The sequence below is a fragment of the Leptopilina heterotoma genome, unplaced genomic scaffold (assembly GCF_015476425.1).
Source record: "Leptopilina heterotoma isolate Lh14 unplaced genomic scaffold, ASM1547642v1 Lhet_619, whole genome shotgun sequence".
NCBI lineage: Eukaryota > Metazoa > Arthropoda > Insecta > Hymenoptera > Figitidae > Leptopilina > Leptopilina heterotoma.
In genome coordinates this window covers 11,657-83,745 of record NW_025111145.1, presented here as the reverse complement: position 1 = coordinate 83,745, position 72,089 = coordinate 11,657, and the positions used below count along the sequence as shown (strand labels likewise).

General features: G+C 30.7%; 3 protein-coding genes across 4 annotated transcripts; 1 reads left to right on the top strand and 2 right to left on the bottom strand.

Annotated features, from left to right (window-relative positions):
- Positions 1 to 38,925: 38,925 nt before the first annotated feature.
- Positions 38,926 to 59,105, top strand: LOC122509724. Of its 2 annotated transcripts, none has more exons than XM_043623954.1 (6): positions 38,926 to 39,047; positions 48,308 to 48,391; positions 48,596 to 48,685; positions 58,000 to 58,205; positions 58,637 to 58,805; positions 58,879 to 59,105. In XM_043623954.1, the coding sequence occupies exons 4-6, from the start codon at positions 58,017 to 58,019 to the stop codon at positions 59,004 to 59,006; spliced, it is 486 nt and encodes a 161-aa protein (XP_043479889.1). In that variant the 5' UTR covers positions 38,926 to 39,047; positions 48,308 to 48,391; positions 48,596 to 48,685; positions 58,000 to 58,016; the 3' UTR covers positions 59,007 to 59,105. The 2 variants fall into 2 exon arrangements, with proteins under 2 accessions (XP_043479889.1, XP_043479890.1); XM_043623955.1 differs by having other exon boundaries at positions 48,593 to 48,685.
- LOC122509723 lies at positions 52,968 to 53,489 on the bottom strand. The gene has a single exon (XM_043623953.1). The coding sequence runs from the start codon at positions 53,487 to 53,489 to the stop codon at positions 52,968 to 52,970; it is 522 nt and encodes a 173-aa protein (XP_043479888.1).
- LOC122509722 lies at positions 53,535 to 56,576 on the bottom strand. Its single transcript, XM_043623951.1, has one exon. It carries the CDS (start codon positions 56,574 to 56,576, stop codon positions 53,535 to 53,537), a length of 3,042 nt encoding a protein of 1,013 aa, XP_043479886.1.
- Positions 59,106 to 72,089: the final 12,984 nt, after the last annotated feature.

The window sequence follows — 72,089 nt, the reverse complement described above, 5'->3', positions numbered from 1 at the left end:
GAGAAATATTAACCTGGTTAAATCAAGTATAATTTTTACTAACTATTTATTTATTTTTAAGTTATGTCTCAACTTGGGTAAATTTCGGCAGACAACTTAGAGGGAAGTAGTGACTAATCTAGTCAATAAATTGAGCCTGGGAAGTAAACAAGGATTCGAATGCAGTTAATGAGCCTGGAAAATTTCCAAATTACTTTTTGGTGTGAGGACCATTCTATTCTTGACGAAGCAGAATCGAACAGACGACCTTCTTATGGTAAATTAGGACCATACAGAGAGGAGACCAAGGATTTGATAATTGCCGTACGAGTTTGACAATGACAATGAACTGCTTACCGCTGGAAACAATCAACATGGCCATCCAGAAATTGATGCAGTGAACGGAACCAAGAATTAAAGACTATAAGTGAAGTGAACTTTGTAAAAATTTTTTTTGTGTGTTAAAGTAGGATAATGTTTAGTTAATTATTATATTTTTTTTGTTTAGTATTGTCAAATGAAAAAAGTATTTTTTTTATTGATTTGATTTGTTATGAGTTGTATGTTTCTGATGTGAGTTCGAATGCATAAGAGTTAGATTCAATCTCAAGGGGGGAGTTTTGTGACGAAGTAGTTTCGTCATGATATGTTCATTATTTACTTTCTTTTTATTATTATAATTTCAATTAATAATTATTTGAATTTGGGTTTAGCGCGTTAGTCCTTTTGACTTTAAGGCGTAGAGAGAAATGTAAATTCCCCTTTTTGACAAGTGTGTACAGGCGCTTCGCGAAAAATGTAGGAGACGACGAAAGCACATTTTTGAATATAGTTCGATTTGTGTTATCGTTGAATAGACCTGTGTTTGAGAGTTTGATTTGAAAGAGAGAAGTGTGACAAGGGACAAGGAGTTGTATTTTTGAAAGTAATTTTAGAAGAGTTTTGTTTGATAATAAATATTGTCTAAAAAAGCATAAGTTGTGTTATTTCGCCGAGGAATTGTTTTTACCTGGTGACAAGCAGAGAAAATAGTTTGACAAAGAAACAAGTAAGTAGAATATTGTTTGGAGATCGTGTCTCAAAAAGGTTAAATTTTCTCTTTTTAACTTAATATCTCAACGGAATCTCCTTTGAGAAAAATAATAGAAATTTTGTTGTTTATTGAGTGTATTTTAATTATTAATTTTTGTCAATTTTTATAAGAGAAAATTGACTGGCGTCTGACAATCACGTTTGGTAAAGAATTATATTGTGACGAACAAGGGAAGATAATTAATGAAATTTTGCATAACTTTTAATTAATTATTAAAGGACTCGTTATAAAATTTGGCGCCCAACGTGGGGCACATTTGTTGGGAAACTTTTGAGACACGACCAAAAATTATTCTATGATTTTTGACTTGTAAATTTTTGACTTGAAATTATTTTTGTGACATGTATTTTTTGATTCGACTTGGGAGAGGAGAAGAATTTATATGTATTTCTATATTTGACTTGGGAGAAGAGGAGATTTACATATAAATTGTTTTCTTTATTGTATTTGACTTGGGAGAGGAGGAGATAAGTGTGTAGAATGAAACATTTTTACACTTGAGAATTTTTGTTGCCGGCATGGCGAGAGATGCCATAACCTCAATTTAGACAATTTTTTTTAGAAGTTGAATATTTCGTGTAATGCCTGGACGATTTCAATAATTTTAATTTTGTTAGAATCAGTGAATCTTTCTTTATTTTTCGCAAGTGATAAATAATTTTTGCCATTGTTATTTAAATAATTAGCCAACACGTGCTTGGTGTTGAATAAAATTATAATAGTCACGTGACATATAGCGCATGCGCGTAGTGATAATTTTTCGCATCATTTTTCAAATTCAGTTTCGTTCATAGAAATTGGCGGTCAGTGGAAAATTTCGACTAGGGAAATTATTGCGCATGACAGAAATTAATCACGTAGGCTCGAAAATATCACTCATGCAGAAATTGACAAGAGAAGTTTGACTTGGGAAAGGAGATGAAAATTTCTGCCGCGAGACAGTGAAAATTTTAAAAGGACCAGGGCCGTATTAAATGGGAGACGTGCCCCCTTTTTTGTTAGTAATTAACAAATTTTCAAAAATTTTATCCTTTTTGAGTTGAATAAGAATAGAATTAATTAAATAAATTATTGAATAGTTTCAGGACCGTATATAGTGTGTGTTAGGCCCTAAAAATTAATTTTTATCTTTAATGATTGAAAATTTCTCAAAATTTTTCTAAATTAAATTGAAATTAATTTATTTTGATTTGTGATAAAGCGTGCAAATTTAAAAATTACCCTAATTTAAAATTGACTAGGGTAATAAAACATTTTTTTTGACATTTGAAATTGTTTAAAATTTTGTTTATATAATTGAAATGGCTCACGCGATAGAGAAGATGATAGATTATAAAGAAAGAATGGCAATACTTTCAGATAGTCCCGAGATCAGAGATATCTGGACATCTATTATTGCTATGCCAGTAGGACAAATAGTGACAATGTTACTTGCAAAACAATTATCGATTGCAGGAACATTAGAAGTTCTCAGAGAAAGATTGTTCCGAATTGAATTAAGAACAATTTTCACGGATGAATTAGACATTCCTTTTTGCCAAGAATATGACTGTGGGAATTCGAGTAAAATTTTCCTTCTTGAAGCATATACACCACCCAAAAAGGAAGAAATTCCCAATGTTTGCCAGACAAGGGGTACAGGAGTGACAAGTGATAGTGGAGAGGAAATTGACAGCCCTAAAATTAGAGATTTAGGTAAATTTTAAAAAGAGAAAAAGTCCAACATTATTATCAAAATCAAAATTTTGAACAAAATGACAAGACAGATGTTTCTCAATCCATTCAAAATAAAGATAAGACTAGAGAAAATAAGAGTGACAGAAATATTCCTCAACCAGTACAGACAAAAAAAAATTTCTGTCCAAGGGGGGAATATCAAATAATGATAGTGATAGTGAAAATGACTCTGACAAATCCGAGAAATTTTCGACTAGGGAGAAAAAGATTTCTCAAAACAAGGACAAATACAAACGACGAACTAATAAAAAATATAAAGAAAAGAATGTACGAAGGACATTATTTACTGATTCATCAAGCGACTCTGATTCAGATTTTTCTAGTGAATCTTCATTAAAATCAGACAAAAGCATAGCAATTAATAGGTCAAAAACAATTGAAACATTGATTAATTGGGATGTTAAATTTTCGGGAGATGACAATGCTGACCCTGAAGATTTCCTTAACAGACTAGAAGATTGTAAAACTTTTATGGTAATTGACGACGATGACTTAGTACATTCAATTCCCAGTATTTTAAAAGGTCAAGCAAGTCGTTGGTATAGAACTATCAGACAAGAAATTGACACATGGAAGATGTTCAAGAGAGCTTTTCGACGTGAATTTTTAACAACAGTTGACGATGATGAGGTAATTGACGAACTAAGGGCTAGGACACAAGCAAAAGGAGAAAAGATTTCTTCATATTTGACAAGTTTAAGACTAATAATGGGACATTTAAAAAGACCATTACCAGTCAAGCAACAAGTTAAAATTGCTTATAAAGGCCTTACGCCCACCTATCGTAGACAAGTTGACTCATCGAGTTTAGAATCACTGACTAAACTAGAAAAAAATTTACGACAATATGAAAAAGTTAAAGACTTGGACGACAGATATGTTCCCCCACCATCAAAAGACAAAATGCGTTTTCCAGCCGCTGCATTCCATGGTACCAAGAAGGACGACAAGACACATGGGACCAACAAAAATGAAAAGAAAGTTGCAGCTATAGAAGACGAGGGAGTTGTCGAGACAAGTGAAGGAGAGAAGATGAAAAAGAAGACTAAGGGGAAAAAGAAGGCTGAGAAAACTACTAAAAAAATCGACGCTCTCAACCAAACAACCCCCACCATTGTGACACCAACACCAGTGCCGAATCCAGCGATGATGTATGCGGCCATGGTAGCGGATAATTGGAAGAAGAAGCAACAACAGAATAACCCTGTTAATACTGCGGTTGCCCCAGTAGGTCAAGTTTGTGCAACTGGTAGTACTAGTGCATCAACTCCCTTTTATGGTGCATGTTTTTCTTGCCAAACAGTGGGACATAGAGTATCAGAATGTCCTTTGAGAATCTGTTTTGCATGTCAGCAACAAGGGCATATTGCTACCTACTGCCCCAGTAGAGTAAAGCAGACTGAATTTTGTTTAGCCTGCAAAACACCAGGGGTAAATTTCTTAAGTTGCCCGATTTGTGTAAATATCAGGAATGTTTTGGGAAACGGACCATGGGGGGCGCAGAAGATGTCTGTACCCCCCGCCAACCCCCCTCACACTCGATAATTAAAGTTTCTCAGAACAAAGAGAAAACTAATATTATTGAGAAAAATAGGGATGAAACTGACAAAATTAAAGGTTTAAATTCTTTCCCTATTAATGAAGGTGCATCTTGCAGTTGGGACATGGGTGACATGGTAGTAGTTGACAAGAGTGGGGAGAAACCACTCATAAGAAGCGAAGTTAGGGTAGGAACTGAGGAGTTAAATGAGAAAAACTCATTCAAATTTTTGACATGTGATAAAGGAGGATGTAAGAATGAGAGAGACTCATTTAATTTTTCATTTAGTGATGTTGAGGTCAAGAGTGGGGATAATGATCCACTCTTTAAGTCGAGTTTAATTGAGGGGATGAATGATACTGACAAGGGATTAGTAACAATGATCCAAGGGAGGGAAGAGGTTGTGAAGGGCACAACTGACCCATACCTTAAAATTGACAAGGATGTAGACAGTAGCCGAATAAAAAAAAACCGATTTTTTTAATGCACATTGGCAACAAATCTTATGAGGCACTTTTTGACCCTGGAGCAATGATATAGGTGATCAGCAACAGAGTAACAGAGCCGTATAGGAGCCGACTACAACCATGCAATACCAATAAGGATCAATAAGGATCAATAAGGATCGCTAGTGGTGGTACGAGAAAGTCTACAGGGTTGTTTAAATTGAACGTTACTGCAAACGGACATACTCAACAACAAAATTCTTCATTCAGTTACACTAGACATCATTCTGGGTAGTGACTTTTTCAAAACCTGGAATATGAATGTTCAACTTAGACCTGGTATATCGCCAATATGGATTGATTGATCACAGAAGGATTTCACCTTAGGAATGGATTGACAGGATTAAACGACTTGACGCACTGCGAGACTTGGTGACAAAATTCATTGACAAGGAGAAAAATAGACAGACTTAATACTATGACAAAAATTGGTTTTTGTCATTTTTGTTGAAATTAATCTTAAAGTCGGTGACTTAGTTCTGAGGAAATCTCATAAATTATCAAATAATTATCTCCTTTAGTTTTTGTACTACGAACCAAAGACAGCCGTAGAAATCCCGAAATCCATGTCACAGACTTAGAGAAATATTAACCTGGTTAAATCAAGTATAATTTTTACTAACTATTTATTTATTTTTAAGTTATGTCTCAACTTGGGTAAATTTCGGCAGACAACTTAGAGGGAAGTAGTGACTAATCTAGTCAATAAATTGAGCCTGGGAAGTAAACAAGGATTCGAATGCAGTTAATGAGCCTGGAAAATTTCCAAATTACTTTTTGGTGTGAGGACCATTCTATTCTTGACGAAGCAGAATCGAACAGACGACCTTCTTATGGTAAATTAGGACCATACAGAGAGGAGACCAAGGATTTGATAATTGCCGTACGAGTTTGACAATGACAATGAACTGCTTACCGCTGGAAACAATCAACATGGCCATCCAGAAATTGATGCAGTGAACGGAACCAAGAATTAAAGACTATAAGTGAAGTGAACTTTGTAAAAATTTTTTTTGTGTGTTAAAGTAGGATAATGTTTAGTTAATTATTATATTTTTTTTGTTTAGTATTGTCAAATGAAAAAAGTATTTTTTTTATTGATTTGATTTGTTATGAGTTGTATGTTTCTGATGTGAGTTCGAATGCATAAGAGTTAGATTCAATCTCAAGGGGGGAGTTTTGTGACGAAGTAGTTTCGTCATGATATGTTCATTATTTACTTTCTTTTTATTATTATAATTTCAATTAATAATTATTTGAATTTGGGTTTAGCGCGTTAGTCCTTTTGACTTTAAGGCGTAGAGAGAAATGTAAATTCCCCTTTTTGACAAGTGTGTACAGGCGCTTCGCGAAAAATGTAGGAGACGACGAAAGCACATTTTTGAATATAGTTCGATTTGTGTTATCGTTGAATAGACCTGTGTTTGAGAGTTTGATTTGAAAGAGAGAAGTGTGACAAGGGACAAGGAGTTGTATTTTTGAAAGTAATTTTAGAAGAGTTTTGTTTGATAATAAATATTGTCTAAAAAAGCATAAGTTGTGTTATTTCGCCGAGGAATTGTTTTTACCTGGTGACAAGCAGAGAAAATAGTTTGACAAAGAAACAAGTAAGTAGAATATTGTTTGGAGATCGTGTCTCAAAAAGGTTAAATTTTCCCTTTTTAACTTAATATCTCAACGGAATCTCCTTTGAGAAAAATAATAGAAATTTTGTTGTTTATTGAGTGTATTTTAATTATTAATTTTTGTCAATTTTTATAAGAGAAAATTGACTGGCGTCTGACAATCACGTTTGGTAAAGAATTATATTGTGACGAACAAGGGAAGATAATTAATGAAATTTTGCATAACTTTTAATTAATTATTAAAGGACTCGTTATAATATATACATAAAATCGATCAAAAAAAAAATAACGACATCCTCGCATACACATTGACCAAATTTAATTAACAATGAAATCGGTGAATGATTCGAATAACATATAACCATAATTATACACACAGAATAATTACAATTAAATATGGTTATTAACATAAAATACATTTTTCTCACCCTCTCATCTATAAACAACATCAAGTACATATATATACATATATGATCGGACATCAAAATTTACATACAATTGCAAAAAAAAACTGATACTAAAAAATTTATTGATTATTTCTTTGTATATACCGTTTTAAATTCGAATGATTATAAACCCCAATATTCCGATCACCATCAATCCCAACCAACTCATAGGAATTATTACCAAATTTTTTCTCTATTTTATATGGTCCATAGTATAAGTGAAAAAATTTCCTCGTGACCCTTTTAACCGCATCTGACAATTTAGGGACACGAAGTAAGACAAGATCGCCCTCGTTCAATTCTACTCTCGACGGGTTTTTTTGACTTTTGGCTCGATTTTCAAAACTTTTTTTTAAATTCTCTTTCGCGAGCGTATTCTGAATTCCCTCTCAATCCCATCCGATTCTGGAAACTGAATCAATTTTTTTATTTCATCTGCTGGTTGCTCACCGAAATGTAACTCGTGCGGAGAAAAACCTGTGCTACAATTTGTAGTTGCGTTTAAAAAAATTCAATGTCCGCGATGTACTTAGCCCATTTCGTATGTTTGTCACTACAAAGAGTGCGAAACATGCGCCCGAGTTTCCTCATCATACGTTCTACAGGGTTACTCTGCGGATGTCGAATTGACGAGTAGATCACCTGTATCCCCGCTCCACGCAAGCTATCCCCCCATTCGAAGACGTAAACTGAGTACCGTGGTCTGACAATATTCTGCGAGGTTTACCCATCTCAGGGACGTACGAATTTAAAACCTTTCTCAAAACCGTTTTAGTGTTTTCTTTCTTTATGGGGTATAATTTTATATATTTCGAAAACGCGTCGTACATCACGAATATATACTCCATTCCTGCCACAGAACGTGGAAGTGGTCCATAAAAATCAACGCAGACTAAATCTCCCGGATTTGACGAATAGACACGATTATATGCACACTCCATCTGAATATTACTTGGTTTAACCCTTTGGCAAAGGTCACACGATAAAACGAAATTTTTTACGTCACGAGACATGTTTTTCCAAAAATAAAACCGCTTTATATATGATAATGTCTTATATACTCCGGGGTGACCGAGTTTTGAGTGAATACAATCAATCAATTGATTCGTCAAATTTACGGGAATAATAATTTGCCATTGATCAACCAAACTATCTCGTCGAAACAATATATCCCCCTCAAGGACATAAAAATCACTACTCGAATTTTTATTCATTTTTTTATATTGCTCCTGAATAAATGAATCATTTTTTTGTAACTCCGCCAAATTTTTTAAAGATTCTGATTTACTAGGAACTTTAAGGACATCAATTGATAAATTACTGGGCATTGCCGTTTCAAATTTACTATCGGGATTCCTGCTAAGAAAATCAGCGACAATATTATCTTTACCCTGAACGTGTGATATTTGAAAATCGTACTGTTGAAGCGCGAGATTCCATCGGATCATTCTTTGATTTAAATGAGGGGTGGTATATAAAAAGGTCAGAGCTTTATGATCGGTGACTATTTCAAATTTGGTTCCAAGTAGATAGTTACGTAGCTTGGAAATAGAATATACTATCGCGAGGAGCTCTTTCTCGGTCGTAGTATAATTCATTTCCGCCGCGTTTAAACATCTACTAACCATCGCAATCACACGATGATCCTCATTCTGATCTAATTGATATAGAACACCACTTACACCGGCATCCGATGCATCAGTTTGCAATCGATAGGGTACATTCGGAATAAAATGATTTAGTTGCACGCAATTAACAAATGCTTTTTTTATAATTTCAAACGCTCGCGCATGATTTTCGTTCCATTCCCACTGATTTTTTTCCTTGAGAAAATAGTTTTTCAAATTGAGACAATTTTCGTATAATGATTTCGCGTTCTTTATTATTTAATTATTTTATTTCTGACGCTATTTTATTTAATTCATTCATAAATGACCCTTCACTTTCTTTATTTGCCTTATCAAAATCCATCGTTTTTATCTCATTTATAAATTGAATATCTTCGCTATTCTGTATATCGTCCTCAAAAATAACATCACAATAGCTCGACGATGACTCATCACTATCGCTCACGAAATAATACTCCTTTATATTTTCACGTTGACTCATTTTCTCATTTTGCATAAACAAATTAGATTGGACCACATCCCCCTGAACTGTTTCTACTTCTTGTTTTTTTTATCAAAATTTATTATCGCATTTTCTCTTTCACGATTCAAATTATTTATCACGCATTTATTATTATTATTATTGTCACAGATAACTGTCAAACCCTGTATGTATTGAATATTGTCAGATGTAGAAGATAAATCCGATTCAAGTTTAGATAAATTACCGAATGATACAACCGAAGAATCAAAGGGAACTCCCTGAATAATTAGCATTTTTTTTCATAATCAACAATGGCTCTATTTTCGAGAAGCCAATCGTTGCCCAAAATTATAGGATTCGACAAATGCGGAACGATAAGAAATGACGAACTACACTGAAAATTTCCCACTTTAATATCACAGAGAATTTGCTTTTTTACGTGAGCCGCCTTCTTTCCTATCGCGGTAAATAACATAACGTTTGACACCGGTAATTCTAAAATTTTATTATATCCCTTTAAATAACCATAAAAAGTTTCTGACATTGCAGTGATTTGACTTCCGGTATCAATCAGTGAGGAAATCGGAACTGAAAACGCGGAGATAATCACCCTCGGACACAAAGGACATTTAGATTCAACACTCGTTTTTTTATCAACATCCCTTATAACATTATTAACAATATCGTTAAAATCTTCATACATTAGACGGCGCGACATAGAAGAGGGATACATCGCGCCTTCTACCAGTTTAAATGGTCTGAAATCGAAGAATGTGTCATTTGATTCATTGAGAATGATATAGGAGGAGGGGGGCGACTGACGTCAGGAAAGGGAACGCACGTGTTTCGAGAAAACTCATTATAATTTTGACTGTCAGCACTGATACTCCCGGCTTGAACATGAGAATTGCTAACAACAGGAATTTTATTTCCATTTCTATGACCCTCAAAATTATCTCTTCTTGACGATTGTGAAAAGTGTTGATTTCTTGCGTTATTATTGTTCTGACTAGATAATTCTCGATTCGCATTTCCTAAATTATTTCTTGGTTTCATATTTTGAATATTTATTTTTTCTTGGAAGGTCATATCAAGTTGCGACAACGTTTGTGAAATTTTCTTAAAATCATTAAAATCAATCGTCGATAATATTTCACGAACGCGAATTGGCATTTGTTGGATGATAGTAAAATGCAGTTCGTATGCTTCAAATTGAGGTAAAAAATTCTGCGCATCCCGGATTTGATTTAAAAAATATGTTTGAAGATTATCATTAGTACTATCGAAACGCCTTGCCAACCAATTTGATTTCAATTTTACGCGAATAGGAATGGAAAAGAATTCAGCAAGAAATTTAGTTTTAAAATCATTATAATTGATTATATCACTGCGTTGAGAATCAAACCAAGCCCGCGCACGGACTTCAAAACAACCATCGAGAGAGTTTACGCGATTACCCTGAATATTCTTGACAACGAAATATTTCTCTAAATGTTGTATGAATTCATTGGGATTGTCCGGCTCACAGAATTTAGGAATTTTAGCATCGATATTTAACCCTCTTAACCCCTCGACCAATGTTCGTACTAAATGATTTTCCGCTTCTCCCGGATTATTAGCGATTGTTTTCTGCAATTGTATGATTTGCAAATTCTGTATTTGTGTCAATTGACGAAGCCGAGCAATTTCTTCGCGCAATTCCTCCGTAGTTACAGTATGATCACGCTCTGTTCGCCCCGTCAAATTAGTATCATCGCCGGTTGACATTGTATATTTTTTTCTTCGTCTTCGCTTATTAAATTTTAAACCCTCAATTAAAACTCCCGGGCGAGATCGAGTTATTCGCATAAATTAAACACAAGAATTATACAAATAACACAACAAATATAACAATTTTAAAGACAATAGAAATTCATTCACAATAATTCACACTCAAATTAATCTGTATAATATTGGGCACTCATTCTTGTCCCTGTTCGGGCGCCATTTTATGTAATAAAATTGAATTAGAAAAAATATAATAAAAATAAATTATAGTCACAAAAAGAGAAAATGGATCACAAATTATAAAATAAAGAGGAAACCAATTTAAGGTAGTAAATTATATATATTCTCATGAAATTTATCAATGTCAATCAAAAAATATTAATAAGTCTCGAGACTATTGTGATAAAAACATCAAATATTTCGCCCTTGTCACACACTCACAAAACATACACACACAAGTCAAATAAAGATATATACATATAAATAGAACGAAATATAGTAAAAATCACAAATAAAATTGATCAAATAACGTAGTGAAAAGGAATTAAACAAAAAATGAACAAAATAAATTGTTATCACTTCCCTTTTTATATAGAAGTAGTTTTACGGGTAAAATCGGCGGTCTAGAGCGATCCGGAATGGTCTGGGTGTAGTTTACATGCGAGATTCCCTCGAGTTTATTTCTATTCCTTCGGACTGCACCATTTAGTGTCACGGAACTGGCCCAGGATACTGCCAGGATTAGTTTCAACACCTCACTTCACGGACTCTGCTGCTCTTTCCGAGATTAGTTCTTTCCGCCCATTATTATCATAAAAGCGCCACACTAAATGAATAAATAAAACCCCGAAAATTAATAAAAACCCTGAACAATAATTAATTGAAATAAAATTTAATTTCCCTTCTTTTTATAAATTACCTCTAAATCTTCGGCCTCGGACTTAGATGTATGGCGCGGAAATCCCCTTGTACTTCAATCTTTTTTGGGAAGCAATGAGCAGAGAATCCGCGAAGCGACGAATTTATTAGCGCGTGACAATTTTCCCACCCAAACCAAACGAATCCCCCTACACCCATAATTTCTCCGAAAGGCCCTTCGTTCTCCACGAATTCTCTCGATGTTTTCGCCACGAGCACAAGCTGCATCGTATAGGCGCTAAATTCATTTTCTTACACAAGGAAGTCATCATTTTTTACACAAGATCATTTTAATATAACCAACTTACATTTAAAAGTAGTAGAATAAAAATATAACAATTCAATAATCGATTATTTAAACAATATTAATTAACAAATGCTAAAAAATATTAATTTTAATATTTAACCCATTAAGTCTTATGAAGAAATCAATCATTGCATTACAAAATTAAAAATTGGATTAACAGGCAAACTTAAAAAAAATATAAGAGGTTTTTTGTTTATAATTTCCAATTTTTTAACAATAATTGTTAAAACAAATTAATAAAAACATTTTATTTTTAAAAACTGTTGTCGCCAATCGATACTGTGCAAAAAATTAAGAAATTTTAGTACCTATGAATTATTTTTTCGCCCAAGTCGTATTTTATTCACAAAATTGTGCTTCATAAATGGTGTTTCACTCCAAGGATAAAGAAATGTATTTAAAGTAAAATTAACAATTAGATTCGTAGGCAAATTGTAAAAATTATTATATACCTGTTTTTTAGTTTTAATTGCTTTTGCTTGGGATGAAACACCATATTTATTCAGCATAATTTGTTTAAAACAATTTTGTGAACAAAATACAAATTAGACAAAAAAATAATCCATAAGTACTAAAATTTCTTAATTTTTTACACAGAATCGATTCGCGTCAACAGTTTTCAAAAATTGTTAAATGATTATTAATTTGTTTAAGCAATTGCAGATTAAAAGCAAAAAACAGGTATTTCTTCTATTCAATATGCCTATGAATCCAATTATTTGTTAATTTTAATCCTATACGATAAATAATTCTATTATTTATTTTTTTATATTAAAAATGCGTAAGGCCATGTATAGATCTATACATGGCTTACGCATTTTTAATATAAAAAATCTGTCCGCGCAAGCGCGGACACATTCTCATCCGCGCTTCGCGCGGAGGCTCGCTTCGCTCGCAAGTTTCAGCGCGCCTCGAGGCTCACGAATATTGATCGTCGCGCTTCGCGCTCCGGCGATTATTTCGCACGTCGCGCTTCGCGCTCCGTGTGATGTTGCGGGCTTCGCGCGCAAATGGCTCGCTTCGCTCGCGATGGTCTGCAACTGTTGTGCATTATTTGTGTTCTTGTTATTATTTCCTGTTATATGTTTAATAAAACATTTTTTTCTTAAAGTTACTACGACTTTAAGGATTACATTCTCATCACATGTTCTTCTTTGCTGATGATTTCGAGATTAAGTGGATTAAAATGTATATTTTTGGTAGAGATGTGCAAAAAGCTCGAAATGTCGATCCGAGCCAAGCCGAAATTTTCTCGAGCCGAGCCAAGCCGGCTCGATGTATCAAGTACTCGACATTTTCGAGTACTTAAGTGACTTCAAGTACTCGAACAATTCGAGTACTCATGTAAATTCAAAAAATGAAATTCTCGATCAAGCTTCGAGCTTCAAGCTTTTTGCACAACTCTAATTTTTGGTCTCGATGATTAAAATTGTGAAGTTATTTTTAATTATACTAACTCTCTTAGCAGAAACATGATTTGCAGAAGCAGCTAAAATATTTTTAAACTATTATTATCAAGTTGTTGATAACAACGGATTTTTATAAAAGTTATAACATTTCACAAAATCAATAACAAATTTTTAAACACAGTTAAGGGAGCGTTCACAAATGAAGTCACGCAATTTTTCGGGATTTTAGACCCCTCCTTCCCTGTCACGCAATTTCATGCAATTTCACATGCAAAAATACAGTAGAGTATATAGTAAAGACCCCCATGCCCCCAAAAACGTAACATCATTTGTGAACGCTCCTTAAGCTGACTGACCCAAAAACTTAAAAAAAAAAAAATTGTTTCTGACGAAAATAGCTGGTTAACGAACTTAGCCTTCATTTTTGCACCAACTTTAAGTGTGTTAAATTTAAAAACGATCGGATAAGTTTTTCAAGAGTTATCGTGGGAACAACATATTACCGTCTACAGACGGACAGACAGACAGCGGACAAACAGACAGACAGACACAGACAGACGCACTCGCCGGACCATGTTTTTCGGACTCAGGGCACCTCAAAACGTAAAGATTTCATAAAGTTAGCAAAAGTCAAAATTCGACCAAAACTAATACCTTCCCATGTGATGAGAATGTAAAAAATTTAGTTTTTTGACAGTTTTTAAAAAATAACTCGAAAAGTTTTGCGTTGGGCAAAAAGTTGTCAACAGCAAAGTTGTAGCTGATGCAAAGCCGAGAAAAAAAGTCTCTATTAGTAAAATCGCATATGCAAGAACGTCGGAGATAATGAAGTCGGAATATTGATTTTTTATCAAAAAAGTGCACAAAAAATATATATAGAGAGTGATTTTTCTAGAAATTACGAGTTTTTTGTGTTCAAGTATGTTTTTCAAGTATTTTAGGGTGAGAATATGTCAAAATCAATTGACTGATTTTTATTCCTTTAAAAAAATTCGATTTTTAGTGTTATTTTAGGATTTTTTAAGTTTTTTTGACCATTTAAGAGACTATAACTTCGAAAATTGAGTTTTTATAAAAAAATGTTATAGAGAAAAGTTGTTTGTATTTTTCTAATCTAAAATAAAATAAAGTTAAAAATTCTGAAATTTAAAAAAATTGATTTTTCAAAATTTTGAAACTACCGTAGTTTTTGTAGTTTTCAACGAAAATGGCTGGTTAACGAACTTAGCCTTCATTTTTACACCAAGTTTAAGTGTGTTGAATTTAAAAACGATCCGATAAGTTTTTTACATTCTCATCAAAAATGAGAAAGTCTTGGATTTGTGGGATTTTGAGCAATGTCTAATTTTGCTAAATCTTTACGTTTCATCGCCCCCTGATTCCAAAAAAATGGTTTTTAGAAAAGTGTCTGTCCGTCTGTCTGTCCCTCTGTCTGTCTGTCTGTCTGTCGTCTGTCTGTAGAAAAATTTGTCGCCACGATAACTCGAATAAATTTTTATGAATCGTCTTGTAATTTGGCACACTTTTTTAGTCCAGAAAAATGAAGCCTGAGTTCGTTGGGCAGCCCATTTCGTCAAAAAACAACAAAAATACAAAATTTTGAAATTTTCAAAATTTTGTATTTTTTACAATTTTCAAAAAAATATTTTTTTAAAATTTTTTCCTTAAATTTGGTTCAAAAACAAACGACTTTTCCCTTAGACACTTTTCAGTACAACAAAAAACAAAAAAGTTGTGAATTTTTTTTTTTTTTTAAAATTTGCTATTTATTGTTTTTTTTGGACTTTTTGTCAGCCTTCTCTGCAGTAGAAAATTTGTCCTATTGGGGCCGTGTTAATAAAAATTAGTTCATATTATGCTAATACACCTTTCTTAACATTAGAATCGACAATTGCATCTCTTACACAAATTTAAAAAAAAATTTTCCAAAAAAGTACAAAAAATTGAGATTTATAGTGAGTGAAGCATTAGCCGAAACATAAGAAAACATTAAAAACATATCGAAACCTTCCTTTTTTCTTTTAGATGCCAAATTTAGGTAAAAATACAAAATTGGGAACAAAAAAGAACTCAAAATTTTCAAAAATTCTGCCTTTTTTTGATTTTTTCCATAAAATTTGTTTTTACATTCTCATCAAAAATGAGAAAGTCTTGGATTTGTGCGATTTTGAGCAATGTCTAATTTTGCTAAATCTTTACGTTTCATCGCCCCCTGATTCCAAAAAAATGGTTTTTAGAAAAGTGTCTGTCCGTCTGTCTGTCCCTCTGTCTGTCTGTCTGTCGTCTGTCTGTAGAAAAATTTGTCGCCACGATAACTCGAATAAATTTTTATGAATCGTCTTGTAATTTGGCACACTTTTTTAGTCCAGAAAAATGAAGCCTGAGTTCGTTGGGCAGCCCATTTCGTCAAAAAACAACAAAAATACAAAATTTTGAAATTTTCAAAATTTTGTATTTTTTACAATTTTCAAAAAAATATTTTTTTAAAATTTTTTCCTTAAATTTGGTTCAAAAACAAACGACTTTTCCCTTAGACACTTTTCAGTACAACAAAAAACAAAAAAGTTGTGAATTTTTTTTTTTTTTTAAGTTCTTGGGCCAGGTATATTTTTTAAGTTTTTGGGCCAGATTTAGCCAAACGGTTTATCTAGAACTAAAAAATTTTATTTTCATATCAAAATATTTTTTTTTGTCTCTCAACATTGTTTAGAAATATTGCTTTACATATTACTCAGAAATTTTTTTTTAAAGCTATTAAAAATTTAATTTTTTAGTATTTCTAAATTAAACACATTTTTTTTGAGTTCTGGTTAACCGATATAAAATTCGAAATATGATTTTTTCATTTTCAATTGCACTATTTGAATATATTTTTTGTTTTTAATCATTTTTACATTATTATCACATGAGAAAGTATTAGTTTTGGTCGAAAATTGACTTTCGCTAATTTCTTGAAATCTCGACGTTTTGGAGTCCCCTGAGTCTGTTAAACATGGTCTAGAAAAAGTGTCTGTCTGTATGTCTGTCTTCGTGTCTGTCTGTAGACACAATGGTGTCCCTACGATAACTCTTGAAAAACTTATTGCATCAACTTGCAACTTTGCATGCATAAAGTTACTGTTAAAATACAGATCGAGTTCGTTAGCCAGCCATTTTCGTCGAAAACTACACAAACTACAGTAGTTTCAAAATTTTGAAAATTCAATTTTTTCAAATTTCAATATTTTTAATTTTATATTACTTTTGATTAGAAAAATACAAACAACTTTTCTCTACAACATTTTTTCATAGAAACTTAATTTTTTTTAAGTTTTTGGGTCAGGCGAGGTCAACTGGGTTAAAAAAATTTTATTAGTTTTCTAAAATGTTATAACTAAAATATATTCATAAAAGATATAACATTTTAGAAAATCAATGAAATTTTTTTAATACAGTTGCGCTGGTGTGACGCCTTTTTACATTTCAATTTTTGGTCCTATCTTGTTGGAAATGGTTTTTTACATTCTCATCACATATGAGAAAGTAATATACCAGAGTAACTTTTCTAGGAGATAAACACTTAATTAAAACAAAAATGTCTGAGTAAATAAACAAAGAGTGAAAAGTTAGTCATTACGCTCCGGTCTACACTACACAAAAAATTTGATACTAATTCTTTAAAAATATTTTAGCTGCTTCTGCAAATCATGTTTTTACTAAGAGAGTTAGTATAATTAAAAATAACTTTACAATTTTAATCATCAAGACCAAAAATATACATTTAAATTCACTTAATATCGCAATCATCAGCAAACTAAAACATGTGATGAGAATGTAATCCTTAAAGTCGTAGTAACTTTAAGAAAAAAAAACTGTTTTATGAAACATATAATAGGAAACAAGAACATAAATAATGCACAACAATTGCAGACCCCGGCGAGCGAAGCGAGCCATTTGCGCGCGAAGCGCGCAACAACACACGGAGCGCGAAGCGCGACGATCAATAATCGCGCGCCCCGAGGCGCGCTGAAACTTGCGAGCGAAGCGAGCCCCCGCGCGAAGCGCGGATGAGAATGTGTCCGCGCTTGCGCGGACAGATTTTTTCAAAAGTTATCGTGGGAACAACATATTACCGTCTACAGACGGACAGACAGGCAGCGGACAGACAGACAGACACACAGACAGACGCACTCGCCGGACCATGTTTTTCGGACTCAAGGCACCTCAAAACGTAAAGATTTCATAAAGTTAGCAAAAGTCAAAATTCGACCAAAACTAATACCTTCCCATGTGATGAGAATGTAAAAAATTTAGTTTTTTGACAGTTTTTAAAAAATAACTCGAAAAGTTTTGCGTTGGGCAAAAAGTTGTCAACAGCAAAGTTGTAGCTGATGCAAAGCCGAGAAAAAAGTCTCTGGTAGCAAAATCGCATATGCAAGAACGTCGGAGATAATGAAGTCGGAATATTGATTTTTTATCAAAAAAGTGCACAAAAAATATATATAGAGAGTGATTTTTCTGGAAATTACGAGTTTTTTGTGTTCAAGTATGTTTTTCAAGTATTTTAGGGTGAGAATATGTCAAAATCAATTGACTGATTTTTATTCCTTTAAAAAAATTCGATTTTTAGTGTTATTTTAGGATTTTTTAAGTTTTTTTGACCATTTAAGAGACTATAACTTCGAAAATTGAGTTTTTATAAAAAAATGTTATAGAGAAAAGTTGTTTGTATTTTTCTAATCTAAAATAAAATAAAGTTAAAAATTCTGAAATTTGAAAAAATTGATTTTTCAAAATTTTGAAACTACCGTAGTTTTTGTAGTTTTTAACTAAAATGGCTGGTTAACGAACTTAGCCTTCATTTTTACACCAAGTTTAAGTGTGTTGAATTTAAAAACGATCCGATAAGTTTTTCAAAAGTTATCGTGGGAACAACATATTACCGTCTACAGACGGACAGAGAGACAGCGGACAGACAGACAGACACAGACAGACGCACTCGCCGGACCATGTTTTTCGGACTCAGTGCACCTCAAAACGTAAAGATTTCATAAAATTAGCAAAAGTCAAAATTCGACCAAAACTAATACCTTCCCATGTGATGAGAATGTAAAAAATTTAGTTTTTTGACAGTTTTTAAAAAATAACTCGAAAAGTTTTGCGTTGGGCAAAAAGTTGTCAACAGCAAAGTTGTAGCTGATGCAAAGCCGAGAAAAAAGTCTCTGGTAGCAAAATCGCATATGCAAGAACGTCGGAGATAATGAAGTCGGAATATTGATTTTTTATCAAAAAAGTGCACAAAAAATATATATAGAGAGTGATTTTTCTAGAAATTACGAGTTTTTTGTGTTCAAGTATGTTTTTCAAGTATTTTAGGGTGAGAATATGTCAAAATCAATTGACTGATTTTTATTCCTTTAAAAAAATTCGATTTTTAGTGTTATTTTAGGATTTTTTAAGTTTTTTTGACCATTTAAGGGACTATAACTTCGAAAATTGAGTTTTTATGAAAAAATGTTATAGAGAAAAGTTGTTTGTATTTTTCTAATCTAAAATAAAATAAAGTTAAAAATTCTGAAATTTGAAAAAATTGATTTTTCAAAATTTTGAAACTACCGTATTTTTTGTAGTTTTTAACGAAAATGTCTGGCTAACGAACTTAGCCTTCATTTTTACACCAAGTTTAAGTGTGTTGAATTTAAAAACGATCCGATAAGTTTTTCAAAAGTTATCGTGGGAACAACATATTACCGTCTACTGACGGACAGACAGACAGACAGACAGACAGACGCACTCGCCGGACCATGTTTTTCGGACTCAGGGCACCTCAAAACGTAAAGATTTCATAAAATTAGCAAAAGTCAAAATTCGACCAAAACTAATACCTTCTCATGTGATGAGAATGTAAAAAATTTAGTTTTTTGACAGTTTTTAAAAAATAACTCGAAAAGTTTTGCGTTGGGCAAAAAGTTGTCAACAGCAAAGTTGTAGCTGATGCAAAGCCGAGAAAAAAAGTCTCTGGTAGTAAAATCGCATATGCAAGAACGTCGGAGATAATGAAGTCGGAATATTGATTTTTTATCAAAAAAGTGCACAAAAAATATATATAGAGAGTGATTTTTCTGGAAATTACGAGTTTTTTGTGTTCAAGTATGTTTTTCAAGTATTTTAGGGTGAGAATATGTCAAAATCAATTGACTGATTTTTATTCCTTAAAAAAAATTCGATTTTTAGTGTTATTTTAGGATTTTTTAAGTTTTTTTGACCATTTAAGGGACTATAACTTCGAAAATTGAGTTTTTATGAAAAAATGTTATAGAGAAAAGTTGTTTGTATTTTTCTAATCTAAAATAAAATAAAGTTCAAAATTCTGAAATTTGAAAAAATTGATTTTTCAAAATTTTGAAACTACCGTATTTTTTGTAGTTTTTAACGAAAATGTCTGGTTAACGAACTTAGCCTTCATTTTTACACCAAGTTTAAGTGTGTTGAATTTAAAAACGATCCGATAAGTTTTTCAAAAGTTATCGTGGGAACAACATATTACCGTCTACAGACGGACAGACAGACAGCGGACAGACAGACAGACAGACAGACAGACAGACAGACACACAGACAGACGCACTCGCCGGACCATGTTTTTCGGACTCAGGGCACCTTAAAACGTAAAGATTTCATAAAATTAGCAAAAGTCAAAATTCGACCAAAACTAATACCTTCTCATGTGATGAGAATGTAAAAAATTTAGTTTTTTGACAGTTTTTAAAAAATAACTCGAAAAGTTTTGCGTTGGGCAAAAAGTTGTCAACAGCAAAGTTGTAGCTGATGCAAAGCCGAGAAAAAAAGTCTCTGGTAGTAAAATCGCATATGCAAGAACGTCGGAGATAATGAAGTCGGAATATTGATTTTTTATCAAAAAAGTGCACAAAAAATATATATAGAGAGTGATTTTTCTAGAAATTACGAGTTTTTTGTGTTCAAGTATGTTTTTCAAGTATTTTAGGGTGAGAATATGTCAAAATCAATTGACTGATTTTTATTCCTTTAAAAAAATTCGATTTTTAGTGTTATTTTAGGATTTTTTAAGTTTTTTTGACCATTTAAGGGACTATAACTTCGAAAATTGAGTTTTTATGAAAAAATGTTATAGAGAAAAGTTGTTTGTATTTTTCTAATCTAAAATAAAATAAAGTTAAAAATTCTGAAATTTGAAAAAATTGATTTTTCAAAATTTTGAAACTACCGTATTTTTTGTAGTTTTTAACGAAAATGTCTGGTTAACGAACTTAGCCTTCATTTTTACACCAAGTTTAAGTGTGTTGAATTTAAAAACGATCCGATAAGTTTTTCAAAAGTTATCGTGGGAACAACATATTACCGTCTACAGACGGACAGACAGACAGCGGACAGACAGACAGACAGACAGACACACAGACAGACGCACTCGCCGGACCATGTTTTTCGGACTCAGGGCACCTCAAAACGTAAAGATTTCATAAAATTAGCAAAAGTCAAAATTCGACCAAAACTAATACCTTCTCATGTGATGAGAATGTAAAAAATTTAGTTTTTTGACAGTTTTTAAAAAATAACTCGAAAAGTTTTGCGTTGGGCAAAAAGTTGTCAACAGCAAAGTTGTAGCTGATGCAAAGCCGAGAAAAAAAGTCTCTGGTAGTAAAATCGCATATGCAAGAACGTCGGAGATAATGAAGTCGGAATATTGATTTTTTATCAAAAAAGTGCACAAAAAATATATATAGAGAGTGATTTTTCTAGAAATTACGAGTTTTTTGTGTTCAAGTATGTTTTTCAAGTATTTTAGGGTGAGAATATGTCAAAATCAATTGACTGATTTTTATTCCTTTAAAAAAATTCGATTTTTAGTGTTATTTTAGGATTTTTTAAGTTTTTTTGACCATTTAAGGGACTATAACTTCGAAAATTGAGTTTTTATGAAAAAATGTTATAGAGAAAAGTTGTTTGTATTTTTCTAATCTAAAATAAAATAAAGTTAAAAATTCTGAAATTTGAAAAAATTGATTTTTCAAAATTTTGAAACTACCGTATTTTTTGTAGTTTTTAACGAAAATGTCTGGTTAACGAACTTAGCCTTCATTTTTACACCAAGTTTAAGTGTGTTGAATTTAAAAACGATCCGATAAGTTTTTCAAAAGTTATCGTGGGAACAACATATTACCGTCTACAGACGGACAGACAGACAGACAGACAGACAGACAGACAGACACACAGACAGACGCACTCGCCGGACCATGTTTTTCGGACTCAGGGCACCTCAAAACGTAAAGATTTCATAAAATTAGCAAAAGTCAAAATTCGACCAAAACTAATACCTTCTCATGTGATGAGAATGTAAAAAATTTAGTTTTTTGACAGTTTTTAAAAAATAACTCGAAAAGTTTTGCGTTGGGCAAAAAGTTGTCAACAGCAAAGTTGTAGCTGATGCAAAGCCGAGAAAAAAAGTCTCTGGTAGTAAAATCGCATATGCAAGAACGTCGGAGATAATGAAGTCGGAATATTGATTTTTTATCAAAAAAGTGCACAAAAAATATATATAGAGAGTGATTTTTCTAGAAATTACGAGTTTTTTGTGTTCAAGTATGTTTTTCAAGTATTTTAGGGTGAGAATATGTCAAAATCAATTGACTGATTTTTATTCCTTTAAAAAAATTCGATTTTTAGTGTTATTTTAGGATTTTTTAAGTTTTTTTGACCATTTAAGGGACTATAACTTCGAAAATTGAGTTTTTATGAAAAAATGTTATAGAGAAAAGTTGTTTGTATTTTTCTAATCTAAAATAAAATAAAGTTAAAAATTCTGAAATTTGAAAAAATTGATTTTTCAAAATTTTGAAACTACCGTATTTTTTGTAGTTTTTAACGAAAATGTCTGGTTAACGAACTTAGCCTTCATTTTTACACCAAGTTTAAGTGTGTTGAATTTAAAAACGATCCGATAAGTTTTTCAAAAGTTATCGTGGGAACAACATATTACCGTCTACAGACGGACAGACAGACAGACAGACACACAGACAGACGCACTCGCCGGACCATGTTTTTCGGACTCAGGGCACCTCAAAACGTAAAGATTTCATAAAATTAGCAAAAGTCAAAATTCGACCAAAACTAATACCTTCTCATGTGATGAGAATGTAAAAAATTTAGTTTTTTGACAGTTTTTAAAAAATAACTCGAAAAGTTTTGCGTTGGGCAAAAAGTTGTCAACAGCAAAGTTGTAGCTGATGCAAAGCCGAGAAAAAAAGTCTCTGGTAGTAAAATCGCATATGCAAGAACGTCGGAGATAATGAAGTCGGAATATTGATTTTTTATCAAAAAAGTGCACAAAAAATATATATAGAGAGTGATTTTTCTAGAAATTACGAGTTTTTTGTGTTCAAGTATGTTTTTCAAGTATTTTAGGGTGAGAATATGTCAAAATCAATTGACTGATTTTTATTCCTTTAAAAAAATTCGATTTTTAGTGTTATTTTAGGATTTTTTAAGTTTTTTTGACCATTTAAGGGACTATAACTTCGAAAATTGAGTTTTTATGAAAAAATGTTATAGAGAAAAGTTGTTTGTATTTTTCTAATCTAAAATAAAATAAAGTTAAAAATTCTGAAATTTGAAAAAATTGATTTTTCAAAATTTTGAAACTACCGTATTTTTTGTAGTTTTTAACGAAAATGTCTGGTTAACGAACTTAGCCTTCATTTTTACACCAAGTTTAAGTGTGTTGAATTTAAAAACGATCCGATAAGTTTTTCAAAAGTTATCGTGGGAACAACATATTACCGTCTACAGACGGACAGACAGACAGCGGACAGACAGACAGACACACAGACAGACGCACTCGCCGGACCATGTTTTTCGGACTCAGGGCACCTCAAAACGTAAAGATTTCATAAAATTAGCAAAAGTCAAAATTCGACCAAAACTAATACCTTCTCATGTGATGAGAATGTAAAAAATTTAGTTTTTTGACAGTTTTTAAAAAATAACTCGAAAAGTTTTGCGTTGGGCAAAAAGTTGTCAACAGCAAAGTTGTAGCTGATGCAAAGCCGAGAAAAAAAGTCTCTGGTAGTAAAATCGCATATGCAAGAACGTCGGAGATAATGAAGTCGGAATATTGATTTTTTATCAAAAAAGTGCACAAAAAATATATATAGAGAGTGATTTTTCTAGAAATTACGAGTTTTTTGTGTTCAAGTATGTTTTTCAAGTATTTTAGGGTGAGAATATGTCAAAATCAATTGACTGATTTTTATTCCTTTAAAAAAATTCGATTTTTAGTGTTATTTTAGGATTTTTTAAGTTTTTTTGACCATTTAAGGGACTATAACTTCGAAAATTGAGTTTTTATGAAAAAATGTTATAGAGAAAAGTTGTTTGTATTTTTCTAATCTAAAATAAAATAAAGTTAAAAATTCTGAAATTTGAAAAAATTGATTTTTCAAAATTTTGAAACTACCGTATTTTTTGTAGTTTTTAACGAAAATGTCTGGTTAACGAACTTAGCCTTCATTTTTACACCAAGTTTAAGTGTGTTGAATTTAAAAACGATCCGATAAGTTTTTCAAAAGTTATCGTGGGAACAACATATTACCGTCTACAGACGGACAGACAGACAGACAGACACACAGACAGACGCACTCGCCGGACCATGTTTTTCGGACTCAGGGCACCTCAAAACGTAAAGATTTCATAAAATTAGCAAAAGTCAAAATTCGACCAAAACTAATACCTTCTCATGTGATGAGAATGTAAAAAATTTAGTTTTTTGACAGTTTTTAAAAAATAACTCGAAAAGTTTTGCGTTGGGCAAAAAGTTGTCAACAGCAAAGTTGTAGCTGATGCAAAGCCGAGAAAAAAAGTCTCTGGTAGTAAAATCGCATATGCAAGAACGTCGGAGATAATGAAGTCGGAATATTGATTTTTTATCAAAAAAGTGCACAAAAAATATATATAGAGAGTGATTTTTCTAGAAATTACGAGTTTTTTGTGTTCAAGTATGTTTTTCAAGTATTTTAGGGTGAGAATATGTCAAAATCAATTGACTGATTTTTATTCCTTTAAAAAAATTCGATTTTTAGTGTTATTTTAGGATTTTTTAAGTTTTTTTGACCATTTAAGGGACTATAACTTCGAAAATTGAGTTTTTATGAAAAAATGTTATAGAGAAAAGTTGTTTGTATTTTTCTAATCTAAAATAAAATAAAGTTAAAAATTCTGAAATTTGAAAAAATTGATTTTTCAAAATTTTGAAACTACCGTATTTTTTGTAGTTTTTAACGAAAATGTCTGGTTAACGAACTTAGCCTTCATTTTTACACCAAGTTTAAGTGTGTTGAATTTAAAAACGATCCGATAAGTTTTTCAAAAGTTATCGTGGGAACAACATATTACCGTCTACAGACGGACAGACAGACAGCGGACAGACAGACAGACAGACACACAGACAGACGCACTCGCCGGACCATGTTTTTCGGACTCAGGGCACCTCAAAACGTAAAGATTTCATAAAATTAGCAAAAGTCAAAATTCGACCAAAACTAATACCTTCTCATGTGATGAGAATGTAAAAAATTTAGTTTTTTGACAGTTTTTAAAAAATAACTCGAAAAGTTTTGCGTTGGGCAAAAAGTTGTCAACAGCAAAGTTGTAGCTGATGCAAAGCCGAGAAAAAAAGTCTCTGGTAGTAAAATCGCATATGCAAGAACGTCGGAGATAATGAAGTCGGAATATTGATTTTTTATCAAAAAAGTGCACAAAAAATATATATAGAGAGTGATTTTTCTAGAAATTACGAGTTTTTTGTGTTCAAGTATGTTTTTCAAGTATTTTAGGGTGAGAATATGTCAAAATCAATTGACTGATTTTTATTCCTTTAAAAAAATTCGATTTTTAGTGTTATTTTAGGATTTTTTAAGTTTTTTTGACCATTTAAGGGACTATAACTTCGAAAATTGAGTTTTTATGAAAAAATGTTATAGAGAAAAGTTGTTTGTATTTTTCTAATCTAAAATAAAATAAAGTTAAAAATTCTGAAATTTGAAAAAATTGATTTTTCAAAATTTTGAAACTACCGTATTTTTTGTAGTTTTTAACGAAAATGTCTGGTTAACGAACTTAGCCTTCATTTTTACACCAAGTTTAAGTGTGTTGAATTTAAAAACGATCCGATAAGTTTTTCAAAAGTTATCGTGGGAACAACATATTACCGTCTACAGACGGACAGACAGACAGCGACAGACAGACAGACACAGACAGACGCACTCGCCGGACCATGTTTTTCGGACTCAGGGCACCTCAAAACGTAAAGATTTCATAAAATTAGCAAAAGTCAAAATTCGACCAAAACTAATACCTTCTCATGTGATGAGAATGTAAAAAATTTAGTTTTTTGACAGTTTTTAAAAAATAACTCGAAAAGTTTTGCGTTGGGCAAAAAGTTGTCAACAGCAAAGTTGTAGCTGATGCAAAGCCGAGAAAAAAAGTCTCTGGTAGTAAAATCGCATATGCAAGAACGTCGGAGATAATGAAGTCGGAATATTGATTTTTTATCAAAAAAGTGCACAAAAAATATATATAGAGAGTGATTTTTCTAGAAATTACGAGTTTTTTGTGTTCAAGTATGTTTTTCAAGTATTTTAGGGTGAGAATATGTCAAAATCAATTGACTGATTTTTATTCCTTTAAAAAAATTCGATTTTTAGTGTTATTTTAGGATTTTTTAAGTTTTTTTGACCATTTAAGGGACTATAACTTCGAAAATTGAGTTTTTATGAAAAAATGTTATAGAGAAAAGTTGTTTGTATTTTTCTAATCTAAAATAAAATAAAGTTAAAAATTCTGAAATTTGAAAAAATTGATTTTTCAAAATTTTGAAACTACCGTAGTTTTTGTAGTTTTTAACGAAAATGGCTGGTTAACGAACTTAGCCTTCATTTTTACACCAAGTTTAAGTGTGTTGAATTTAAAAACGATCCGATAAGTTTTTCAAAAGTTATCGTGGGAACAACATATTACCGTCTACAGACGGACAGACAGACAGACAGACACACAGACAGACGCACTCGCCGGACCATGTTTTTACGGACTCAGGGCACCTCAAAACGTAAAGATTTCATAAAATTAGCAAAAGTCAAAATTCGACCAAAACTAATACCTTCTCATGTGATGAGAATGTAAAAAATTTAGTTTTTTGACAGTTTTTAAAAAATAACTCGAAAAGTTTTGCGTTGGGCAAAAAGTTGTCAACAGCAAAGTTGTAGCTGATGCAAAGCCGAGAAAAAAGTCTTGGGTAGTAAAATCGCATATGCAAGAACGTCGGAGATAATGAAGTCGGAATATTGATTTTTTATCAAAAAAGTGCACAAAAAATATATATAGAGAGTGATTTTTCTAGAAATTACGAGTTTTTTGTGTTCAAGTATGTTTTTCAAGTATTTTAGGGTGAGAATATGTCAAAATCAATTGACTGATTTTTATTCCTTTAAAAAAATTCGATTTTTAGTGTTATTTTAGGATTTTTTAAGTTTTTTTGACCATTTAAGGGACTATAACTTCGAAAATTGAGTTTTTATGAAAAAATGTTATAGAGAAAAGTTGTTTGTATTTTTCTAATCTAAAATAAAATAAAGTTAAAAATTCTGAAATTTAAAAAAATTGATTTTTCAAAATTTTGAAACTACCGTATTTTTTGTAGTTTTTAACGAAAATGTCTGGTTAACGAACTTAGCCTTCATTTTTACACCAAGTTTAAGTGTGTTGAATTTAAAAACGATCCGATAAGTTTTTCAAAAGTTATCGTGGGAACAACATATTACCGTCTACAGACGGACAGACAGACAGCGGACTGACAGACAGACAGACAGACACACAAAAAGACGCACTTGCCGGACCATGTTTTTCGGACTCAGGGCACCTCAAAACGTAAAGATTTCATAAAATTAGCAAAAGTCAAAATTCGACCAAAACTAATACCTTCCCATGTGATGAGAATGTAAAAAATTTAGTTTTTTAACAGTTTTTAAAAAATAACTCGAAAAGTTTTGCGTTGGGCAAAAAGTTGTCAACAGCAAAGATTGTAGCTGATGCAAAGCCGAGAAAAAAAGTCTCTAGGTAGCAAAATCGCATATGCAAGAACGTCGGAGATAATGAAGTCGGAATATTGATTTTTTATCAAAAAAGTGCACAAAAAATATATATAGAGAGTGATTTTTCTGGAAATTACGAGTTTTTTGTGTTCAAGTATGTTTTTCAAGTATTTTAGGGTGAGAATATGTCAAAATCAATTGACTGATTTTTATTCCTTTAAAAAAATTCGATTTTTAGTGTTATTTTAGGATTTTTTAAGTTTTTTTGACCATTTAAGAGACTATAACTTCGAAAATTAAGTTTTTATGAAAAAATGTTATAGAGAAAAGTTGTTTGTATTTTTCTAATCTAAAATAAAATAAAGTTAAAAATTCTGAAATTTGAAAAAATTGATTTTTCAAAATTTTGAAACTACCGTATTTTTTGTAGTTTTTAACGAAAATGTCTGGTTAACGAACTTAGCCTTCATTTTTACACCAAGTTTAAGTGTGTTGAATTTAAAAACGATCCGATAAGTTTTTCAAAAGTTATCGTGGGAACAACATATTACCGTCTACAGACGGACAGACAGACAGCGGACAGACAGACAGACAGACACACAGACAGACGCACTCGCCGGACCATGTTTTTCGGACTCAGGGCACCTCAAAACGTAAAGATTTCATAAAATTAGCAAAAGTCAAAATTCGACCAAAACTAATACCTTCTCATGTGATAAGAATGTAAAAAATTTAGTTTTTTGACAGTTTTTAAAAAATAACTCGAAAAGTTTTGCGTTGGGCAAAAAGTTGTCAACAGCAAAGTTGTAGCTGATGCAAAGCCGAGAAAAAAAGTCTGTGGTAGTAAAATCGCATATGCAAGAACGTCGGAGATAATGAAGTCGGAATATTGATTTTTTATCAAAAAAGTGCACAAAAAATATATATAGAGAGTGATTTTTCTAGAAATTACGAGTTTTTTGTGTTCAAGTATGTTTTTCAAGTATTTTAGGGTGAGAATATGTCAAAATCAATTGACTGATTTTTATTCCTTTAAAAAAATTTGATTTTTAGTGTTATTTTAGGATTTTTTAAGTTTTTTTGACCATTTAAGGGACTATAACTTCGAAAATTGAGTTTTTATGAAAAAATGTTATAAAGAAAAGTTGTTTGTATTTTTCTAATCTAAAATAAAATAAAGTTAAAAATTCTGAAATTTGAAAAAATTGATTTTTCAAAATTTTGAAACTACCTTATTTTTTGTAGTTTTTAACGAAAATGTCTGGTTAACGAACTTAGCCTTCATTTTTACACCAAGTTTAAGTGTGTTGAATTTAAAAACGATCCGATAAGTTTTTCAAAAGTTATCGTGGGAACAACATATTACCGTCTACAGACGGACAGACAGACAGCGGACAGACAGACAGACAGACAGACACACAGACAGACGCACTCGCCGGACCATGTTTTTCGGACTCAGGGCACCTCAAAACGTAAAGATTTTATAAAATTAGCAAAAGTCAAAATTCGACAAAAACTAATACCTTCCCATGTGATGAGAATGTAAAAAATTGAGTTTTTTGACAGTTTTTAAAAAATAACTCGAAAAGTTTTGCGTTGGGCAAAAAGTTGTCAACAGCAAAGTTGTAGCTGATGCAAAGCCGAGAAAAAAAGTCTCTGGTAGCAAAATCGCATATGCAAGAACGTCGGAGATAATGAAGTCGGAATATTGATTTTTTATCAAAAAAGTGCACAAAAAATATATATAGAGAGTGATTTTTCTGGAAATTACGAGTTTTTTGTGTTCAAGTATGTTTTTCAAGTATTTTAGGGTAAGAATATGTCAAAATCAATTGACTGATTTTTATTCCTTTAAAAAAATTCGATTTTTAGTGTTATTTTAGGATTTTTTAAGTTTTTTTGACCATTTAAGAGACTATAACTTCGAAAATTGAGTTTTTATGAAAAAATGTTATAGAGAAAAGTTGTTTGTATTTTTCTAATCTAAAATAAAATAAAGTTAAAAATTCTGAAATTTGAAAAACCTGATTTTTCAAAATTTTGAAACTACCGTAGTTTTTGTAGTTTTCAACGAAAATAGCTGGTTAACAAACTTAGCCTTCATTTTTACACAAAGTTTAAGTGTGTTGAATTTAAAAACGATCCGATAAGTTTTTCAAAAGTTATCGTGGGAACAACATATTACCGTCTACAGACGGACAGACAGACAGCGGACAGACAGACAGACAGACGCACTCGCCGGACCATGTTTTTCGGACTTAGGGCACCTCAAAACGTAAAGATTTCATAAAATTATCAAAAGTCAAAATTCGACCAAAACTAATACCTTCCCATCTGATGAGAATGTAAAAAATTTAGTTTTTTGACAGTTTTTAAAAAATAACTCGAAAAGTTTTGCGTTGGGCAAAAAGTTGTCAACAGCAAAGTTGTAGCTGATGCAAAGCCGAGAAAAAAAGTCTTTAGTAGCAAAATCGCATATGCAAGAACGTCGGAGATAATGAAGTCGGAATATTGATTTCTTATCAAAAAAGTGCACAAAAAATATATATAGAGAGTGATTTTTCTGGAAATTACGAGTTTTTTGTGTTCAAGTATGTTTTTCAAGTATTTTAGGGTGAGAATATGTCAAAATCAATTGACTGATTTTTATTCCTTTAAAAAAATTCGATTTTTAGTGTTATTTTAGGATTTTTTAAGTTTTTTTGACCATTTAAGAGACTATAACTTCGAAAATTAAGTTTTTATGAAAAAATGTTATAGAGAAAAGTTGTTTGTATTTTTCGAATCTAAAATAAAATAAAGTTAAAAATTCTCAAATTTGAAAAAATTGATTTTTTAAAATTTTGAAACTACCGTAGTTTTTGTAGTTTTCAACGAAAATGGCTGGTTAACGAACTTAGCCTTCATTTTTACACCAAGTTTAAGTGTGTTGAATTTAAAAACGATCCGATAAGTTTTTCAAAAGTTATCGTGGGAACAACATATTACCGTCTACAGACGGACAGACAGACAGACACACAGACAGACGCACTCGCCGGACCATGTTTTTCTGACTCAGGGCACCTCAAAACGTAAACATTTTATAAAATTAGCAAAAGTCAAAATTCGACCAAAACTAATACCTTCTCATGTGATGAGAATGTAAAAAATTTAGTTTTTTACAGTTTTTAAAAAATAACTGGAAAAGTTTTGCGTTAGGCAAAAAGTTGTCAACAGCAAAGTTGTAGCTGATGCAAAGCCGAGAAAAAAAGTCTCTAGTAGCAAAATCGCATATGCAAGAACGTCGGAGATAATGAAGTCGGAATATTGATTTCTTATCAAAAAAGTGCACAAAAAATATATATAGAGAGTGATTTTTCTGGAAATTACGAGTTTTTTGTGTTCAAGTATGTTGTTTCAAGTTGTTTGTATTTTTCTAATCTAAAATAAAATAAAGTTAAAAATTCTGAAATTTGAAAAAATTGATTTTTCAAAATTTTGAAACTACCGTAGTTTTTGTAGTTTTTAACGAAAATGGCTGGTTAACGAACTTAGAAATCATTTTTACACCAAGTTTACGTGTGTTGAATTTAAAAACGATCCGATAAGTTTTTCAAAAGTTATCGTGGGAACAACATATTACCGTCTACAGACGGACAGACAGACAGCGGACTGACAGACAGACAGACAGACACACAAAAAGACGCACTTGCCGGACCATGTTTTTCGGACTCAGGGCACCTCAAAACGTAAAGATTTCATAAAATTAGCAAAAGTCAAAATTCGACCAAAACTAATACCTTCTCATGTGATGAGAATGTAAAATATATATAGAGAGTGATTTTTCTGGAAATTACGAGTTTTTTGTGTTCAAGTATGTTTTTCAAGTATTTTAGGGTAAGAATATGTCAAAATCAATTGACTGATTTTTATTCCTTTAAAAAAATTCGATTTTTAGTGTTATTTTAGGATTTTTTAAGTTTTTTTGACCATTTAAGAGACTATAACTTCGAAAATTGAGTTTTTATGAAAAAATGTTATAGAGAAAAGTTGTTTGTATTTTTCTAATCTAAAATAAAATAAAGTTAAAAATTCTGAAATTTGAAAAACCTGATTTTTCAAAATTTTGAAACTACCGTAGTTTTTGTAGTTTTCAACGAAAATAGCTGGTTAACAAACTTAGCCTTCATTTTTACACAAAGTTTAAGTGTGTTGAATTTAAAAACGATCCGATAAGTTTTTCAAAAGTTATCGTGGGAACAACATATTACCGTCTACAGACGGACAGACAGACAGCGGACAGACAGACAGACAGACGCACTCGCCGGACCATGTTTTTCGGACTCAGGGCACCTCAAAACGTAAAGATTTCATAAAATTAGCAAAAGTCAAAATTCGACCAAAACTAATACCTTCCCATCTGATGAGAATGTAAAAAATTTAGTTTTTTGACAGTTTTTAAAAAATAACTCGAAAAGTTTTGCGTTGGGCAAAAAGTTGTCAACAGCAAAGTTGTAGCTGATGCAAAGCCGAGAAAAAAAGTCTTTAGTAGCAAAATCGCATATGCAAGAACGTCGGAGATAATGAAGTCGGAATATTGATTTTTTATCAAAAAAGTGCACAAAAAATATATATAGAGAGTGATTTTTCTGGAAATTACGAGTTTTTTGTGTTCAAGTATGTTTTTCAAGTATTTTAGGGTGAGAATATGTCAAAATCAATTGACTGATTTTTATTCCTTTAAAAAAATTCGATTTTTAGTGTTATTTTAGGATTTTTTAATTTTTTTTGACCATTTAAGAGACTATAACTTCGAAAATTAAGTTTTTATGAAAAAATGTTATAGAGAAAAGTTGTTTGTATTTTTCTAATCTAAAATAAAATAAAGTTAAAAATTCTAAAATTTGAAAAAATTGATTTTTTAAAATTTTGAAACTACAGTAGTTTTTGTAGTTTTTAACAAAAATGGCTGGTTAACGAACTTAGCCTTCATTTTTACACCAAGTTTAAGTGTGTTGAATTTAAAAACGATCCGATAAGTTTTTCAAAAGTTATCGTGGGAACAACATATTACCGTCTACAGACGGACAGACAGACAGCGAACAGACAGACAGACACACAGACAGACGCACTCGCCGGACCATGTTTTTTGGACTCAGGGCACCTCAAAACGTAAAGATTTCATAAAATTAGCAAAAGTCAAAATTCGACCAAAACTAATACCTTCTTATGTGATGAGAATGTAAAAAATAAATAATAGAATTATTTGTCGTATAGGATTAAAATTATCAAATAATTTGATTCATAGGCATATATATATAATTCCCGGACCGTAGAAACAAAAATTAAAAATTAAGATCATCTATGTCACAATCCAAACTAGCCACCTCCTCTCCATTTGCCATGTTTAAGAAAAAAGAATCTGCTTTATTTTTATTAAAAAATCAGAACATGAAAATGAGAGATTTAAACTTAATGGAAAATGATCAGAGGAAGTAGCTAAAAGGAGTACATGTATGTTCTGAACAAGAGGAAGGGCCGCGAAAGTGCACCAGACAAGGTCGATTACACTTGCAACGTTTGAATTTATAAATGTAAAGTTAGCTGGAACATCACCCGAGCATCGACCATTTAGAATTTTCGTTTATAATTTTGTTTGAAAATGAAAATAAATAACAAATTCAGTCGAAATTTACGATTTAGATAATTTTCTGAAGAAGAAAATTCGAAGAAATCGACAAAATTTTAAATTTCCTATAGATAAAAAAAGAAAAAACGACGAATTTTAAATTTTGAAAAAAATTTTAAATTTAATAAAAAACTTATTTCTCGCGTATAATTCAGATGGAAAATGAATAAATTTAATAAATTTAGTCAAAAATCAAGTTTTTTAAATTTTCTGTAAAAAAAGGAAAAATCGATGAATTTTTTTTTAGAAATTTTTAAACTTATTCAGAAACTGGATTTTTGTTTATAATTTAGTTTGAAAATAAAATAATTAAAGAATTCAGTCGAATTTTACGATTCCGAAAATTTTCTGAAGAAGAAAATTTGAAGAAATCGACGAAATTCAACATTTTAAAATTTCCTATAGAAAAAAAACGAAAAAAACAGCGATTATTAAATTTTCAAAAAATTTCAAATTCGCTTAATAACTACTTATATTTCGCGTATAATTTAGATAGAAAATGAATACATTTCATGCATGTAGTCGAAAATCAACTTTTGAACATTTTCTGTAGAAAAAATCGAAAAATCGATAAATTTTTTTTTTCCAGAAATTTTTAAACTCGTTTAGAAACTGAATTTTCGTTTTTAATTCAGTATGAAAATGAAAATCAATAACGAATGCAGTCGAAATTTACAATTCCGAAAATTTTCTGAAGAAGAAAATTCGAAGAAATCGACGAATTTCAAAATTCTTAAATTTCCTATAGCAAAAAAAAAAAAAAAAAACGACGATTTTTAAACTTAGAAAAATTTTCAAATTCGATTAAAAACTTTTTTTCGCGTATAATTTTTAGATGGAAAATAAATAAATTTCATGAATTTAGTCGAAAATCAAGTTTTTTAAATTTTCTGTAGGAAAAAAAGGAAAATCGATGAATTGGACAAATAAAATTAAAAATGTTCGATTACCTAACTATTTTCAATATCATACCTAACGAAGTTCTTATAGAAGAAGTTGGAGTTTTAGGCTCAGAATTTTAAACATTGAAAATTGTACAGCAGAAAAATTATTAGATAATTTCGTGTATCCACAAAAATCAGAAATCTGATTTTATACATTAACGGGTAAAGAAAGAATTAATTAATTAATTTATTTATTCATTATTTACCTGGTGAATATCTTACATCTACTAACGTTCTCCAACACAATATTCCTACTAAAGACGAAGAACCAGTTTTTACACATCAATATCGATTTCCACCTGTGCATAAAAAGAAGAACTTTTAAAACAAACAAGTGAACTCTTAAAAAACAAAATAATTAAACCTTCTCAATCTCCATATAACTCCCCAGTTTGAATTGTGCCAAAGAAAGCCGACTCCTTAGGAAATAAACAAGTTGTTCATTTCATGACCATTAAGCTTCCTCAATATGACGGGTTCCACGTCAAGTGACCCAGGTCAAAAATTTACATGGAATATTTGAAAAATTTGTAGTTTCTGTAAAACAAAACGAAAATACGTTTTCTATTTTGGGTTTTGCTGCTGTTTTTCAACACTTTCTAATAGTGTGAACAAATGTAGAGAAAAAAAATTGTTTGACCTTGAAAAATTAAATTAAAAAATAAAATTTCATTTTTTTATCAAATGGGCAGTTTTTATTTTTTTTAAAAAAATTTTATCATAAAGGTGAGGTTTTTTCCTAAAAAAAATGTATAGGTCAAAACGTGGGACAAGAACTTTTAACTGGTCAAATTAAGCATTTACTTCTGCCGTGCACCGTCCCACAGTGGAATTTTTTTTACAATTTACTATTAAAAAATGTCTATAGCTTACAATTTTTAACCGATTTGAGTGTTCTTTGTCTTAAATTAAAGGGGAATAAATTCTTAAGACATCCTTCGAGGCCGATTTTGGAGATTTTAATTATTTATAATTTTTTTTAAATCAAAGTTAACAAATTAATACACTTTTTTAAAAAAGGAGGTTTTTTTTCTTATTCCGTTGATGCACATGATCTAAATAAATTTAAATTCATCCAATATGACCACCAGATAATTAATAAAGGATAAAATAATTTATTTCAATTGTTATAAACAATATATAGCCCAACAACGCGCAGGGGCGGTGGATTGCAGAAGTAAATGTTTATTTTGACCAGTTAAAAGTTCTTGTCCCACGTTTTGACCTATACATTTTTTTTAGGAAAAAACCTCACCTTTATGATAAAATTTTTTTTTTTTAAATAAAAACTGTCCATTTGAAGAAAAAATGAAATTTTATTTTTTAATTTAATTTTTCAAGGTCAAACATTTTTTTTCTCTACATTTGTTTACACCATTAGAAAGTGTTGAAAAGCATCAGAAAAACCCAAAATAGAAAACGTATTTTCGTTTTGTTTTAAAGAAACTACAAATTTTTCAAATATTCCATGTTAGACCAAAAATTTAAACTTTGACCCCCTCCAGTTTTTATATTTGTTTAAATAAATTAATAATATTTGGTATTTTTAATTGTATCTAATAGGACTATTGTTTCTGCAAAATTTTTACCCGATCCCAAACATTTAAAATTTTGACCTGGGTCACTTAACGTGGAACCCGTCATATATATTATTATATATAATTTTAAAAGTTAAATAATTATAATAGTTTATTAAATATAATTAATAAATCTTCTTTTTAATAAATCAAAAAAAAAATTAATGATTTAAAGTATTAAGATAAAATTTCAAAAAATACAAAATTTCAATTTTTTTATGAAAATCTAAAATATTTATTAATTCTATAAATATTGATAAAATATATACTTTATATATATGAATCAATTCGTTTTTATGTCAGGAATGCAATTTTGACAAGAATTAATGAAAATTTTAATATAGAAAAAAGTTATTTTAAAAAATCCAAAAATTAATTTTTTCAAAAATTAAAAAATTGTTGAAAAAAATTTTTTTTTTAGATATTTTCGAAAATCCTTCTGTCTGATTTTTGGTATTCGTGACCGTAATACACCTACAAAATTTTATCAAAATCCGTCAAGACGTGTAAGAGAAAATTTGTCCACAAGAATCGGTGACATACACACACACACACACACACACACATACATACACACATACATCCGGACATTTGTTCCTCTCGACGAATTATATATACTACACTTGAAAATTTGTAAAAATAATTGATTCTAAAAAATTCGGAAATCGACATCACTATAAGGCTTCCTTTATGAGGAAGCAAAAATGGCGAATGGTACTCGATTTTTGCAAATTAAATGAAAAAACAATTACTAACTTTTTCCATTGACAAATATTAATGAGGTACTTGAAACCCTCGGAAATGCCCAATATTTTTCTGTCTTTGATTTAGCTTCAGGTTTCTACCAAATTAAAATGAATCCAAAAGATTCAAACCAAACTGACTTTTCAACACCTTATGGTCATTATGAATTTGACCGCATGCCATTTGGACTGAAAAATGCCCCAAGTTGTTTTCAAAGATTAATGAATTCTTGCCTTTCTGGTCTCATTGGTACTGAGCTATTTGTCTATTTAGATAATGTAGTTATTTTTGCAAATTCTTTAGAAGAACATCAAGAAAAATTTAAGAACTTTATGAATCGACTAAAAGTAGCTAATTTAAAATTGCAACCGGATAAATGTGAGTTTCTCAGACCTGAAGTAGTTTATTTGGGACACATTATTGACAATAATGGAGTTAGACCAGATCCAAAAAAAATTAGTGCGGTTAAAAATTTTCCAACTCCCAAAAACGTTAAAAACATAAAACAATTTTTAGGCTTAGCAGGATATTAGACGTTTTATTGAAAAATTTTCTGAAAAATCGGGACCTTTAACCCTCTGCTAATGCTAACTTATCCCCACTCTATCGCCAAAGCACGTAACTCCCATAGTCCCCACCAGGCGTCCAGAATGACGATTTTTGACGATAACGGTCGTTAGCATCAGCAGAGAGTTAAACCAATTGTTGAAAAAGAATGTGATTTTTAAATGGAGTGAAAAACAACAAGAAGCTTTCGATAAATTAAAAGAAGAACTTTGTGAACAACCTTTATTGCAAAGACCAGATTTTGATCAACCCTTTATTCTAACTACCGACGCATCAGGTTTTGCTATTGGCGGAATTTTATCTCAAGGCGAAATTGGAAAAGATAAACTTATTGCTTACGCACCAAGATCTCTAAATGAACATGAAGTTAAATTCGATACTTATAATAAAGAAGCTCTCGCGATTGTGTATTGTGTTCTACATTTTAGACATTTTCTTTACGGAAGAAAATTTAAAATTGTGGCTGACCATAAACCTCTATTATGGTTTCAAAATTCAAGTGATCATTGCTCTCGTGTAACAAGATGGAAACTTAAATTAGCAGAATACGATTTTGATATGGTATATAAAGCAGGGAAAATAAACGTTAATTCAGACGCATTATCTCGCAACCCAGTAAAAATTGTCAAAAGTCTCCAAAATGAAATTCAAATAAATGAAGAAGATGAAAAATAAGAAGATTATTATGATAATGAAGAAGATGACTACGATGATGACGAAGGTAAAAATGATGAAAGTGATTATTATAGTGAAAATAATGTTGATAATTTATTTAGTGACGAAGAAATTAACTACGATGAAATTGAAGAAAAATCAAGTCATATTGGCTGTTTTCGGCACTCGCCCCGAGTTAACTCCGGGTTAATGGTGATTGGTTAGACCAACAGAATGTTTTTGATGATTGGATAATATTTAACTCGGGGTTAACCCTGGGTGAGTGCCGAAAACAGCCATTATAAATGTGACCACAGTGTGTGCGGTTTCATGCGGGGTCAGAGCCCGGGTGGGCAATTTCTGCACGGGAATAATTAATGTGATCTCTGATACTACGAAAAACGAAAAAGTTAAAATCTTTGTCAAAATTTGATTGCGGTAAAATTACCAGTGAAAAATGAAAAATTCAATGCTATTACTACTAAAGGTAAATCAAAGAAAATGAATCAAGAAATTATAAATTTTAATTCGAAAAACATTAAAGAAAAAGTAAAAAATTCAAAATCGAAAGAAAAATTAAAAACTTTTGATCAATTTGGTGAAATTACGCGAAATTTACAAAGTCAAAAAAATAAATCAATTTAAAGAAAGTGCGAAAAAATTACGAAATCCAGTTTAAGATAAAGTGCGAAATTTAGTGTCAAAAGGCGTCGAAAATCTACGAAGTGTTAAACGAAACTTACAAAGTCAAAAATTAATTCGGAATCAAGAAAGTGTACGAAATCAAGTTCAAGAAAAAGTGCAAATCGAAGAAAAACTATGAAATCAAATCCAAGAAGAAATAAAGAATTCTAAAAATAAAAAATCTAGTTCAGTTCAAAAAAATGTTCGAAATCTGCGAAATCGTGAAAAATTAAGAAAAATAAATTATAATGAAGATATTAATGAAGATTTAACTAAAAGAAAAAGAGGCAGACCGCGTAAAAATTATATTGAAAATAATCAAAAGAAAAGAATTAATTCAAGTGACAATTCGAAAAGTGAAAAATTTTATAAGAAAACGAAGAAAAACTTTCAAGATAATGACAGTGAATCAAGTGAAAGTGATTTAGAATTTGTAAATTATGATAATATTAATCAATCAAAAAATGATTTTCGTGAAAATAATTCTAGTTCTAGTGAAGAATTCAGTGATGATAGTTTCGAAGATTACGATGAAGTTGAAAATAAAGCCGAAAGTAATGCATTAGGAGAAATAGTAGATACAGAGAATATTGATTTTTATACGAAAACACAGCTGTCGGATGAAGAGGAACGTCCTCCGCCCGAACCCCCTCCTGAGTTTTCTAGTGGTTCCCTTCTAAACGCACATCATACAGGTGACATAGAAAAATCAACAAGTCGACCCTCGCATAGCAATATAGTTGAATGTAAAGACCAGTTAAGAATGCGGAAAGATAATTATGCATACTTTTTATCGACAACAGGCACCCCTATGGATAATGGTTCCTCAAGTCTTTTTAAACAGAATGAACTCCCACAATTTAAAAATCTTTTACTAAATGAAGCTAAAGAAATTAAAAGGGGAAATAACTTTTTACACATTGCATTACCAATTACCTCAGATTCAAGCGAAAGTATTACTCAAATAACAAATAACATTAAATTAACAATCCAATCATTTAAAAACTTAACTGAAAAATTTAAATTATGGTCGGTTAGTATTGCGAAAACAGCTGTTATAAATCACGTTAATTGTCAAGACATTGAATTAATTTTAAAGAAAACTTTTCAGAATTCTAGCACTACAATAATTATTTGTAAAGGTTATGGTGCAATATGCAACAAATGAACAAAGCCAAATTTTGATTGAGGAAGCACATTCTTCTGCCTTAGGTGGTCACAAAGGAGTAACAAAAACTTATAACAGAATTAGGCACAAATATTTTTGGGAAAATATGAAACTCGATATTCAGAAATATATACAAATTTGTTTGCAATGTCAATTAAAGAAATTAGTTCGAGTAAAGACTAAAAATCCAATGATTATTACTGATACCCCAGGAAGTGCATTTGAGAAAATTTTAATGGATATTGTAGGTCCCCTACCAGCAACTGAATGTGGTAACGAATGTATTTTAAATATACAAGATTGTTTAACGAAATAATCTATCGTAGTACCTTTTACCAAATCAACAAGCTAGCACCATTGCAGATGCATTTGTTAAAAAATTTATTTGCATTTTCGGATCTCCTAAAGGTGTTTTAACAGATCAGGGTACAAATTTTTTAAGCAACTTAACCCTTTGAGGACCAAATTCTTTCTTAAAAAATCGCGATTTTTGATTTTTAAGGAAACTTTTCAGGGACAGTTATTGAAGTTTTTTATTTGAAGACCAGTGTCTGTCATACGAAATTTTTCAGACTATGTGAAAATTATTGTTTCAATATTCAATTTTGAAAATTAAAAACTTTATGCACAAGTTAACAAAAAAATGTTCATGTTGCCTGAAAGCAACACTGGTCCTCAAAGGATTAATAAAACGACTCGCAAAACGTTTTCGTATTCGACAATTTAAAACCACATCTTTTCATCCACAGTCAAACGGTTTATTAGAAAGGTCTCATCACGTATTAGCAGAATACCTTAAACAATTCGTTAATAAACCTTTTAATAATTATATTTTTTTTAGATTTTTTGATTATCTTTCAAATTGAAATAACATGACATAAGAAAATTTTTGAAAACAGATAAAAAAGCAGATTTCTCTATAAATTTTTAGACACATCTGTTTCTCCAAAAATGGAATTTCTATCTAAATTTTACAAAACATACGAATTTTTTTTTTCTCAACATAGAAAGAATAATTAAAATTATTTTGCGTATTCTTTCTTTGAGAGAAGGGAAGGGTGACTACAAATGTTTAAAAAAAAATTCTAAAAGAAATAAATTCTTTAAATAATAAATTAACGAAAATTTTTTCCCAATGTATGATTTAGGATTATTATAATTATCATAAATATTTCTTCAAACGAAAAGCAATTTATAAAATTTTCATTGGACTTTTCTAAAAACTAACATAACAAATAAATATTATTCGAAAATGAAAATTTCTAAAAAATGTAATTAAGGAGGTTCTATCGATAATTGATTTAATGAACAGATTTTGATAAAATCTTACGAGCAACAAGATAAAGTTAATATAAAGGCGTAGTTAAATTTTTGTAATCTCTAGGTACCTATGAAAAAAATTATAAACATTTTTGATTTTCAACATTTAACATTGAGTCTTATGGGAATTGAGTAGTTTGTCATATATATTTACAAACTGCAAAGTATTAAATGAACAGATATTGATCTAAATTTTTTAAATACTAAACCGATATGCAATAATTACATATCTGTTAAAACAATTGTCAATAGGTAACTGAGATTTACAATAAATCAATTTGTAAACAAAATTTACGTTTCATCTAAAAATATAAACAACACTTATAACGTTCGGCAACGTTGCATGCACTATACACATTAAATTTGAGCGCGAAATTTAAATGATAATTTTTATCACAGGTTAGAACCTCCTTAATACTGTTATCTTTGAATCTTTATCCTAATTGACATGTGAATCATTAAATCATAAAATTTTAGTTTTTAAAATATGAATGCAAATGTAATTTAAAATTTATATTAAAACTTCTAATCTCAAAATGTTGTGTGAATTAACACTTTTAACCTTAACATGTATATTCTCAAATCAATCTGCAATGTATGCGTGAGATTTTAAACTAACATTTCCAAACATTAACTGATCACTTTCAATATTCAAAATTACTGAAAATGTATGTACGATTTTAAATTTAAATTAATGGCTGTTTTCGGCGTTCACTCAGTGTCAACACTGAGTTAACGAAAGTCCAATCATTAATAATATTTATTAACATTCTGTTGAAACTATCCAATCAGGATTAACTCGGGGTTAACACCGATTGAACGCCGATAACAGCCCAAATCTCTTGCCTTGAAATGTAAGGAATTTTTAAAATACTAGTCACTATTTTTGCGCGCTACACACGCCCCTTTTCTTTTTGCTATTAAAAATGGAAATGTTTTTACACCAAAATTATCTGCATCATTTAATTCACCATTGACAACTTTAAGTTAAAAATCTACAAATTCCGTTTCTTGTGGTAAAGCTCTCATATTATCTGTTAATGTGTATTTTTTGAAATATTTCTATAGTTTACTATTTTTTATTGATAAATTTACTATTTCTGATTTAGTACCCCGTTCTTTAATTGGTAAAGTTTGTCGAAAATCTCCGCCTAGAATTACAATTTTACCACCAAAAGGTTCGTTGGAATAGATAATCCATAATTTCTAAAGCATATTTTGGAGCCATTGGTGCTTCATCTCAAATAAAAACATCTATATTTTTTAAAAAGAGGCCTTCTAAAGATTGAACTTTAATGTTTCAAGATGAATCACTGTATAATGGAACGGGTAAGCCTAAAACTTTATGAACAGTTTTTCCATTAGGAAGCAGAGTCGCAGCTGTACCTGTAAATGCCATGTTGCAAACATATATTTATTCCTTTACCTCTTAACAATTGCCATAGAACCATCAAAAGAAGAATCCTTTAGGGCATCAAGTACATAATCAACTACAAGTTTTTGTTTTACATTTAATTTAGCATAATTCTGATCTTCTATGTAAATATGTTCTGCAATATTTATATCATTAACTTGTTCAGTACAAATTTCATCTTGTATATCTAATAACCCCTTCAAGTCAGTTAAATTATATCCTTCGTTAAATAACATTGTTTTAATATTTCTACAAGCCCTTTGTTCAGCTTTAATGTCGTTTATTTTTTAATAATCTTCTGACATTTGACCCTTAAATTGTTCCCATATATAGTTTATCCGGATGTACAGGATGACATTGAATTAAAATTCTTGTGAATAATTGGCGAAGTGAATGAGGCATCATACATAATGCAGTTTCTTCGATTGTCCTAATCCATTCACTATCATCTTCTACAAGTCCAAATGCCAAACAAGCAGTTGTAAAAGATTTATGAACAACTCTATTAACTGTTCTCAAACTTTCAAAAGAAGTTGCTCCTTTTACTATAAGCAACAATAATCTAAGATGAAATAACTCCAATTGATGTGGATTAACTGATTACATTCTTCCTTATACTTTTACTTTACGAATTCTTTGTTTCCATTCAAGAGATTTTGTTACCCATGTATAATTCTCTGGTATATTTGAATAATAATACTTTTGAGCATTACTATCTCGTTGGTTAAGCTTAAAATAATCTAAAAGTTTTGTATTTAAATTGAAAGAAATGCCGTTACTATCTTTTTCTTCTCGAATAATAACATTCTGTTCATTTGGCAAATGTATGGGTAAGCGATTAACGCTATGACTCTTTTTCTCTAAAGGTTTACTTAGAATTCTCCAAACTGCCTCAACTAGACCAACATATCTATTTTCTTCATAATGATGTATTTCATTATGATTAACAGTTACCTCACCATTCGCATTTGTGATAACAATAGATGCATCATCATGCCCTTTGAGAATATATTTATATAAATATTTAACAGACTTGATACTCGAAACTATTTCTCCATTAATATGTCAATTAAATATTTCTGAAAGTTTAGGGCAATACGGAACAACATTAGAATTATCAACAATAAATCCATTTGGTCGTTCATACGCTTTATTATTATTTCTTCGACGACAATGAACATAGCAATTTTCTTCAATTGTAGTTTCTTCTTGGTTACTTTTTGGAAATTTTTTTTAAACATTTCCCATCAATTAAACACCAATCTCCACAAGGTCCGTGAATATTATTTTGCATTATTATTTTATGTAAAATAGAATTGATATTTTCATCAGGAATTTCTGCAGAAATATAATGATCAACACTTTCAACTGTTAATATTTTAGAATTTTCTTTCAATATAACTAACAAATGAATGTGTGGCAATCCTCGCATTTAAAATTCAATAACATAAACATAAGATTTGACTTCTCCAAATAATTTATTATCAACAATAGATTCAAGTTAATGTTTAACTTTTAATGCGAAAACCCTAGTTACTATATCAGGTCTATCAGTAGAAGTTTGATAGGGGAATAAATTTTCCTGTATCTCTTTCCAATTTGGATTACACGTCATTGCGATAAATAAATCTGGTCTACCATGACCAGCAACAATAGCCATCGAATCCTGATATTGTTGCATCATATTGCGAGGTGATCCTATAAAAGTAGAAGGCAATATAAGCGTTTTTCACACGTGTACATCAGTTTCCAACACATGATTGTGTAAATAATCCATCAGTCCTTTATATCTTTCACTTCTCACTTAAGCATGATTATTTGAACAAAATCTTAATCTATCTTTTTCTATTTTTACATCATTTTCAACCACCCATTGTTAAAACAATCTACAAGCATCTAAAAGGAAAATCTCTGTAATAAATGAAATATGAATATCAATGGATATTCTAAAGTTTTTGAGGTCGCTAAATCCGAATCTTTGGTCAGAAATAAAAAATTCAAAATGTCGGCTCTAAAATGGCGAACGAAAAAATTTAAAATCCGTATCCCAAGTAGCACGTAATATTACAGTAATATTAAAGCAATACCACCCGGTAATATTACTGTAATAAATGTTACTGTGATATTAAAATGTCCGCCTCATGGTAATATTACGCGGTAATATTACTGTAATGTTACAGTAATATTACATTAATGTTACGCGGTAACGTTACTGTAATGTTACAGGAATATTACATTAATCTTACGTGGTATTATTACTGTAATAATAATAATAATTATATAAATTAACATTTATATAAAAAAAAATTGTTTTAAAATTTATATTTGGCCATTAAAAGCAAATAAAAATGAAAAAGTGATCGTCTTTCGTTGTTGGGACGGTTTGAAATAGAATACCTCATATAAATGGGGCATTCTTTCTGAACGGGAGACCCCTATCCATCCAAAAATAAATTTGACCTAGAGTGTTCTATTTGGTATTAAAATTTAGCTCTTTGTGTCTACTTTTGAATGCAAAGTGGCCAAACACGAAATTCAAGATGGCTGACACAATATGGCTGAAAATGTAATTAGAATTCATAAAATTCATTTTAAATTCCTATGCCAAAAAGATTTATTTTGACGGAAAAAGTTGTACGAGGTCTCAAAATTTAGCTGTTAATGTCTACTTCAAAATACTAAATGAAAAATTAAAATATTGAAGATGGCAGCCACAATATAGCGGCTAATTTTTTAAAATTGCTTAAATTCACTCAAAACTTATTACTCGGGGGTTTTTTTGGTCGCTGATTACGAATCTTGAGTTAGTTTTCAAAAAATGCAATATGGAAGATCCAATATGGTAGACGAATTTCTGAAAAAAATTACGAATTCGCAAAAAAACTCGTAATTCGAAAGTTTTTTAGGTCGCTGATCACGAATCTGCTAATTACTATCAAACACTAAAAACAGCGGATCTAATATGGATAGTTAAGTTCAGGTTTGTTAAGACAAGACTAGTTTTGGGCCAATAAGCTAAGGTAAATTAAGATCAGTGTCCAGGCAGTCAAATCAAGACTAGTATGGGTCCAACCAGCCATGGTAAGACAGGGTCAGTGCCTAGGCAGTCAAGTCAATTCTAGTTAAGGTCCAACCAGCCAAGGTTAGACAAGATCAGTGCCCAGGCAGTCAAGCCAAGACTAGTTTAGGTTCAACCAGCCAAGGTGAGACAAGATCAGTGCCCAGGCAGTCAAGCCAAGACTAGTTTAGGTCCAACAAGCCAAGGTTAGACAAGATCAGTGACCAGGAAGTCGAGACAAGACTAGTTTTGGGCCAATCAGCTAAGGTAAGACAAGATTAGTGCCCAGACAGTCAAGCCAAGACTGGTTTAGGTCCAACCAGCCAAGGTTAGACAAGATCAGTGCCCAGGCAGTCAAGCCAAAACTAGTTTAGGTCCAACCAGCCAAGGTTAGACAAGATCAGTGACCAGGCAGTCAAGCCAAGACTAGTTTAGGTCCAACCAGCCAAGGTTAGACAAGATCAGTGACCAGGCAGTCAAGCCAAGACTAGTTTAGGTCAAACCAGTCGAGGTGAGACAAGATCAGTGCCCAGGCAGTCAAGCCAAGACTAGTTTAGGTCCAACCAGCCAATGTTAGACAAGATCAGTGACCAGGCAGTCAAGCCATTTTTTAATTTTTTGATGGGTATCAAATTGGCTTGACAAACTTGGCTGCCTGGGCAATGATCTTGTCTAACCTTGGCTGATTGGACCTGAACTAGTCTTGGCTTGACTGCCTGGGCACTGATCTTGCCTAACCTTGGCTGGTTGTTCCTAAACTAGTCTTGGCTTGACTGCCTGGGCACTGATCTTGTCTTACCTTGGCTGGTTGGACCTAATCTAGTCTTGGCTTGACTGCCTGGGCACTAATCTTGTCTTACCTTGGCTGGTTGGACCTAAACTAGTCTTGGCTTGACTGCCTGTGCACTGATCTTGTCTTACCTTGTCTGGTTGGACTTAAACTAAAATTGATTTGACTGTCTAGGCACTGACCTTGTCTTACCTTAGCTGGTTGGACCCATACTAGTCTTGATTTGACTGCCTGGGCACTGATCTTGTCTCACCTCGGCTGGTTGGACTAAAACTAGTCTTGGCTTGACTGCCTGGTCACTGATCTTGTCTCACCTTGGCTAATTGAACCTAAACTAGTTTTGGCTTGACTGCCTGGGCACTGATTTTGTCTAACCTTGGCTGGTTGGACCTAAACCAGTCTTGGCTTGACTGTCTGGGCACTAATCTTGCCTTACCTTAGCTTTTTTATTTATTCTATTTACTTGATTTAAAATGTATAAAATATTTATAAGGGTCATTTTATTTTATTTCACCTAAAGTCGTTATGATCTATTTTTAAGAAAATCTGGTGATTTGTGATAATGAATTTTAATATCGGTACAATTCATTTCTTGCAAATATTTTATTGTTTATTTATTTAGTTATTATTATTTCATTAAATATATATTTTACTTAAAATTTGAATTAAATGAGTAGATAACCGTTTGTAATATTAATTTAATGTTTTGTAGGCGCATTTGATTAATTATAATTTATATATATATAATTTTTTTCAAAAAGGGTCATGCTTTTTCCTTTAAAAAATACTAAGTGTCTATTTCGCCCGTCAACTGGCGAAATAAGAGGAATAGATTATTTCGCCCGTCAGTGAAAATGCATGGCAGTTAAAGACGGGCGAAATAAGAGAAATAGTTTATTTCGACCGTCACTGAAAATATATGGTTAGAAAAGACCTCGCCCGTCTTATTAAAAGTCATTGACGGGCAAAATAATATAGTTTTCTTATTTCGCCCGTCTTTTCTAACCATATATTTTCAGTGACGGGCGAAATAAACTATTTCTCTTATTTCGACCGTCTTTTACTGCCATGCATTTTCACTGACGGGCGAAATAATCTATTCCTCTTATTTCGCCAGTTGACGGGCGAAATAGACACTTCGTAAAAAATATCCATAGGGACTCTTGTTGTGTGTATTATAGGCCAATAGGGCAAAAGTATAATATATACCAGTAACCTTGATTAACAGGGTTTTCTAGCGAATCGAAGAAGGAGGAAAAATTGAAAAATTCTGAATTTTTTTTAATCCGTGAATTTTAAGCTTTTTAACTTTTGGTTTAAAAATGTTTCCAACTTTTTTTCAAAATCGTTATTTAAAAATTTATATTTTCTTAACAATGTTTATTATAAAAGCACACATATATAATTATCAAATTTAGCTATTTTGGTCGAAAGAAAATCAACATATATAAAAGTAATGTTTTAATTTATAAAATTTGTAAAGTTTGAATTGCCAAATTGCTTAGACACCTTTATTCATTGATTATATTTTAACTTTAGTCACTTACGAAGAGGCGTTGGAAAAATTAGAATACGTTTTAAATTTGACGGATCCGGATACAGACGACGTAGTGAACCGGGACAAGATGAAAAAAATAAGACATGACAGATGTTACAAAAGATGTACGGAATCGGACACTGACGAAGATCAAGAAGTCGTTAAGCCGAAAAAAATTTTTAAGCCAGCAAATAATAATTATTTATTCGGCAAGAACAATTCCGCTGATACTTCTCAACAAATTAAAATCCAAATCAAGCAGGAGCATCAAAACAAAACTACCAAAATTAATCAGATTGCTACAAACAGTGATTTATTATTTTTCATTAAAAATTTGTAATTAAAATTCTTCTATGAAAATTAATTTTTAATAACTAAGTCAAATTATTTGAAAAGTGCATTATTTATTATTTCTGAAAAATGTGAAGTGTAAATCTTTTAAAATTCAATTATACTTCAAAAATTTTATCTATGATTCTTCCCGAAATTAATTTTAAATTAACTAAAATCTAACTACTCTTTAATATTTTTAAATCATGATTTTAAAGAATTAAGATTTATTAAATTAATTAATACAATTAATATTACTTTAATGTACATCGACTAAAATGACTCTTGTGCTTTATGGTCTGAGGTCTGATTTAACTGATATGATATTATTAATCTAGGTTTACAACAGCAAAACCATTCTGAAATAAATGAGAGGAGAAATAGTGACCCTAATTCAGAAGCGATAACTCAAGGCCCTCAAGGTATGTAGGCTTGTAAATTTCACCCAATGTCTTGTCCACTTTTTTAGAGATCTATTAATTTGTATTTGTAATTTCTGATTTTCACGAAACGCATTTCATTATTTTTTATAAAATGTTATACAATTACTTAAAAATTAAAATTTTCAATTAAAATAATTTGCAAAAGAAAGTGTACTTTAATAATTAAAAATTTTTTATAAGTAGAATAAGTAGATGAATCAGAAAATGGAAAGGATCTGCAGTCAGGATCCACTAAGTCGATTGGCTCTGCTAATTCTGAACAGTTGTCTAAAGGTATATATGTAAATTTTTATTTCACTCAAAAATCGTCGCTTTTCTTTAAATTATAATTGAATATTATTATTATTTAGTATTATGCTATTAACTAATAATGATACAGTTGACTTTAATTTACGAAATAAATTTTTAGAATATTTAATAAAAATGAAAGATATCTTTCTATAGCAGAAGCTTGATCAGGGTTGCCACTGGTCAGGGAATTCAGAGAAAAGTCAGGGATTTTTATTAAAAGTACTGGAAAAAATTAAATTTTTAGAATTCATAAGAAAAATCTAAATTTTTTATGTCTTTTTTGTTTGCCTCATAAATTATGAAGCTACCACGAATTCTAATACAAAACCTTCAAAATTTTTTTCTATTTCTTACATGAATGAATTTTTAAATATTATTCAATTATTTCAAAAGTTTTAACGCAATTATCTCGATAAATATCAAAATTCTTCACAGAAATCCAATTATTTTTAATTTTAGGAATTTTAATATAACTTTTTTCAAAATTCAATTATTTCCACATAAATAACAATATTCACCACAAGAATTCCATTATTTTCATAAATAATAAAATGCTTCGAAGAAATTTAATTATTTAAAAAAATTTTAACGAGTATCTCGTCAATAATTTAATTATCTTTATAAATAACAAAATTTTTCTACAAAAATTCAATTATTTTCAAAAATTTAAATAAAATGATTTGCAAAATTTCAATTATTTTTAAAAGTTTTTCGTAATTACATGATTTTCAATATTTACCATGTTCATAAAATTTATCAAATAATTTTAATATTGAAAACAATTTTTTATACAATTCTACGAAAACATTCAATTATTATCATTAGAGGTGTGCAAAATTCGAATCGAGAGAATATTCGATTCGAACTGCCAATTCGAAGGTTCGAATTGCTTGACTCGACTCGAGTTTCGAATAAAGTCGTCCAATTCGAAAATCGAAGTTAGACTTTCGAATTTCTGTGTAGTGTATGCAGTATGTTGTGTTTCGAATTGGCCGAATTATTCGAAACTCGAGTCGAGCAATTCGAATCGAGAAAAAATTCGATTCGAACTACCAATTCGAAATTCGAAACTTCGATTCGAATCGAAAGTTAACCGAGTCGAGTTGAGCAATTTGAAATTCGAACCTTCCAATTGTCAGTTAGAATCGAATTATCTCCGTATCGAATTTTCTGTTGTCGAGTGATTAATGTTCGGTTCGACTCGATTACATGCACACCTCTCATGAATAATAAAATTTCATTTAGAAATTCAATTATTTTCATCGCAGAAATATTTGCGAAATCAAATGTTTTTAACAAAATTTTAAATAAATTCCATGAAGAATGCAATTATTCTTACATATTTTATTAAAACTTGACAAAGAATTGAATTTTAAGAAACATTCAATCATTCAATAAAGTCTTAAAATTCGTTGCAATAATTCAATTATTTTCATAAATGAGTCATCGGATCTTATAACGACACATAAAATTGTCACGGCGATATTAGTTGACCCCCAAAAGTGTAAAAATAAATAAAACAAATTGTTTTCCAATTACTTCTAAATAGGAAATTTTCTTGTATGTACATCTTTTTTTTCTATTAAAATTTTTTTTATCTATTAAACTTTTTGACTAACTAACTCTAACTAACTCTTCGCATGAATTATTTTTAAAATTTAATAAAAATCTTTATAAAAATTAAATTTTAAGAAACGTTCAATTATTGAATAAATAATTTATTTTTGTATTTAAATAAATGAATTCTTCTCGAATTTTCTAATAAAAATTGATTTAAAAATAAATTCCGGTCAAATTTGTGTGGTAACCCTGTTGATATAAAGGTAATCCTTTTCTAACTTTATTAATATAACGAAATTTGCATTTCTTTGTCTTTATGGTATAAAGAATAATTGTAACACCTCGACAAAAAAGTGATCAAAGAAGCCGAAAATGCCAGGTTATATTAGTAATTTTTGAAATGATAGTATAAATAGTGTTTCGTGGTATGGTAAAATTTAGAGTTGAAATAATGAGGCGCACATTACGGTTCATATAATTTAATTATTTATTTTAAATATAAGGATAAGGTGTTTATTTTAATACAATTTGCTCATTTTTTGATTGGAGCTGATCGCGTCGAATCATTTGTGCCAGTTCGAACACGACTGGTTATTTTTGAGTTTTCTTGTAGAGGAGTTGGTGTAGTATTTGCAAATTAAGTAGTGGGGTACAGACATGGAAGGGGTAGGGTAAAAATGACCATTTTTATAGCATTCAAGGGTCTAATGACCAGATGGGTCTAGTTCAAAAATATCGGTCTTAAAATCAGATAAGTTTGAGTCTGGCGACCTGGTTAATGGTAGGGCCCAGAAAAGTGTCTGGAAAGTCCACTAGTTACCCTCAATATAATTTAATAGAATTGGAACAATATATAATAAAATTATAGATGTTACAAAACGTGCTTCTTAAGTAAGTTTCTAGCTTAGAAGGATTATCCTTTTTAGCAATTTGGTTTTATAACAGTAATTATGCTATGAACCAACAAAAAATGTACAGAAATGTTCTTCGACAGAACATACCGGCCGCCTTGAACGACTCGTGTTCAAAAATGTTAATTAAAAAACTTGAATTTGCTATATTATGAATTTTATAATTAGAGCACATTTGTTAATAAAAAATATTGTGACTCCAATAAAAAGTTGTAATAATGTCTAATTGTCAGTTTGAAGTGGGCACACTTTTTTTACACATCTCTTGTATTTTCAATTGGCTGTTGCGACGGTCACAACTCTTATAACCCCATCGGCACCAGGATGAGTCTCAACAATACCTCCGAGTGCCCACTGCAAAGGTGGCAGATTGTCTTCCTTCAAAATCACCAAGGTTCCAATTTGAATATTTAAGGAACCTGATTGCCATTTGTTGCGACTGATTTGCTCATTTAAGTATTCCTTGTGCCAGCGACACCAGAAATGTTGTCGCATTTGTTGAGCGTGTTGCCAAGGTGAGAGTCTGCCAGGGTTGATGTCTTGTAGGTCTACCTGTGGTAAGCTTGTTAATGGACCACCAATGAGGAAATGACCTGGGGTTAAAGGACGGAAATCGTTCGGATCAGAGGATAATGGTGTGATAGGACGTGAATTAAGAACTGCCTCAATTACATACGTTTGCAATTGTTCAAATGTTAAAACTGTATCACCTACTGTTCTTAAAAAATGATGTTTGAATGATTTTACCGCAGCTTCCCAAAGACCGCCAAAATGAGGAGATCTGGGGGGGGGATAAAGTTCCACGTAATTTTCTCATTATTTAAAAAATGATTAACGTTATTAAAGTGTGTAGGTGAATTAATTAAATCACTTAATTCCTTTAATTCTCTGCTAGCTCCGACAAAGTTTGTAGCATTGTCTGAATAAATTGCTCTAGATTTACCGCGACGAGCGAATAATCTTTTTAAACTCGCGATAAATGCATCGGTTGTCAGGTCACTTACTAGTTCAAGATGAACAGCCTTAGTAGAAAGACAAATAAAAACAGCAACATAGCATTTGATTTTTTTTGTATTACGGTATCTTTTTTCCTTTATATAAAAAGGGCCACAATAATCAATTCCAACGTTCAAAAACGGACGCGAATAGGTTGACCGATCAGTGGGCAAATTTCCCATAATGTGATTAAAGGCTTGAGGTTTCACTCGAGGGCATTTCGTGCATTGACGTATAACCTTTCTAACTGTATTTCTTTCGTCAAGAAGCCAATATCGTTCCCTAATTGCGTATAGAGTGGTTTGTATTCCGGCATGTTTTAATTCGACATGTTTTTCACGAATTATCATATCTGAAATATGAGATTTTCTGGGAAGCAAGATCAGATGTTTTTGTTCATAAACTAAATCTGAATGTTTCAATCTTCCTCCTACCTTAAGAATTCCGTTTTCTAGAAATGGACTGAGAGAAAGAATTTTACTTTTATTATAAATTTCCTTGTCATTTTGCAATTGTTTAATTTCTCGAAGAAATTCAGTTGACTGGGCTGATTTAATAATAAAATTTAATGAACATTCAATTTCTGCGTGTGATAATTGTCCTGATAGTTTCTCTTTATTTTTCGGGTTTGAGTTATGAATAAAACGAAAGCAGAAGGATAATACGCGGTTTAGTGTGCGCATAGACGAAAATCGATTAAAAATTTCATTCGACGACATTGTAAGAGCCATCGTTGTTTGTGCAATACGTACATTTCGAGTTTCCGGAATTTCACAAGTTTGAAGTTTTATCTCAGGCTAAGTATTTTCATCTTGACTGAGCCAAGAAGGTCCATATTGCCAAATATGGTCTGTCAAAAATTCTGTTGGACTTCTTCCTCGCGAAGACAAGTCGGCTGGGTTATCTTGAGAAGGAACATGTTTCCACTCATGAGATTGTGTAATCTCTTGAATTTCAGCTACTCTGTTAGAAACGAATGTTTTTAATTTATGCGGTGGAGTTAATATCCAATGCAATGCAATAGTCGAGTCCGACCAGAAAATTACCTTTTTTACCTCTAAATGTGTTAGAGCTGGAAATAAAGAGGCATACAACCGAGACAATAGCTGGGCGGAGCAGAGTTCTAATCTAGGTAAAGTAACAGGATGAACCGGTGCGACCCGAGATTTGGAGCAGGCAAGAAGGGACTTGTGCTGTCCTTGTCTATCTGTGGTTCGCAGGTATATACAAGCTCCGTAGGCCCGTTCGCTTGCATCACAAAACCCATGAATTTGTATTTCTATTGTGTCCGGGGCAATTAGACACCTATTGAAGCGCATGTTATTTAAAAGAGGCAATTGATTGCTAAGCTCTTTCCAAATTGTTTAAACCTCAGGTGGAATTATTTCATCCCATGATATTTGTAATTTCCATAATAATTGGATTATTAACTTTGCTTGGACAATAACTGGACCGAGCAATCCAAGTGGATCGAAAAGTTTCGCGATTTCTGATAAAATTAATCTTTTTGTTAATTGTTTGTCGGGATTCAAAGGTTTGACACTATAGAGAATAGTATCATCCTTTGGATTCCAAAAAATTCCTAGTGTTTTTATGGTGTCTATTGAGTGTAGGGACATTAATTCAGTTTCACTAGTTTCTGTCATATCGTTAATTAAGCGTGAATCGTTTGATGCCCATTTACGCAAATTAAAACCGCCCTTTTTTGTTAATTCAATAAGTTCATTGCGTAACTCTAAAGCCTCTTGATATGTCGATGCACCTGTGTGCATGTCATCGACAAAGAAGTCTCGTTTTAAAACCTTAGCAGCTAAAGGGAAAGCGTCACCTTCATCTATTGCCAATTGTTTTAAAACTCGAGTTCCTAGAAAAGGAGCTGATGCCGTACCATACGTAACGGTTTTTAATTTGTAAATTTTTATAGGTTCTGTTGGATTGCTGCGCCAAAGAATTTTCTGATAATTTGCATCTTCTATATCTACCTGAATCTGCCTATACATCTTTTCAATATCAGCTGTAAGAGCGAACGGAAAAGATCTAAATCTTGTATAGATTGTAAATAAATCGTCTTGTATTGTTGGACCTACCATTAGAGCCTTATTTAATGACATGTCATTTGAATCTTCCATTGAACCATCGAAAACTACTCTTGTTTTAGTTGATAAGCTGTCTTCTTTTAAAACAGCATGATGGGGCAAAAAGAAACCTGTATAGCGAGAATTAGGATCAATATCTAATGACATGTGATTAAGAGCTTCGTATTCTTCGAGAAAATTAGAATAAGCCTCCTTTAATACTGTATTCTTTAAAAATTTATTTTCTAGAGCATAAAAACGTCGAAGAGCTATCTCATACGATTTTCCTAACCTTTCTTTATTCTCATTAAAGGGCAATTTAACTATATATTGACCATTATCGTTTCTCTTAACATTTTGAGAAAAGTGTGACTCACAAGCTTGTTCTTGTACCGAAAAAATTTGTTTTTTCTGAACCTCCTCTATTTCCCAAAAACGAGTTAGTTCATCATTTTGAAAAAGAGTTGAATTCATTGTTAAGTGACAGGTTGTATTTTTGAAACCTAAATATCTTTGAGATACATCACCTGCTATAATCCAACCTAATCGAGTCTTTTGTAATATTGCCTCATGACCTTGAAGCTTTACTTGACCTACGCATATGAGCTTGTAAAACAATTGCACGCCGATTAAAGCATCAACTTCAGCGGGTTTAAAAAACTCAGGATCGGCAAGCTTTAAATTTGTTGGTATGTTATGAACATTTCGATTAATTGGTATTGACGGCAAGGTACCTGTAACATGTGGGACGACTAGAAAATCTAGTTTTTTCTCAAAATTATTAAAGCGAGATTTAAATGTTGCCGAGACAGATTCATTAATATCATTTGAGGCTAGATTTAAACCTGTAACCGCAATGTTAACAGATTGTCTAGGCAGTTTGAGAAGGGATGCCATTTTCTCTGTCATATAATGTGATTGAGATCCATTGTCTAATAATATTCGACATGGATGTGAGTGACCTTGATTATCGATTATGTCGACAATGGCCGTGGATACTAAAGAATGAGAAGTTGTGTGTGATTGCATATTAACTGACGAATTGTTTGCATTGGGTACCTCCGAAGGTTCCACTGCCTTTTCCTCAATATGCAATAGAGAATTGTGTTTTTTACCACATTTTCTACATGGACCTGATCGACATTCTTTCGCCCGGTGCTTTGGTCGCAAACAATTAGTACAAAGAGAAAGTTTTCGAGTTTCCTCTATTCTTTCTTTTATGGAAAATTTTAGAAACTTTTCACAAGAAAAAATCTCGTGCTCACCTTGACAGTAAAAACAAGCTGGTTTACTCGTCTGTGATGCAACATATGCGTGTTGCTGAGGATTCTTTTTTGGCGCGTTGCTAATATTTCGCGAGTCATTTTTATTACCTGATTTGACGCTTACTTGAACCGATTTTGTGTCCTCAAATTGAGCCCTGCGCTGGAGAAAGGTTATCATGTCTTTCATTGTTGGAAGTGTTATCTCATTAGTGATATCTTCGAATTTTTCGCGCGTTGGAGCATTAAGTTTATCTTTAATTAACAACAGGAGAATTGTGTCCCATTTGTCAACGGGTTGTCCTAATGCACGAAGTGCTCTCAAATGTTTTTGTATATGATCCAATAGTGCACGAATAGAAAATTCCTTAGATGTAACCGGAGCTTGTATAATTGCTCTAGTATGATTTTCAATGATTACCCGTTTATTGTCATAGCGATCTTTTAATAAGTTCCATGCGACAGTATAATTGTCGGATGATGTTTCGAGAGATGCAATTAAGTCTGCAGCTTCATCTTTTAAACAAGATTTTAAATAATGAAGCTTTTGAATCTGAGGAATTTTCGGATTGTCATGCACTATTGATTTAAATGTGTCAGAAAATCCTAACCATGTATCGTATGTGCCAATGAATGTTGGAAGATTTATGGTGGGAAGCCTAATATTTGAAAATATTATATTCTCTTGACTGTTAGTTAAATGTTCTGTGGATGCTGAGTGACTAATTTCTCTTGAACTAGTATTTTCCGGATTTAGCAATGCCTTTAATGAAGCAGATAAGAAAAAATAACGTTCCTCGAAATTGTCACGCGCGGGTGACCTGAATTCAGACGACGGATCATCATTATTAATAATTTCAATCTCTTCCGGTACAAGTTCTTCGAGACGCGTTTGAACTTTATCGAATTCGGCCCAAGTCTCCTTAAGTTTTTGCAATCTTCCTTGAGGATCAAGCATAACTATGCTTTTGGCGTCAGTAATTTTGTCTAATGCGCTTCCTAAGTTTGTTAATATTCTTTTAATATTACCCCTCTGCATGTGCAGAGCTTTAATTTCCTTTTCTGACATTGTTATTATTTCTTTTTGAAAAATACGAAATTGAGACTGACAACAATTCTGTATGAAAGGATATTTTACTAGGAATTGGTGGTACAATTAACTTACTTACCAAAGGATTGATGAGATGAACTGATTGATGTCGTAGCAACTGGAACTCCGTCCACGATGAATCCACGAAATTTAGGGCCAAGTACTGGAACACAGCTTCCCTTGATGATTTTCTCACTCGCTTAATTCGTATTGGGTTGAAATGGTTGCGTTGGTATTAATTTCAAGATTAAAGTTTTTAATTTAGTTGGAATTGGAACACAATCTCCAACACGATACTTTTCTCACTTGCAACGTCTATGATACAGGAACACTGTTAACTGTGATTACTGACAGTTTTATTGTATTGTTTATCACTTTAAGTACACCTTTTGCATTGAACTTAGTCCTTTATCATTTCAAAAAAATGTATTGTTCACCACTTGCACTGATTCAGGTTGTCGGCCAAATTAACAATCGTTACACATATTAATTGTAACTACACTTGTTACTTCAGTAAACGTAACAACACGACATATTTCCGCATGACATTTACGTAACAAACACGCGACAAATATATCCAACGTTCGAAGGACCAAAAATGTTTCGTGGTATGGTAAAATTTAGAGTTGAAATAATAAGGCGCACATTACAGTTCATATAATTTAATTATTTATTTTAAATATAAGGATAAGGTGTTTATTTGAATACAATTTGCTCATTTTTTGATTGGAGCTGATCGCGTCGAATCATTTGTGCCAATTCGAACACGACTGGTTATTTTTGAGTTTTCTTGTAGAGGAGTTGGTGTAGTATTTGCAAATTAAGTAGTGGGGTACAGACATGGAAGGGGTAGGGTAAAAATGACCATTTTTATAGCATTCAAGGGTCTAATGACCAGATGGGTCTAGTTCAAAAATATCGGTCTTAAAATCAGATAAGTTTGAGTCTGGCGACCTGGTTTATGGTAGGGCCCAGAAAAGTGTCTGGAAAGTCCACTAGTTATCCTCAATATAATTTAATAGAATTGGAACAATATATAATAAAATTACAGATGTTACAAAACGTGCTTCTTAAGTAAGTTTCTAGCTTAGAAGGATTATCCTTTTTAGCAATTTGGTTTTATAACAGTAATTATGCTATGAACCAACAAAAAATGTACAGAAATGTTCTTCGACAGAACAAATAGAGAATCAATTCTCTATATTAACGAGTATTATTGAAGTCTGAATTATATCCAAAAATTTACATAAAAACTGTTTTTATTGTTTCACAATTAAGAAAAAAGTATAATCACTGTATAACTGACAAAAGGGTCTCTTTCTTAGTGGCGCTTCACAATTACTTTTAAAATAACCGAAATTCTACAAAGCTGCAATATAAAATTTTTTATTTTTTCGTTTAGCGGAAAAGACACAGGTTATGAGAAGATTAGATAGGGTGGAATTTGCGATACATACGCGGGACGGCAACAATGAAAATAATCATCGCAACGTGAATGTTTCCTTTCTATGCAAAGATAAGGAAATGAAGCATTTTCCTATGAAAACTTTGAAAGTTTTCGATTGGAACGAACAGAAACTTGTAAATGATATCTTCAAAGAAAAAGTTGTAAGCATACCAAAAAATTTTTATTACACTAATATCTAATATTGCTTATACGCTTAGTATCTTAGTATCTTTTTTTAATATTAACTGAGGGCCTGGATGCTATAATATGTGTTATGCGCCATTTACTTAACATGGCGAATAACATATTATAGCATTCAACCCCTCAATTACATTGTCGCTTGATATGGGAGGAGAGCTAAGCCATTTTAAATAGTGGTAAAAACTGTACACTTTTGAATAGTTTTTGAAACTTTCGCACTCAACAAATTCTTTCTCTAAGTTAAAATTGTCAGCTCAATTAAAACGTAAATTAGATTAAACACTTCTGTAAAACAATTAGACAATTGTTTATATCGCCTACTTGTAACGGCATTTAATTTTGCTTTTCATTGAAAATACAGTTACTGGAAATAATTTTTTATTGTTTTCAGAAAAATGCTTTGAAAAAGAATGGAAAATTCAGCACTATTAGCATTACAATATCTCAGATGTTAGAATGTTTGATGACATATGAATTGGGCTTAAAATTCTCGTTTAAGGGTCGAAAACCAAATGTGAAGAAAGCTTTCATCACCACTCGCTTATATAACGTAGTGTTTAGTTAGTATTGTTTTCTTTCTATACATAAATTATATCTTTACATTGTTATTAATTTAATCATTTTAATGTTTAGATGCTGCTAATGAGCTCTACGGAGCTGAAGTGACAGTGGCTTTAGTGAACAGCTCTATGTCATCATGGCTAATTTATTGCAAAACAAGACTAAAACGTCAAGAATGGTTAGCATTTCTTTACTATTAAATATTTAATTTTTGAATTTTCAAAAAAAATTTAAATTCTAGTAATTTTTAAAAATGATTTAATCTCTGCACAATACGTTTTTAACAAGTTATGCATAAGATCTACCATTTAATTAAAGTTTTAAATATTTATTTTATAATTGATTAAAATACTATTCACATAGACTGCCATTTTAAATTTCAACAGTTAGAGTTGATTTCTTCTGAAACCACAAAAATTAAATGTATGAAATATAATGTATCCATTACAATTCAATTAATCCTAATTAAAATTAATTAAAATTTTTATCATTCTAAACTTCCTAACGAAAAAAAATCTTTTTTGCTTTTGTTTTTTATTATGTTTCAACAATTCATAATTCGGTTGCTTGAAAAATTTTGAAATTTCTTCAATGATAAACTTAAAAATTTTAATTATTATTTAAAATTAAAATAATTTTATATAAATTCCATCACATATTTGTTATAATATCCTACAGCTGTTAATATCGGTTAATTGATTTAGCGAAGTTGAAGATAGCGACACTTACCAGATCAACTCGTCCTTTTTTGCAGCCTGTAGTCTTGTTCTAGTAAATTCATTATTAATAGCGAATTCTGTTATCTGCCTAGAGTGCCCTTGTTCTGTTCGGGAGTACTGTTTGTATACTTTAACTATAGAAACTTTGTTAAATCGAACATGCTAAAAGAATAATGTAAATTATGCAGTAGAATTTTTATTTACATACTTACTTTTATATATTTACATTTATTTATTTAATCCTTTAAGTGTCAGGTTAAAATACAAGAAATAAACCACAAAATTAAAATTTTTAAAAATAGGTCGAATTCGCTTCAAACTTGTTATTGAGTGTTTTTGGGGTCGCTGGTAACGAATAAAATGTTAGTTTTTCAAAATTTTTATAATTCAAAATGGCGAAAATTCGATTAATTTTCAAAAATTGGTCAGGTTCAAATGTGATGCCTATATATAGGCGTCAGTGATGACACTGAAAGGGTTAAATACATACTCACAGATTCTACGAGTGGGTCTATAGAGTGCAATCTTTTTAAATGTTCCACATATTTCTATTCACTCTTCACAGAATTTAGAAATTTTTTTACTTTACTAGCGCTTCGTCGACCGCTTCGCGGTCGACTTCTTTGCTTCCTTCTTTTTTCTATGCCAAATGTTCCTTCTATTTAATTTTAAATTGTTTATTGTGATTCATTTAAAATTACCTAAATTTTTATTCATCCATCTTCTAACTATGTGTGAGTTTTTAAGGTACTATATTTCATTTGGATTTGGAAATGTAAGTGTGCCCTTCTATGTTTCATTTTCATTTGCTATAACTGCCAGAGTACATTCGATTATTTTCGATTTAAATTCGAGATTTCTCACTCATGTCTTTTTTAATTACTTTAAAAAATTCGCTTCTTATAAAATTATGGATTTAAAGAACTAAAAAATATATGAAAAGTAAGTTTTCAAAACCTGATTAATCCAAATTTTATCATTTCGATCAATTTAAACAAATAAAAATTCTCACATAACTATAAGGATTAATTAGAATGTAGAAAAATTGAAATAAATTATTCATTTTTGAATATTTTTTCTATTCAAAATGCTTTCTTTGTAATTAAAGACTATTGTAATAAGAAAATTTAAAGGTTTTGGTAATTTTTTCTAATAAAAAAATTAAAATTAAAAATCATTAAGGTTAGGCCAAAATATTTTTTAAATTGAAAATTCTTTGGTAATAAATTTTTTTGTCCTATCTGCCCCGAAATTGTCATTTCATCCTGGGTCCCTTAATCTCACCATCGTCGCAATCGCCTATTTTACACCCTTGATACGAAAACAACTATTTCTTAATTTGAACAGTGATAAATCTATTTCTAAGGATTTTAATATTTTAAATGTATTTATCTAAATTCTATTGAAAAATGGATTAATCAACTTTTAAAAAATTGCTTCTCATATGTTTTTTTACTGAATTTGGACAATAATATTATCATGACAATCCATCTTTTGCATTACAGATTTGTTCTTTAACATAAAAATAACAAAATGGAGAACATGGGCAACAAAAATGACGATGATGATGAGCACAAAAGTATTAAAAAGTGGTATTATTATTTTACTCTCTCTTTATTACAGTTTTAGTAAAATGTTACCTGTCAATTAAAATTTTTTAAAGTATTAAGCAATAAACATTTAAATATATTAAACATATTGCAATAAAAATTAAAATATCAAATAAACTTTTTCATTTTTTAACCTTATACCTCGATTTTTATCTTCCACTGCTTTATTTTTTAATATAAACTTTAAATTAATTTTTTTTCTTTTTATATAAGCGTGTAATATTACTGTAATATTACCGCGTAAGATTAATGTAATGTTCCTGTAACATTACAGTAACGTTACCGCGTAACATTAATGTAATATTACTGTAACATTACAGTAATATTACCTCGTAATATTACCATGAGGCGGACATTTTAATATCACAGTAACATTACAGTAATATTACCGGGTGGTATTGCTTTAATATTACTGTAATATTACGTGCTACTTGGGATAGTTTAAAGGTTTTGTTCGACATTTTGAATTTTTAAATTTTGATCAAATATTTGGATTTAGCGACCCCAAAAACATAAAATATAATGATATCAGGTATTAAAAAAATAAAAAAAATTAGCACATTTGTATAACGAAAACTTTATTTTGACTACACTGCTAAGGGGTTAAACGTGCGTAAATAATATTCAATTCTTATCCATAGAGGCACAAAAATTGTATACTTTTAAGAAACATAAATTAGAATTTCAAATTTAAAAATGTCGGACAAAATATGAAGGAAACTTTGAAAGAGATACGAGAGAAAATTGGAAATCCCGTGTAGAAATTGCAATGTGGCACTGGTAGGGGCCGTATAAGTTTTCCCTTTTAATATTAGGGGCCGAATAAGGCAAATTGCTGGGGACCTCACCAGTTTCGTTACGCAAAAGGTAATAGGGCCCGACAGTGGAAAATTAATGTGGCCCCAAACAAGGGCCTAACAGGACCCCTATCAAAGCCCTACTAATTACAAATGACCGCCTACTTAAAAAACCCTGGTTTTTATTCATTTTTGACTATTTCTTGTAGTTCCAGGAGGCGTAAATAATTAGGAAGATGAGTAAATAATTATCATAAATTAATATCATAATTCTAACATTAATTATCATAGCTCCTGGAGGCCCCAATAAAAAACGTAGTTGAAACAACTATAAAAAACAATTAAATTAATTATATAAAGTAGGTAGTAAACTGAAATTATTTATTTATTTATTTATTTATGTTTAATAATTGTTTAATTTCGTTTTCTAACCTTTTTCCTACGTACTTTTGTTTATTTTACCTCATATATTTATGTAATACAAATACATCTAACAGAGAAAAAATTCCTAAACGCCGGGAATTGAACCCACGACCCTAATATTCGCAAACCGATAATCTAACCACCTAACCACGCTCGCACGCTACAATGACTTCCTTAATACTTGAGGACATTTATGTTCACATTAATTATTAATTTACAAAAAATAATGTCTCTATCAGTAATTAAAACTTGTTACTCAGGGGTTTTTGGAGTCGCTGATTACAAATCTGAAGTCATTTTTTAGACATTCAAAATGGCGGATCCAATATGGCGGTCAAAATTCAAATTTGATCAGATTCGCATGAAACTTGTTACTCGGGGGTTTTTGTCGTCGCTGATTAAGAATCTGATGTTACTTTTTCAAAATTCAAAATGGCGGATCCAATATGGCTGTCAAAATTCAAATTTGATCAGATTCGCATGAAACTTTTTACTCGGGGGTTTTTGTCGTCGCTGATTAAGAATCTGATGTTACTTTTTCAAAATTCAAAATGGCGGATCCAATATGGCTGTCAAAATTCAAATTTGATCAGATTCGCATGAAACTTGTTACTCGGGGGTTTTTGTCGTCGCTGATTAAGAATCTGATGTTACTTTTTCAAAATTCAAAATGGCGGATCCAATATGGCTGTCAAAATTCAAATTTGATCAGATTCGCATGAAACTTGTTACTCGGGGTTTTTGTCGTCGCTGATTAAGAATCTGATGTTACTTTTTCAAAATTCAAAATGGCGGATCCAATATGGCGGTCAAAATTCAAATTTTATCAGATTCGCATGAAACTTGTTACTCGGGGGTTTTTGGGGTCGCTGAATAAGAATCTGATGTCACTTTTAAAAATTCAAAATGGCGGTTCCAATATGGCGGAAAAATTTTTAATTTGACGCAGTTTTCTTAAAAATTGTGACTCGGGGGTTTTTAGGGTCGCTGACTACGAGTCAGAAGTCACTTTTTACGAATTAAAAATGGCTGTTCCAATATGGCAGAAAAAATTCAAATTTGATCAGATTCACATAAAACTTGTTATTTGGGGTTTTTTGAGATCGCTATTTACAAATTTGAAGTCACTTTTAAGAAATTCTTGCTTTCACTAATCTATAATGTAAATAATTTATTATTTTTACAAGTTTTAAGCGAATTGGATCATATTTAAATATTTTATTATGTATTTTGGATCCGACATTTTGAATTTTTAAAAAGTGATATTAGATTCGTAATCAGCGACTCCAAAAACCCGTGAGTAACAAGTTTTTTGACAATCTATTTTGGATCCGACATTTTGAATTTTTAAAAAGTAAAATCAGCTTCGTAATCAGCGACTCTAAAAACCCCCGGCTTACAAATATTATTCGAATCTGATCAAATTTTTAATTTTGACCGCCATATTGGATCCGCCATTTTGAAATGTTTAAAAATGACTTCAGATTTGTAATCAGCGAGCCTTATTCCTCTGACTGGGACCGTTGAAAGAGATTTACTTCGCGTGCCACATTAATAAACAAATTGTTTAAATAAACTAAAATGTTGCAAGGAGCTATTTTTTTAATTTTTTCAAAATATAAATTCATAATAATGAATAACTAATTAATAATTATAATATACTATAATATAATAATATATAGTAGTTGAATAAACTGAGACTAACAATTTGATTGTATAATACTAGACGCAAAATAATAAAAAATAATTAATTAAACTTTTAATATTAGGGACCATATTTGTTCTGTTTGGGACCCTTATAAGGGAATTACTTCGCGTGCCATATTATATTCGAAAATGTGGAATTCCGTCTCATTAATCGGGCCGTATTAGGCCCTGATAGGGAAAACGATATAATTTTTTGTTGGGGAAAACTGTTACGGGCCACAAAAGAGCCCTATGATTATCAGGGACTATAATGGCAATTTCTACACGGGATTGGTTATATCGGATGAAAGGCAAAATTGGAAATTGGTTCTATTGGATAAAAACAAAGTTGGAAATTAGTTAAATTCGATAAAAAAATAGAAAATGGTTATATTGGATAAAAGGCAAAATTGGAAGTTGGTTCTATTGGATAAAAACAAAGCTGGAAATTGGTTAAATTGGATAAAAGGAAAAAATGGAAATTGGTTATATTAGATAAAAACAAAGCTGGAAATTGTTTAAATTGGATAAAAAAGCTGGAAATTGGTTAAATTGGATAAAAGGCAAAATTATAAATTGGTTATATTGGATAAAAACAAAGCTGAAAATTGTATAAATTGGATAAAAACAAAGCTGGAAATTGGTTAAATTGGATAAAAGGAACAATTATAAATTGGTTATATTGGATAAAAGGCAAAATTAGAAATTGTTTAAATTGGATAGAAACAAAGCTGGAAATTGTTTAAATTAGATAAAAATGCTGGAAATTGGTTAAATTGGATAAAAGGAAAACTTAGAAATTGGTTATATTGGATAAAACATAGCTGGAAATTGGTTAAATTGGATAAAAGGAAAAATGGAAAATTATGTATATTGGATAAAAGCAAAGCTGGAAATTGGTTAAATTGGATGAAAAGAAAAATTCGAAATTGATTATATTGGATGAAAACAAAGCTGGAAGTTTGTTAAATTGGAGAAAAGGAAAAATTGTAAATTGGTTAAATATTATATAGGAGACAAAATTGTAAATTAGTTAAATTGAATGAAAGACAAAATTAAAATGGCGGCTCAAAAATGGAGTTTGAAGTTCAATTTTTTTTCAAAATTTGATTCGACAGTACGAAATAGTTAAAAGTGTTTAGATCAGCTTGAAATTTGTTACTCGGGGGTTTTAGGGGTCGCTGATCAGGACTCTGAAGTCTAATTATAAAAATTAAAAATGGCGGATCTAATATGGCGGCCAATTTTTTTTAAAAACTCATTAAATTTGCTTGAAACTTGTTATTTTGGGGGTTTTGGGGTCGCTGATTATGAATCTGAAATCCAATTTTCAAAATTCAAAATGGCGGATCCAATATGGTGACAAAATTTCAAAAACTCATTAGATCAGCTTGAAATTTGTTACTCGGGGGTTTTAGGGGTCGCTGATCAGGACTCTGAAGTCTAATTATAAAAATTAAAAATGGCGGATCTAATATGGCGGCCAATTTTTTTTAAAAACTCATTAAATTTGCTTGAAACTTGTTATTTGGGGGGTTTTGGGGTCGCTGATTATGAATCTGAAATCCAATTTTCAAAATTCAAAATGGCGGATCCAATATGGCGACAAAATTTCAAAAACTCATTAGATTAGCTTAAAATTTGTTACTCGGGGGTTTTAGGGGTCGCTGATCACGAATCTGGAGTCCAATTTTGAAAATTCGAAATGGCGGATCCAATATGGCGGACAATTTTTCTAAAAAATCATTAGATTCGCTTGAAACTTGTTACTCGAGGGTTTTTGGGGTCGCTGATTACGATTATAATGTCCAATTTTTAAAATTAAACATGGCCGCTCCAATATGACATACAAATTTTCAGTTGAAATTCGATAATCACGTTCTTTAGCCATTAAAATACTTAAAATATTTTTAATGTTTTCCAACTTTCACCACGTGAAACCCTAAAAGTCTTTTTTTTAGGGTTTTGTTGCCAAGGGCCAAAACCTTTATAGCGAGACTTCGGTGTCCGTCCGTAGTTCTTACGTCTTAAGTTTTAAGTTTTATGTATTAAGTCTTAAGTCTTATAGTGAGACTTCGGTATAAAAAGTTCTTAAGTCTTAAGCTTTAAGTCTTTTGTATTAATATTTTCGAGTTTGTCGGAGGAATTCAAACTGCCAGAGCATGAGCTCTGTTTATCTTACTGGGATTCGTGTTTCCTTGTTGCTTAAATCAGAAATAAAAAAAGAGGAGGGGAGAGAACAAAATAGAATGAAGAATAAAAGTTAGAGTTAAAGAAGTGAATTTATTTGTTTAAAATTTAATATTGTTATTTTCCATCTCTCGCACAATTAAATGAGGGAGGAAAATGGTATTTGTTACCCCAGAACGACACAGAGTACTTACCGCTCCGGGATCCTTAAAACTACCGTCAGAAGATTCTTCTTTCTGCGGGCGAAGATTTCACAATTTTTCGAAATGCGGTCACACGTACACGCACAATTATGAATTTTTATTGTCCTTAATTATTAATTTCTTAAATTAATTTCTTAAACCATTAAAACAGGGCGGACGCGGCAACAACACGAAACCGGCCGGTCCTTTCGACAAGAAGATTTAAAAAGGATTATAAAATTTTATTTCTTCACTATTTTAATTTTTAAGACGACCACGCGGATTTTGAGGTATTTTAAAATTTTATTTTATGTCCGGCCAAATTACTTGTATAAGCATACAATCAATTTGGATCCTGTATACCGGACGGGAACGTTATAGGAAATATTATTTTTACTCCGACAGAGTTCGAGTCTCTGTGCTGAGGAAAACCGTACTGAATAATTTGGATGGTCATTGATGTGTCTTTTATAGTTTGATGGATTTCTAATTAGGTGGGAAAATATTGCAATAAAAGATGGTGGGGACAGGGCGTTGGACCTGTTGCCATGCCAAAATTGCTGAACTTGCATTTTATGGAATCGGTTCATTGCACTATGTTGAAATAAATTCCTTTTTTTCTTGTATTCTTAGAAAAGAATATCATTTAATATTCTTTTAATTATTGAAACAATTTTTAATTTGTTTATTTATTTTTCAAACTAATCTCTTAAAATAGGATTAATGTAAGTTGGAAATAATGGACATTTCAAAAATAGAAATTCCATTCTATTTTGTAACCCATTAAAGGTTGTTACAGGCCAACGCAGAATAGATCTGTAACCGGAACCGCAATCGTAAGCGTAACCGTAAGAATGAGTTAGAGAAGGATAGGTATATTGTTTATCCTTCTCTAACTCATTCTTACGCTTACGGTTACGATTGCGGTTCCAGTTACAGATCTATTCTGCGTTGGCCTTACAAATCCAATATTAAATCAGTTGTCCCAATAATTATTTTAATATTGCGTAGAAACCTTCCGCAAGTATGCAGTTTATGGCAGGCAAGGTTCGTAGGCTAGGTTGGTAAAGGAAAGCAAGAAAGGATAAATTATAATTCATAAATAATTAAATAAAACCTAAAAGTTCCCGTTCATGTATATATTGTATGATAAATATAGTTTTAATTTAACCGGGCCAGCATCTACCCTGTATTCAATAATTTGAAAAATTAAAAGATGTATTAAAATAATAAAATTCACTATTAGTGGGAGAGAAAAAGAGCTACAGGACAGAAAGAGTACGCAATACTCTGTAAGAACAATATGTACGAGAGAGAACGCTTCAATGCTATACATAATATTCCTTCTCTCTCGCACAATGTCAAGGGGAGCGCGGGGAGCCTTCACTCAACGCGTTGAGTGAAGCCTCTTGTCCATTCTTCGTATATATATATATATATATATATATATATATATATATATATTGTATTTCATTATTTTAACTAGCACAAATAACGCGCGCTAAAGCGCGCGAGAAGTTTCTTGTTTCACTTTTAACATATATATAACAATAATGTAATTTTTACATTACATGTCACATGAAAATTAATAAAAGCGTGAATGCCAATGAGACGATAATGAAAAATATGTTCATTACATTATTTTTGACTTATTAATTATCAAAAATAAATTACATTTAATTAGAATTAATTATTTATTTGTTATTTTGTTTCTAATAGTTTTCTAGTCAAAATTAATTAATATTATTTTCATATCATTAACATTCAAAAATTCAATTATTCAGAAGAATTCTACACAAAATCACTATTTTTCTCAATTTATTCAGGAAAATCAGGAAAAAGTCAGAAAATTTTGTCAAAAGTGATGGAATAATATTCAATTTCAAGAATTCATAAGAAAATTCTAAATGTTATTCTTGAGCATTGACAACTGGTACTTAATCACTTAACTATACTTAATCACAAAAAATAATTAAAAAATTTTAAAAAATTTCGTTAAAAATTGAAATTTACAAAATATATCACTGCTTTGCTAACTTTGCATAAAATTTCATATTTGTGCCTTTAAAAAATTAATTTAAAAATGTCTTGATAAAATTCTTTATCAGACTTAAATTTTAAGAAATTTTAATTATTCAATAAATTATTTATTTTTGCATTCAAATTATTGAATTCTCTAATAAAAATTTATTTCAAAATGAATTTCAGTTAAAGTTCTACATAATAATTGAATATTAAAAGCATTATAGCATGAATTTTAAGAAATAATTAAATTTTAAAATGGTTCCAAATCAGATTCTTTAAAAATTTGTATTTTTCATACTTATAACTAACAATTCTGTAGAATTAATTATTTTAAAAAAGTTTAATTGCATTTTTTTCTGAAATTATTTGAAGTATTTATTTTTTAATTCGTATTTAGTTGAAGAATTTCTGAATAATTTAAATTTCGTAAACAAATGGATTTTAAAATTCTCAAAGAACTTTTTTCAAAAATTATTAAAAATAATTTATTCCTGTGGGAAAATAATAATGATTAAAATTTATTTAGAAAAGAAGTAATTGATGTTTTTAAATAATTTTAGAATTAAAGAAATTCGTAAATAAATGTAATGGAACATTTTTTGGAGTATCTAATCATTTTTAGAGAGAATCAGAATATTCTTTAGAGTCAAGGAAGAAGTCAAAATTTTGTTAAGTAATAAAGTTTTTCATATTAAAAAAAAGAAAATATTTTACAGGATTTACATTTGTTAATTTTCTAAAATGTTTGTTACAAAATGCTAATTTTTTAGAATCAAAGGAAATGATGAATAGTATAATAATATTAATAATTTTTTTAGATTAATAAAAATATTTTTGAATTATTTGAGAAATAAAAATAATATTATTAAATCAAAAAAAATAAAAACAAAATAAAGAAATGTAATATTATCTATCAAAACATATAAAAAACAAAAGCATACATTTTGTTAAAAAATCGTTATTTTATATTTTATTTCTATTTTCTATCAAAACGAATAAAAAACAAAAGAATAACCATGACTAACTTCAGGTGTTGACAGACTGGACAGAATGAATACGACGATTATTATAGTAATAATTAATTAATAATTAATAATTAATTCTAATAGTTAATAATTTTTCCTTTACATTTTATTTTAAATAAAATAGGCAATATATATATATATGGGCAATTCCACGGGAAATTTTTCTATGACATTTTAGAATCGGTTAAACATATTTTTTTCTCGTTCCTAATAGAAAAATATTAAATACGTATTTTTTTATTTTTCCAAAATTGCCAAAATTTTGGAGTTATGAATTTTCGAAATTTTGAATTTTTAAAAGTAGACCTATTTTCAATAGCTTATAACTTTTAAAGTATTGAGTTTAGAGAAAAGTTGTCGAAGGAAGAAAAATTTGGTTTTTCTTTAACTTTTAAGAAATTTGAAAAAAAAAATTTTTTTTTAATTTTTAATAAAAAAAAATTTTTTTTTATAAACAAATTAATTTTTTTTAAATGTGGGCGTTATTAATTTTTATTTTTTTTTATTTATTTATACCTGACAATATACAGAAAATTTTCCCGAAAGAACTGAGATGGGCAGACTCATAGTTTTCATTCTATAAATTTTTCAATTTCGCCGTGCAAACTCTCAATTTGACATAATTCCCGCCGTGTTTTATATGGTATGAAATTAAACGTCTAATGTAACTAAGTTATCAAATTTAATATTTATTATCACAATTTATCACATAACATTTTCACTTGCACTTAACAGTAAATACAAATTATTTTCAGTAAATTTTCAGTATGTGAATTAAAAATGTTGAAACAATTTATTGTTTAAAAAAATCGAATTTTTTTATAATTGTTACGGCCGAACTCCGTAACTTATTATATTGTCAAATACCTTTTATTTATAGTTAAATTAAAATCATTTGAAACAATTAAACAGAACACAAGAATTTTGTCAAACATCATAGAAAAAAACACTCACACAAAACAACCCTTTGTAATCTTTGCAATCTCACGAAAGAGAAATTCGTCGTTTGAATATTCTAATCCAATGTATTTCTATTAATCAAAAACCTAATTCTAAAAAATAACTACTTCAATTAAATTTAACATTCCTCTGGGTTTCGCAATTTTTGGGGTGAAAAAACCTAAGAAATATAGTACAGTATTTCTCAACGAATTCCTCTTCATTGACAAACAGCTTATTGACCTTTTGAGAAATTGTTGAAATAAATTGCCCAATATAAGGAGTGGTGCATCCAAGTCACTGAACTCGGATCACACCATTGCCTAAATCTGCAAGGTTGCAGAAATTGGCTTGACAACAGTCAAGTGCAATGAACTTAATTTATGATTTCCCCACTAAACCGTCTCTCAATAAAATTGATTGACACCGGGAAATCGAGGCAGTTTAGTCCAGGTCGTAGTCACCTGTTGATGTAGCCGGCAGTTTGGGCCAGGCATTTTCTAAGTCCGGCAAGTTAGTCGAGTTCAAAGTTGAAATATTTCTCAGAAGTTTAAAGAAATTAATAAGAAGTTTGTTAAGGAAAGTGAATTTAATTGAGAAAAACATAAATAAATAAAAATAAAAAAAGGTTGAATTTAAAAAAATATATAATTGAAATATAAAGAATAAAATAAAGTGATATAATTAAAAAGAAAAAAGGAAATAAAAGAAAATATTGAAAATAATATAAATGATATTGAATATAAAATTTGTGGAATAAAAATAAAGGAATTTGTGAAAGAAATATAAAAGAATTAAAGTGATCAAAGTAAAGTAAAAGTCTCTTATATCATAAAGAATAAAATAAAGTAAAGCTACTAAAGAATAAATAATATTAATTTCAAATATATATTAGAAGACAACCTTTATTTACGAGGTTCAGATCTTAAACTTTGTGCAACTTAAAAAGAATATTAAAGTTCCCAGCGAAATATCAATCTAGTGAACCTAGATTTGGTATTTCCTGAATTTTTCGGAAAAACATCGTGAAGCAGGTGTAAAGACAAGACACATTCATTGGATTCGTATTACCAAGGAAGAATCACCGAGTAGTGAGTAAAGATCTTACGTGTCACAATACACACTAATATTCCATTCACACAGATACACTTACTCTTCTTACACATAAAATTAGATTTATCTGTAATAGGGACTTTGGGTAAAATATATACATTTAATTGTTATTATCTTCATTTCGTGGTTTAATTCAAACATCCTAACAATTTTCCTATCTTCTCATTTCACACAAGAGTAGGGTTCTCAACCTCTTAGTTGAAACAATAACTAAGTAGAGGGGGAATCCACTACCTTTACAATTTCTTTGTCCGAAGGACACGTTAAGTTAAAGCTTATTTAAAAATTAATAATTTAAAATTAAAATTTCTAAATTCGACTCTAACAAACTGGTGGCAGCGGTGGGATTCTTTCTCTTTATTCTTTGAAGGAAAGAGAAGATAGAAAAAGTAAAAAAAAAATTAATTAACAATTAAAAAAATTTTTTTCTAAAGACATATACAAAGTTAAATTTTTACATACAGGGTTACACTAGACACATTAATACTAAAAGGTTAATATTTTTTATGAGAAACTTAGATATATACATATTGAAATGCATTGATTGTCTATTTTATATAAAATTGTCTATCTG

Excerpts from the sequence above, each read along its gene's own strand:
- LOC122509724 (XM_043623954.1), top strand. The coding sequence starts at position 58,017 with ATGAGAAGATTAGATAGGGTGGAATTTGCGATACATACGCGGGACGGC. Across the intron at positions 58,206-58,636 it reads ATATCTTCAAAGAAAAAGTT|AAAAATGCTTTGAAAAAGAA; the intron begins GTAAGCATACCA and ends TATTGTTTTCAG. Across the intron at positions 58,806-58,878 it reads CTTATATAACGTAGTGTTTA|ATGCTGCTAATGAGCTCTAC; the intron begins GTTAGTATTGTT and ends TTTAATGTTTAG.
- LOC122509723 (XM_043623953.1), bottom strand. The coding sequence starts at position 53,489 with ATGCGCTTCAATAGGTGTCTAATTGCCCCGGACACAATAGAAATACAA.
- LOC122509722 (XM_043623951.1), bottom strand. The coding sequence starts at position 56,576 with ATGTCAGAAAAGGAAATTAAAGCTCTGCACATGCAGAGGGGTAATATT.